Here is a 72,089-nt window from a genome sequence, read left to right on the forward strand (position 1 = left end):
GTACTGGTAATCAGCCAATTAGTCCCATGCATAGACCAAGCATGGAGAGTTTGCTGGGTAAAGACTTAAAGACCCTACCCGCAAATTAATAAAAAAAACATGGATGTTTTATGTTTTTTGGTTTTGCTAAGATGTAAATTGTGAGATATTCTTACTTAGACATTGTTGTTTTAGTTTTTATTAGTTTTCTTAAAATTTTTTAAAAATTTACTTATCAAGAAATATATTCAGAGCCTTGGTTAGACTAATGCACACACCTTTATTGGAGAGTGGGGCAATATGCAAATGAAGGAGTTTTTTTTAAGAATATCAAATTTTGCAGTTTTGGTGCTCTTATGACAGATTTTTTTTAAAAAAGAAAGACGGAAAGAAAAAAAAAGAAAGATATTGTTTATATTCAACAATTTAAATGTTGTTAATGAACAGTCAATACCTAATCTGTGTGTGCGAGACAGAGGAAGAAAAGATAATTAAAATAACCGGAGGTGATATTTTGTATTGGCATAACTTTTGTATTGGCATAATTTAAAAATTTATACTAAGTTTGTTTTCATTATGTTTGTGGCTATTAAAGTAGCCGTATTGAAATTTTTTTTTGAGGAGACTTCTTTTGTTACATTTATTTTATGACTATGGTAAAACCAGGTCAATAGAAATATTTTTATTGACAAATCGGTACTACTTTCTCAGCAGAATAAAATCTTTGATATTCAAATAAAACATGAACAGATACCCATTCATTGCAAACAGTCTAAATACTGGAAGAGTAGTAGTTAGTGGCACTAACTACTACTCTTCCAGTATTTTTGATCATTAAAAAATGATGAATTTTTTTTTAATTATATCAGAAAAAGCAATAAGCTTTTTATTTTGTTTAAATTATTTTGCAAAATTTAGGTCTTTGCTGTGTTTTTTTACCTTCTAACAACGATAGCATTCATCAAAATATAATCATAAAAGTATAATTTATTCAGATGAATGTTTTTTTACTCATATGACAGCATTACATGGAACAACTTTCCATTTTTATTTTTTGGTTATTTCAAATAACGTATTTTTTTTTCCATACAAATATCCACAAAGCCTACATCGAATATTTAAAGTCTTGACATTAATTTCCATTTAAGAAAAAGAAAATTTTAGAAAAGCGTTCTGAATAACCAACAAGTACTAACCGTAGTTATTAATTAGTAATTATATCCATCAACTAAAATAAAATAATAAATATTAAAATAATACAGAGGCATGTGTATTATTTTAATGTATTAAAATACACAGGCATGTGTATTATTTTTATTATTTAAAGGCACGTGCAGGTTTGTTAAAATTAAAACAAATGTTAAAAAGCGTATAGAATAATAAAACTGAAAAGAACAATCACATTGAAAATCAAGTAGTTGTAACAAAAAAGACTTTTTTATCAAATTTTTTTCTATTATAGTAGTTATCCATTTACAAAACTTTACTAATAATAAAATCTACAATCTTTGAGATATTATCTTGATAAATTAAGATTTTAAAAAAGTACTTTGTTTTTTGAACGGTTTTTAAATCTTTAAGACATAAAAAAGACCGCCATTGTAACAAACTATAAAACAGGTGATGAAACCTGACTATATTGTGGTTCTCATGCAATAGACTTTTCAAACCAGTTTTATAATTTACTTAGTAATATCAATAGAGCATTAACAACCTGAATTGATTTATTTCACTCTAAGCTCCCATTAATCCTATAATTTAGCTAGAAAAGAATAAAAATAAAACTACCTAATAGTTTTTCAGAACTATACCGTATTTACTGCTATATATAAATTATATAAATTGTTAAAAACTTTTAAGTTTAAGGTTATTGCATATTGGTTCTTAAAGCTAACCCATGTAGTTTGCAACATTTTCAAATAAATAGCATTTGAAAGCAAAAGATGGTTTGGAATGCCCTCAGTATTGCACAGTGGGCCAGAGATCGGCATAAATGCCGAAAATAAGTATTTGTGGAGACATTTTATTGCAATATTTTAAAATAAATAACCCGCAATAATAAAAATCTGTCGTTTAAATATTTTAGTTTTTGTTTTGAAAGTCCCATGAAAGTTTTCATGCTCGTCCATTTAAAAAACTTTTTTTAAAAAAAAAAGAAAAGAAAATACTCATAAAATTAAATTTTACCTCGTAAACGCAGTTTTTTTTTAAATTTAATTAAAGTTTTGTATAATCAATATCAGGGTGCAGGCTTTGTTTTAGAAAACTTAACAAATAAAAATAATCTTGAATTTTAGGACTTTTTTTTTAACTCTAAATATGATTAAAGATCTCTGTTAAGTTAAAGATAAAGGTATCACAAAATGTAATAAAAAGTTACCATAAATGATTGAAGATTTTTTTTGCCCACGTTTACCCACTGTAAGATTAATTTTTTTACAGCGTCTTAATATTGTAGAAGGCTTCTCAATAAAAATATCTTGCGCAAAGTTGTGCTAATTAAAGTTTAGCAGGTTTTAAACATACAACTCGTTTGTCATTTTTAATTGTTCAAAGCACATTATTATTAAGTATGAACTCTAAACATTTAATTGCAATAACAGAAACTACAAGAAGCAATAAAATTGAGTTCTATTCCTTTTTATTAAGTTTTAAGGTTTTTTTTATTTATAAACTTAAACAAATTCTAGTTAATTATCAATTATGTTTTTAATTATGTAAAATACAAATACTATTTTAAACCTTTAAAAAACTATTATTATAATTTTTTAACTTAAAATATTCTACTACCAATGATTATGAAAAATAAAGAAATTACTCGAAAAATGTTTCATGCTTTGGAAAATAACCTAATCAAATTAGTTACCGACCGTGATATTTATTAAGTTACAGGGATTTCTGACATAGATTTTAATATATTTTCTAAATAGTTTAACAAAAATTGGAATAAAGTAAATAGACGCAAGGATAGATGTGAGTTGCATTACAAAATCTAGTTAGAAAGAGAACTACAAACAAGCAATGTATGTTTTGAAACAGACAAACTAGACAAAGGCTAAAACTCGGGCTTGGCTTTTCCCTCTTTTTCTCAAAATCTATGTATGATATTTTATAAAAATTAAAGGAATGGACTTGTGACCACCAGGTGCAAATTCCATACTACCCAAGCTTCTGAAAAAACAAAAAGAGGAGAGCAGAAAAATAAATGAAGCTATTGAAAGAGAGGAATTATTTTACTCACTTATTTCGAAACTAAAAGAGAAAAAAAGGTTTAGCGATGCTAAGATACATTAACCTGAATACCATAGTCATTTTAAATTTATCTTATTTATTAAAAAAAATTTCAAAAATGCTAAGGGTAATAAATTTTCTTAGTGAATTGTAATCACCTCACTCTTCAAATTTACAATTTTACATTTAAGATTGTGAGGCAAATATTAAAATTAGAGAAAAAATGGTGCAGTTAATTTATTAACAATGTAAACTAGAGAGAAAGCATTAGCGTTGATTTTGGACTGCCGATCTAGTAAAGCCTATTACCAAACAATTCGCATTGGAGCAGATTCTAAAGGAAACACATTGTATCCAAATTATAATGAAGTAAGTAAAGAAAAAGATTTATGCATACCTTGTTGTGGATTACCAACTACTGATTATTCAGCCTCAGCTGATTTACAGAGACTTATTGACCATACTACATACAGGTTATTAAAAACACTTAATGAATCTGTTAAGGCTCCAGGGAAATCCTTTACACAAGGATTACATATGATTTGACAGTTTACCCGGTCAATCGTTATACAAACAAAGTAGAGAAGACAAGATAAATATTAGTTATGTTGATAAAAAACCTTTATTTTTATCATTCATCTTTTCTATTAAACTTTATATTGAAGAATCTGGCGAATCACTACGGACTAATAAAAACCATCCTCTACACTTTACTGCCGTCCAAAATGATTTCATTATGTAAAAGAAAATGCAGAGCTTATTACACAATAATATATTTCCTTTAAGAACATTAATTTGAAACCAACGATCTTTAATTTCTTTGTTATCAAACATAAGTAAAAATGCACAATGATTGATGATAAAGTGGCTACTATAGTTTTGTCTTTAAGTAAACTCTTTCAAGTATGTAGCATTTGTGAACTGACCCTTTTAAATATGAGTAATGTAAATGTTGCTTTTTCAAAAATTTATTTTACAGTTTCCATTGAGCTCGGATTGAGCACATTATATGCATGGATTTGGTGCTCTGAAAGCGTCCTTCATATAAGTTATAGAATTGAATTAGGAAAGTAGAAAGTTACAGAAGAGGATGATAAAGAAGTTGTTATAAAAAAAGATTATTGTTCAACAAAAGATGAAAGATAACTTAGGTTTAATTGTAGATGAAACAAAAAGTAGCGATTCAGGTACAACAAATGATGGAAACAATGCACAAAAAGTTTCGAAACTAAAAGTTGTCTGCTGAAACTTTTGGCTGACAACAAATTAACGCTAATGAACTTGAAAAATATACCAAAGAAACAGCAGAGCTCTTCTTTTCTCTGCACCCATGGTTTCCAATGCCTCAAATTGTACATAAAAGTCGACTTCATAGTTCCCATGTCGTAAGAGATAAATCAGTAACAGAAGGTCTTTTTCCTGAGGATGCTCAGGAATGTTAAACTAAAGACGTTAAAAATTTTAGAGAACACTATAAGAGAAAATACTCAAGAAAAGTCACAAATGAAGATGTTATGCGAAGTTTATTGTGCGGTTCAAACCCAATTATTATCTTTCGAAGAAGGAATTCGAGATGCATTAAAGAACTTGAACTTTACAAAGACTGTATTAAACCTTAGTTGTAACTTTTTTTAAATTTAACTTTTGAATATTCTTAGACTGATTTCTGATAAAATATCTAGAAAATAAATATTCTTTTGTTTATAATAAGGCGTCTAACACGTAACCATCATTTTAATTAAATAATGCGTCGAATCTGGGAAAAACTGTTTCTAAAAACAACTATAAGTTAAACCAAAATCCCTAACGCTCTATACACCCTTTTATATTAGGGTGTTTAAGGTGCCTGCATTTGCAAAAAAAAAATTATTTTCTTTTAAAAAAGATCTTCACAATGACTAGAGCCAGTGATAAAAAGTTCAATTTTACAACTTTAAAAATAAAGGAGTTTTGATTTTATGTCCATTTTATGTCGATCTTAGCCCCTGTATACTGTATTAAAATAAAAGATAATAAAAAATTGTCGCATATTAGACTATAAACAAAGGTCTTACACAATTCCTACAGGTATCAAAAGGAATAACTATAAACATACCACACCTTTGTTTAGAACTAAGGGTAAAAAGCTTGAAAGAAGAAAAACTGCCAACCTAAATATTCATGATTTTGTTTTAAAAGTATTTTTAAAGTACTCCTTTAGACGTACACCTATTCAGCCTTCTCTAAATTTAGATTAAAAAGCAACTTCTTCCGAGTTCGTAGATTCACATGGAACATATAAACTAGTTCTTTAAAACATCATTTATTATTTTTTTTTTGAAAAACTTGAGTGTTTAACGTTTTATAATTAACAAGTTGGTATACAGGAACAGAACAGAGTTTAAAACAACCTCTAATCTAGCTTAGAACTTACTCTTTGCTTACTTTAAGCACTTCCCCGATTGTCTGGTACAAATGCATGTAAAACTAGTATTGAGTACGCTTCATGGAGCAGGGACATTACAAATCTTATCTAATTTACAATTTAGCTTTAAAAGCAATATCATCTAGTAGCAAACATACTACAAAACAATGTAGCATTATAAACTATTAGAAAAATTGAAGTCTTTATTGCCAAATATTTGTTTTGATATGGCAAATTAGTCTATTAATGGCAACTTCATTGCGTTACACACCTTAATGGAGAAAAAGGGTAAAGAGGTAGAAAAATGCACTTATCCAAAATCACAAGTTTTTTAGATATAGCTGTTAAATTGAACAAAATAACGGTTATTGTATTCTATAATTGCTTAAAAAAAATTAAAAATAAACATTTAACAACAACTGCTTATAAATAATATTTAATAAAAGAACAAAACTTATTAAAATTATACTTATCATGGTGTCACATAGATATCACATTATATATACTATGTTATTATAAAAAAAAATTTTTTTATGCATAATGCTTATTATAAATTTTCACATAGTGTTTAATGCTTTAAAGATGATGTTTTATTAGAGTTTTTCAAACTAGCTTACATGCTTCTTGTAAATATACTCTTAAGAGTTTTTGTTTTCATATTTTGTTTTGATCTTTATTTTTAAGAGACTGATATTTTTTTTATAAGAAAAGTTAAATGCACTTTTATAAAGTTAATTTTATTGAAGAATATTTTTTTCATAACTTTAAAAGGTATACAATATATATATATATATATATATATATATATATATATATATATATATATATATATATATATATATATATATATATATATACATATATAAATATATATATATATATATATATATATATATGTGTATATATGTATATATGTATATATGTATATATATATATACTACATACATATATATATATATATATATATATATATATATATATATATATATATATATATATATATTAGGGATATGACTTTTTAATTTTTTTTCAAATAAAATGTTTCCTGTATCATAAATCGATGAACTTTTACCTAAAATCATGAAAAAAGGCCCAAATAGCTTTCTGCAACAAAAAAAGGTCACCCCCAAAATAAAAATTCGATTTACCATTTTTATACATTCATTTTTGACCGACGTTTTAATCTTAAGCTTAATTCTCAGCTTAATTCTATTTATTTCATTATTTTGTTACGAATTTATAAATATAACGCCACACGTTACCATGGCAACGAAACGGCCGTGTGCCGGCAAATACTTGGAATTGTTATGTGATGACGTCATTGTGTTACCACGGTGATATAGACGACTGTAACAGACTGTAGAAGATTATAGAACTTAGTAGAACATTCTGGAAGCTCTAAATAATTATATAAGCGAGCTGCTGTCAGAGCTCAGTGTTGATAATGTGAATAGTTCTATGAAGTACTCTGCGTGTAACTGAGCTAATAAGGAACTACTGTAGCGAACTAAAGACGCTGTAAGTGTACGAAGTATAAGTAGTTGTAGCATTATCGTTAGGATACGGACTGGATTATCGAACTGTTATCAACATTGACTGGATTATCGAACTATAATTGGATTACTATACAGTTAAAGTATTTTATTAATTAAACGACTTTATTAAACGGATATTTACGCTCAGCTATCCGTAAAGTCGTAACAATATTATATGATGTCTCACAAGAAAAGTCATACCACAGTAACAAAGAACAAGAAGACTTGGACTAAAAACTTGGTGAGATTTCAAGAGTCACACAGAAGAAGAGGAAGCGTGGCTGTAGAAGAACATTCACTCGATGAAAAATCCAGAATACCACTTCAATTGCAGATCGTAGGAAGATACCAGTTTCTCGGAGCATATGTTAAAGGAAGAAAAGAACGAATAGACCAAATTTCTAAGGAAATTACAAAATTGTGGGACAATAAACTGAATTTTCCACGTGTGTCTGATCAAGTGATAAGAGCAAAGCTTATGAAGGTGCTGAAGGTCTATGATGAATGTGTCAAGCGTGGAAAATATGATGTTCTCAATGCATTATTTGACATCACGAAAGTGAATGGCCAGTGGTTATCCTCGGAAGATAAACGTCTATACCACCTACAAAAAGAAAGTAAAGGACAGGTGGGGTACTCAACAGGACAAGTGGCAAGTAAAGAAACCATTCACCCTTCCAAGAGAAGGAAAGTCCAGTCTGGAACAGCAATACCTTCCACATCACAAGTCCTGTCTACCACAGACAGTGGTACTGAATCTGAAAACTGCAAAAGTAAGAGTGAAGATGATGAAGACGACGACGGTGATAAAGACGATGATGAGGACACTCAGAAAAAAACTAGAAAGCACTACAAAAGTAAATTTGCTGTAAGTATGGTTACATCAAGTGGAGCTTCCACAAAGAAAGCTGCTAAAATATGCAATGTATTATCACAACAAGGTATTGATATTCCAACTCCAAGTCAATCAGCAATTTACAAGTCCATATTCAAAGAGGCAGGTATATTAAAAAAAGAAATGATACAACAACTTAAAATGGAACAGTGGTCCTTACACTTTGACGGCAAACGAATAGATGATAAGGAATATCAGGTAGTTGTACTTCAGAATGAAAGAACTGACGTGAAACTTGATGCACTGCGTTTAAAAGATGGCAAAGCTGAAACTGTTGCTGAAAAAATTGCCAAACTTATTGATGAATACAATTTGTGGAATTCAATTAAGATGATCATTACTGATACAACAAACGTCAATACTGGGAAGAGAAATGGAGTTGTTGTGAAGTTGCAACGTATGTTTAAATTAAAGGGTGTCACAATACCACAATTTATCGGTTGTCAGCATCACGTACTAGACAGGATTCTCCGTCTGGTGATGGACGAAGAACTTGGGGGTGATACCAAATCTCCAAACATTGAATACCCATTTGTGTCTGAACTGTTGAATAAGTATGATGAACTGAAGGATAAGTTTGTGAATGGAACTGTAGAAACTCTTGATAAATCAGGGTGGAGAGACGATATGAAGTTTTTGTACCATTTAACAAGAGTGTTTAGGTTCTATGAAGAACAAAGAAACTTCCCTCTGATTCACTTTCAGAACATTCCTAATATGAGCAATGCCAGATGGAACTCAAGAGCCATTCTCGCCATTCTGGCGTTCATTCTTATGCCTGAAGCGAGAAAGAATTTGGAGAAGGTTTGCAGGTTCATTTCATATGAGTGGGCAGAACATTGGTTTAGTAGTCAAAAGTACAATGACAATGACTTCAAGAATTTATCTGATGTATTGAAGCCTTACAAAAAGGCATTGCAGTCATTCAAAAATCACTGGAAGAAAGAGCCATCCGTCATCGACATACCACGAAGTAATCAGATAGCTGAACGTGCAATCAAGGTGATGCAAGACCTGTATGCTTCCTGCAGAAAGAAAGACAAACTGCAACTTCGATTCATTCTAAGTAATAAGCGCTAGACTCTTTATGAGACGTGAGCATCATGTGACCCATATACTAAACACAGTAGGCCTATAGACACAGACAGTTATGTAAATTGTTGTACTAGACGCTTTGATACTGTTAATTTTGTAATACTTGTATAATTATATATCACATAATGTTTTTTGTTATATCACAGTACATGTTGCATAAATAAATAAAATAACAACAGGAGTATGACTCTTACAACATCTTCAGCCTTTAATATTCATTTACTGTACAAAAGTGTACCTATTGAAAATTCGATTTTTTGGTTTTGGGGTGACCTTTTTTCAAAATATGTCAAAATGAAACATCTATTCGTTCTTTTTACATAAAAGTTCATTGAATTACGATACAGGCCTAGTAGGTTGCAAAAAAGTCATATCCCTAATATATATATATATATATATATATATATATATATATATATATATATATATATATATATATATATATCTGTATATATGTATATATATATATATACTGTATATATATATATATATATATATATATATGTATATATATATATATATATATATATATATATATATAAATATATATTTTTGCCAGCAAGATTTTACTCATTTTAAAAATTGACAATATTTTTAGATTACTGGTTTTCAAAAGTATTAACGGTGGTTGGTTGCTTAACTACTTTTATTGCTTTTGTATTGAGCGTGCTAAATTCCTGTGGTAGTGTAAAGAATCGCAAACTTTCTGGTTACATGCTCCAAATTACAGGTAACGCCAAATAAAAAAATTTAGTGCAAAATGCAATAATTTTTGTATTTAGAAATGTTTATCTTTATTTAACTGCTTATTTTTTTTGCCTTGAGTAGTTTGTCAGTTGTTTCTCGGCAGCTAATAAAGTAAAAAAAATTTGACTACTTTATTACATATCGGGAACGCGCTTGTTCAACTTGGGTTTTAGCAAAAATATGAAAAAATAAAATCTATTTATAAATTTAAAAGAAGTATAAAAAAACACATAAGATAAACATGAAGTTTGAATTGTATTTACAGCTGGTAAAGCTGTTCCTTGTGAAACTCTTTTAATAAAGCAGTGGCGCCTTAAATATTCTCAATCTTAACATTTATTTAGTTTTACAGTTTTTGTATAAAACAAAAACGTGGACTGTCTTCGAAAAATTTGAAAACTAATTTTGAAGAAATACACCATAAGTATCCTAAGAGATATTCCAGTTACAACTTTGTTGTACTAAACTTTTATTCAAAACTGAATATTTAGGCAATTCAAAATTGCGGGCCACTTTTGTGAAAAAGTTTTCTAATCATTGTTGCCAAACAAAATGTTTCAATTGATTAGTTTAAAATTCAATCAAAGCGGTGTTTATTACGCACCTATGTTGATTTATCTTGATTTTTTTTTTTTTTTCGAAATAGATCAACTAAAAAAACAATGTAATTAACTTTTAAGTTAATTACATTGTTTTTTTACACACATTTAAAAATGTGTGTACAAATTGTATACATTTTAATATGCAAACAAACTTACTGCATGTAAGTTTTATATATTTTATTTTTAAATTATTAAACTATATTATATCGTAATGTATTATATAAAATATATTTTCTTACTATATTATATAGTTTATATTACCTATAATAAAAAAACAAACAAATTTAAACTAAATGCAAACAAATTACATAGTACATAAACTGTAACACACTATATAAAATGTATTATAATAAACTTATATACAGTTTGTATATAAATGTTTTATGTAACAGTTTATTATTTACTGAACTTATTAATTTTGTAGCCTAATACATGCATTATAATCATTTAAAATTTTTTTTCAGCTATATACATGAATATAAACGTATTGTACATCTAGAAATTAAGACAAAAGTAGTGTTAGGTGAACTGTTTTTTTTTATTCGGACAAAATATTGAATACTCAAATAAAAACAACTTTAAAATAAAATAAGACTAATTTAAAAATTAAATTAAAAAATAATAAATTACATCACGCTCAGTTTTTTCATAAAAAGAGTTTTGAAAATTTTAACTATCACGCTTTAACGCTTTAAACAGTTGGATAAATTTGGTAAAATGAATCTCAGTTTTTTACTTACTAAAACATCTTTTCTTGTTGTTATCATTTTGAATTGAAAATTTAATTATCTTTATAATTATTTCACTCAATCAAAAATGTTCAAATTTTAACTGCTAAGTAAAACTTTTAATATATTGTTGCTACTCGGAAAAATTCTTTGTATGTATATATATATATATATGCAAACAACTAGTTGCCTCCAATACATCTCAAAAAAAGCTTCTTGTGGGGTTATAAAATTTCCAAACAAATTCTTCTAAAATTGGAAAGGTACAATTTGAAAATATTTAAAATGGCGCAACAAATATTACTAGCACAAATTGAAAAAGTTATTTTAGGCTCATGCTTAGATTTATGGTTACGAACGATAGAAGAAAATCAAAAAAACTTACATTTTTATATGCTATTTTTTATTTGCCACATGTTTGCAATTATATTAACTTTAATATAAAGAAAATTTTTTAAGCTTTAGTTTGCATAGGGAAGCGTGGGGAGAAGTGGGACGAGGGAAAAGTGGGACGAGAGAGAAGCGGGACAGCCTATAATTTCTAATTTGGAGTGGTGCCTAAATACTGTTTATTAATTTAAACAATTATATTTTGTCCCATCTATTTTGCAGAATTTGCTTTGTTTTCTTGCATGATCCCTAATTTTGAAATGTGCCTTTACAAAGTGTTTACATTGGTGTGAAGTGGGACAGGACAAAAAATATTTTTTCTCCGCTTCTTCCCGTTGCCATTTGTTTATTTCGATTAGTGAAAGCTCTAGAACATTTTTATATCTATTAGGGTATTATATGATTTTTTAAGTTCTTATTTAATATTTGTGTTAAAATGTTATTTTAAATTTATTTATACCACTTCTGCTCACACTTGTCCTACTTTACCCCAATGGCACGGTTTCTCTAATAGCAAAAATTTTTAAACTTTGTTATAATTTGCTGGAAACCTATGGGGATTGAATCGGTGCCTAAAAAGAAGGTTTATTTGTAAAAACTTTTTTGGTTCAGTCTATACATCAAATAAAAAAAATATTGCAACTACCCAAAAAAATTTTACGTGTCCCACTTCTCCCCACTCTCCCCTACATTCAAAATAATAATATTATTGTAAGTAATTTAAAAAACTCCTTTTTTTTTTTTTTGCATTAATTAAAGTATTTTTATTACTTTCCAAATGAAATGCAATATTGTCGAAATTAAATACATTACAAATGAAATTAAATGCAATATTGTTGTAAGATACTGATACTATATCCGAATTGAATGATTAAATTTTGGAATTGATTTTATAACCATCTGCAAATGGTTTTCAATTTTTCACAATGTTAAATATTTAACTGTATATATACTCTTGCTCTTTCCACCAACAAACGCTTAAATTATATATATATATATATATATATATATATATATATATTTATATATATATATATATATATATATATATATATATATATATATATATATATGTACGTATATATATACAGTATACACGACTATACCAAAGACGATGTACAAATAACTTAACTACAACTACAAGCTTAAACTTGTCAACTTTTTTTGACGATATCAAAATTCCAGGAAACTTCGCAGAAAAATCCAGGGATTATGGGGTGAACAATTTGTACGAAATCCCGGGATTGCCATCCCTAGTGACGCTTGAAGGTCAGGTGTTTCCCAACCGGCCATATTCGTCTTTCTGCATAAGTTTAATATCGAATTCAGTAAGCAACATTTTAGTGGAGACATTTCACAACGAACGTTTATTTACTACCATTGGTAACAGTGATACAGAAAGAATACAAGCATAAACTAGCTTGGAATCATGTGATTTTTTATTTTAAAATACAATTTTGACTTTAAATATTAAAAGTCAAAAAATTGGTTCATATTCCGATTTAGTTCTACAGAATTGCATAATCGCACATATGAACGATATTATTACTGAACACCATCCCAAAAGGCTAAGCGAATCGAATATGAAATATTTGTTTCTCGAATACACAACTAATGCTGCGGTCAAACATATAGCTGAAACAAAACAAAAAAACATTAAACATATTTTAAAATTTTAACTTTAGAAGCAAGCATTAGTATTATTTTTTTTGACTATTAATAAAAACACTTTTTGATAAATAATTTTTTGAAAGTTTTTCAAAAAAAAAAAAAAGCAATCAAAAAGAATGAAAAACTACTCCTATTTTCATTCTTAATTCTGAGACTGTAGAGATTTTTTAGTAAAGTATAAAAAATTAGTGATTCTTTAAAATTACTGCAATGTATGATGAATAAATAATTGAAACAATTATTTTAGATCTTTTGCCGTTTTTTAATTTTTTTTCGTTGTTTTGTATTGCTTTAATAAGATTGTTACAAACTTGTTTGGATGTCTTCTTTAAATAATATCTAATTTTTGCTTAAGACTATATATAGATTTCATTTAAACGTTTAGTAATTTTTTACCTATGTAAGACCAAATAAATTTAAATGGTTTCACATATGGTTATTGAGTAGTGCAGGCAATAAATCTTATTTGATTTGTTTTTTACGAATGTTTTTACTATACTAGCGGTGCAAACAGGCGCCACATCCTGTTTAAGTTATTACCATTTTTTTCAATCAATCAGCATGTCTACTCAATATATCCCACTTTAAAGTGACATTATTATGATATGAAAAGCTTGTCATGCTTCAATAACATTAATTCCATCCACCTGATCTATTTACTTCGTAAAACTCAAAACGAGATAAAGATTTCCGGTTATAACTGTTAGAAGTGTAACAAAACTCCTTACTACCTTGATAGTAGTAAGGAGAGGAGTTCTAGAATTAAAGTTCACATAAAAGTAATGTTATAAAGGCATTACAAGAAAGAATTATAGTGGTAAAAAATAAAAAAACTATTAACGACATAGTTATTGATTTAAATGAAAAAATTGGACAAAAACTTTTATAATATAAAAGTTTTGTAAAAGGATAACTCAATGATTTATTTTAAATATATATTTACAGAGATATAAATTATTATTTGTCAGGACTATTATCTCCCCTTTGTAAATTGCTCAGTGTTTGATGGTATGCACAAAGGTATTAAACGATAATGATAGAAATTTTACTACTATAAACTAACCAATGATAGTTGTATAATTTTTGTTTATGACAGTGATGCGATAAAAACATACAAGTTTAAACTTTTTGTTACATATAATATCAGGGCCAGCGAGAGCCGTCACACCGTCTGGGACAGTAACCCTGAGTAGCGCCTTTTATTATCAAAAATTCTCTATATTTTAGATAAAAGACCTTATTTTTATTCGGGTAATCTCTTTTCATTTGATCCCCCTTTGATATTTGCCACCTGGACAAACTGTTCTTATTGCCATCCCTCTCGGCGGCGTGGTATAACACCGTAAAACTAGTAATCTATATTTTTTTTTTGTTTGGTGTATTATTTTTAACTCAAAATATATTTTAAATACTTTAATAATTTTCTGAACTATTACCTCTTTCTAGTAAATCACTCAATGTAAGATGGAGGATAAGACTAAAATTTTGTCAACTTGTATTTTAAATCTAAACAAAAAAGCTACATATGCTCATTGTAAAACTTATAAGCTTAATTTAGCTATTTGTGCGTCATCCAAAGTAAAATATGTGAAGTATCTGTTGACACACATGAAAGGGGTATCATAGTTTTTAAACTTTTACCTACCAGACAACAAAAGTTAGAGGATCATATTGAAAGCACTGTTTCGTTAGTTTTTAAAAAAACTGTTAAAAGGTGTTTCCAGAACACGTCGGGTGGAAAAAGTAAATAGTTTAAATACTTTTCAAGTATACTAATGGTTTAAAATTTACTTTTCTTTTGCAAAATGGATTATTAAGATTACATCTCAAAATATATCTTTATTTAATAATGCATTTTAAATTATAATATAAAAATATTTTGTTTTAGTTTGTAATATTTTATAATATATTTGTTACAATATAATTATAAACCTTGCGATGTATAAGTTTAATTTAATATTGTTATTGTGTAAATATAATTTTTAACGATAACTATGTAAATTATGTGTAATAAATACATAATTCTACATTGTGTAATATGAGCTAATAGGTCGAATTTTGCAATCCTTCTTATCCACTCCTAATAGGAAGGAAAGAGAGGCAAGAGTTGCTTGTGAATAAATCAGATGTACCCAAATAATTTCCTCAATTTGCCCATGTTAGAAACAAAGAAGTGTGGTGTAATTAGTATGGTTATTTGTCCAACATATCATAAATACTTTATCTTTAATTAAAAATGCATTCATTATTATTTAACTATTTTTTTCAGGTTTATGCATTTTTTACTTTTTACTTATGTTATTGAGTTCTATTTTTGCTATTTCATTTGATCTACATAAACTAGTATTGACTCTTGTATATTTTAATTAAAAATATTATACAATTTATAATAGTTAACAAAATTTTTTTTTTTTTTATTGAGTTGTTTTTATCATTTAGATTGACCACAGGGTTCTACTAAATATTACTAAATACTTAAATTAGGATATAATTTAAAAATGTCAAGTCTTTTAAAATATAAAATTCAATTAATAAGTAGTAAAATTCATTTAAAGGGCGTATTGTCACTATAAAAGCCCACAATGGAAAACCAATATTTTGATCTAAGACTATTACCATTACTCTACCTCCATGGTTTACTTTCACTTTGGATTATATTAATTATTAATTAAATCCAAATTAAGTAACAAGCCTAGGTAAAATAAATCAAGCCATGACTTGAGAAAAAAAGAAAAAGAAAACCTATAGCAGAGTATGGTTGTTACCTTGTACAAAATCTCATTACTCGAAAAAAAAGAAAAAAAAATAGGTATAGTTACACAAAATAGCAACGAAATACTAATAAATATAAAAACAGTTTTTAATTTTGTATAAAATGTATAATATGTTTAATGAAAATCTAATAAAATGGAATAATCTACTACTATGGTAGGTTATTCTATCCGCCTGATTTACTCCATCTCACTGCGTATAAATTGCATTTATTTTATTTATGCGAATAAAAAAATTGTAAACGACTCTTAAATTATTATTACCTATACAACATAAACACAGAAGCATAACAAAAATTTTTAAAATTAGTTTCATTTTGAATTTTTACACATTAGAATAATATACTACTATAGTAGATAATTCCATTCACCCACATATACCCATCCCGGTGCGTATGATAAACATTTGTTTGATTCATGTAAATAAAAAAATTTGTAAACGCCTTTTAAATGACCATTATCAACAAAACTAGATATCATAACTACAGGTAACAGGTATCACAGTTGAATTATATTGATATCAATTTCTAATAAAAAATTTGAGTTGCATATTTTAATAAAACACTCAGATCAATATGATGTAATTATATCATCAATACTTTCTCATGGTTTGTTATCATGTAATGACTTAGTATCTGTCATATTAATTCAAAAGTTAATAGTAATACAGAATAAATTGCAATTAACTAATAGTTATTTGGATCTAATTTTATTAGTTGTAACCTTAGAGGACGATTAAAGGTTCAGGTAATATGTTTAAATAAACAGTAATCTTTAACTACTGCATAACATTTTCGAGGCACTGCCTCGATCAAGAGTGGATTCTATCTCTAAAGATTAACTTTTGTTTATTTCTTTACTTTACTCACGCCCGATTACTCGAATGGAACAGTAACTTTAATGACATGTTATATTTAACCAACTCATTGTGGTGATAGTTAAAATAATTCTCATACCTCTCTCAACAACGCCTCCTACTACCTACCAATTGCATCGTATTGTAAACTAAGTATTGGTGAATCACAAACGGAAATAGACTCATGAAAACGGAACAATAACCGTCTTACTAAGCATTAAATATTTCAACCAACCAAATGCAGCCTTCGTACCAGTGATGGTCAAGTAATATGTAAAGGATGTTTAACAGTACATTGGATAAAATTATCTTCGAAAATATTAAAAAGTAAGTCGCCAAACCCTTACCGTACCATGGTACCTTGAAAACGGCTGCTGGAACGCCATTTCGTATCCTTGGGAAGACCTTGTACCCCATCAATATAAGAGGTAATAATTTCAACATGAACTGCTAATTTCAAAAATTTTAACCCATCCAGCAACTTTAAGATATGACTTTACGAGTCGAATTAAGGTTTGGTTGAGAGTGGAAATCATTCAGTTTTATTTAAAAATACCTATGATCATGAAACTTATTAACAATAAATTTTACACAGAAGAAATTATTGATGATAAGACGTTCTGCCATAAGGCAAGAAATAATTAATTTGATGATAAGTGGGCAGCTAAACCTAAAACTCTGTTAAAAGATTATTTTATTAACAACTAGCCCAAATGTTTTGACTCCAATAGGAACACACAACAACAGAATATAATGCTAATAACCAATACACATAAAAGTATACTACTCCAGCCGCTGCCCAACATCCGCTCTGAATACCTTATCGTTATGACCACAGTGTGTGCTATAAAAGAAATGAAAGCAGTATCAAAATGTAAAACTATACTGACCGTAGTACACACTGAGGAAACTGACGAGGATTGTGTCCTTTTACCAGAGACAAATTATTCTGAAGGACAAGGTGTCCATGATTTTCTACCATAACCAAACGCATAACTAAGCAATTTAAGAATTCGTGGGCATTAAATGTCCTGCTGAATAAATGAACTTATTAAAACCAAAGACTAACGCCACAGCATTGAGTTCAGAAGAACGTCTCCAATTACTTTTTTTTACTAAAGCATAACAAAGATTTGTTTTGTCAAAGTTTATACAAAATAAAACACACTGATGTAATACACCATTATTTTGACAATGACGATGTACGGCCAATTAGATAATGAGCTTATCGTCTGGCAGAATCTTGAACGAAATTACTGGTCAAATATAATAAGATGATGCTAACAAATGATGTCATTTAATCAAGTGTAAGTCCCTGGTCAAGTCCGGTAGTAATGGTACCATAGAAAAGCAAAACTTTCAGAGTATGTATTGATTACCGTATGCTAAATGATGTTAAAAAAAGGGATAATTATTTACTGCCTTGAAGTGAGAAAAGCCTGGTTATGTTACATGATGCAAAGTATCTTCTTCATTGGATCTATTAAGCAGATAATATTAGGTGAAAGTTGATAACAAATCTAAAAATAAAACTGCGTTTATCTTATACACAAGACAATATGAATTTAAATTCTTTCCATTTGGAAGGACTTTAAACTGATATAATGCACCAGCAACGTTTCAACGAATGATGAAGTGCGTACTATGTACTACAAACTACGTGACTATTTATTTAACAACTGCATGCCATAGTTAGATGATTTTTTAATATACTCAAGACGTATAAAAAACTCCTAAAACATACACAAATAATATTCAATGCTATAAAACAAGCCAAATTTAAATAAATATACTGAAATGTACCTTTTGCGGAGATGAAATAAAGTTTTTGGGATTATATTATAACTCGGTAGGTATTAAACCAGATCCAGAAAGTATTAAGGTAGCAAAAGATTATTCTGTGCCCAAAATTATACGAGAAGTTTTAGCATTTATTAAACAATGTAGCTATCACAAAAGTTTTATCAAAGAATTTGCAAACATTGCTTTGCCAAAGTAATACAAGAAGTTTTAGCATTTAATAAACTGTGTAGCTATCACAGAAGATTCATCAAAGAATTTGAAAATATTGTTTTGCCGTTGAATGGTTTGTTGATGAAAGATGCAGAATTTAGTTAGCATATTGAACAACAGAACAGTGTCAACAAACTTAACCAATATCTTACGACGTCACCCATTTTAGCTTTCCCTGACTTTGAGAAACCTTTTATTATATATTCAGATACAAGTGATGAAGCGTTAGGTTAGGATAACTCTGAAAAAATTATCCTCAACGGTGGAAAAATATTACAAACAAAGAATTTAAATACTCCACAACCGAGCGCAAAACGTTAGCTGTTGTTGTCGCAGTACAGAAATGTAGACCTTATGTACAAGTGCAAAGATATAAAAATGCAACAGACCATAGTTTATTATAATGATTAAAGTCTATCAAAGATGCAAGGGAACGCCGACATATAATCAAGATGCAGTTAGAATTTATTTGAACAATAACCATACCAGGTAAACCAATTAAACAAATTGTAAAGGAAGATTATGACGATCCCTGTTACTCCCACCTAGTGTCATTTCAATCAAAAGGAGAATTGCTTGAGGACTTAAAGAAATTAAAGAAGGTTTCAGCAATGGAGGGAATATTACTTAAATGAGAATGGGTTGATATTTCATATTGTTGTCAAAGATCCTCAACCAGTTCGTAATACCTAAATCTCTAAGATCAGAATAAATAACATGTGCTCACGATGAATCGTGTAAACGTAATTTCGGAGAAAGAAAAAACCTACAAAAAAAATAAGATTTAATTACTTTTAGATTTGTAGGTATCGTGATATGCAAACTTGGGTAAAATAATGCACAAACTGTGCTTAACAAAAACGTAATCCTGTTTCTAGTAAAGCACCCTTATTACCAAATCCCGTAAAGAGCCTTTGAGATTTTAATGCAGCCAATTGTTTGAGATCATTTCCTCTTTCGTTAAAGGGAACCCATTAAATAGTTGTCTTTGGTTGCTTTTTCACTATGTGGAGGGTTATGCCGTACCCACTATTAATACAACATCAATTGCTGAACTATTTGTGGACAACATTGTGTTCCGACCTGAAGCAAAAAGACGTTTTTAGACAGATAGAGATAGTAGTTTTAATAACATATTAATAAAATTTGTGTGTGCAATATTAAATGTAAAAAATTATTTCACAACCGTCTATTACCACAAAACATAAGGCTTCTAAAAACGTAATTATAGAGTCCTAGCGTATAACTTTAGAATGTACGTAGCATCTAACCAAAGAGATTGGGAAGTTCACCTTTCTGCAGCAGTATACGCATATAATACCAGTGATCCGCAAGTACAAGAAACACACCTTTTAGATTAATATGCGGCAAAGCTCTTCTACTTACTACTACCAATACTACTCTGCTACCTTGGAACAATCTCTCTAGCAACACTGATTTGCTCATTCAACAATTTCTTTCAGACCTAAGATTAGCAAAAAACTTTACTAAAGAAAATATTTTAAAAACCCAAACCAAAATAAAGATACACTATGATCAATCAACTAAAAAGTATTCATTTCAGTTTGGACAAAAAGTCTGGATTTACTCGGTAGTTACAAAAAAAAGTCTACTGAGGAAACTCACAAGCCCTTGTCATGGTTTATTCAGGTTAGTCGAGAAAACGCCACCTGTGAATTTTAAAGTAGAAAATACGTGCAACATAACTATAGGTGCACATATATTTGAAAATATTGTTTTGCCGTTGAATGGTTTTTTGAAGAAAGATGCAGAATTTAAATGGCATATTGAACAACAGAACAGTGTCAACAAACTTAATCAATATCTTAGACGTCCCCCATTCTAGCTTTCCCTGACTTTGAGAAAGTTTTTATTATATATTCAGATACGAGTGATGAAGCGTTAGGTAGTGTTAAATAAATATATATATATATATATATATATATATATATATATATATATATATATATATATATATATATATATATATAAATATATATACATATATATATATATATATATATATATATATATATATATATATATATATAAATGTATATATATATATATATATATATATATGTATATTTATAAATATATATAAATGTATATATATATATATATATATATATATATATATATATATATACATATATATATATATATATATATATATATAATGGGAAAAGGAATGCCAAGCAAAAAATACAATAATTGAATTTTTGAAATTTGAAAAAAGATTTGTTTCTTTTAAATAAATATATAAATGATAAAAAAGCACTGGAGGACTTACACTATTTTTATCAGTAGTGCTATGTTTAATGCTTTATCAATTTTTTTTTATATAACTGTAGAAAGTTAGATAATTGAAAAATTAATTTGCTATTTTGTAACTATGAGTTACTATTGTAACATTTTTTTAAAAAGGAAGTCTCAATTAAATGTGTCATTTTTTTGTTTATGTAAATGACTTTCAAATGACAACAAATATGTCTTACTTTTCAATTCAAAGAAAACACGACTATTTAAATTACAATAGTTTTCATTCTTTCCACATAAAAAAGAATATTCCATATAATCTTGCTAAAAGAATAATTGTTTTTACCTCGGATTATGCTACATAAAAACTGCGTTTAACGGAACTAAAATTATGGTTAAAAGAATGTCTTTACCCAGATAATATTATAGCAAAAGCATTTCATAATGCCAAATTACAAATACCAACACCTTTAAAAAAATCCAAAGAAGTTTTTCCTCTGGTAACTACATTTTATAGCAATTTAAACTGCCAGCCTATTTTAACAGAAACTAACCTTTTACTTAGTCTATCTACTAATGCAAGGGTAAAGGAGGTTTTTTCAAATATACATCCAGTAATAGCCTACAAACAACTACCAAATTTACTTAGACAAATAACTTCTTCAAAATTTCATTCTATTTCATCTATCAAATATTCGTTGTTCAAATATCTATCAAGATATTCGTTGTAAAATTTGCCAATTATATTTACAAGAAGTTAATAAGTTTGAGACATCTAATTGAACTATTTGGAATATTAAAAGTTGCATTACTTGTAATAGCAAAAATGTTATTTATTATATAAAGTGTTTATCATTTAATGGTTTATCTACTTACACTGGAAAAACAAATAATTTAAGAAACCGTACTAATGGTCATATTTCCAGTTGCAAAACAGGAATTTCTACAGACCAATTTGACAATCATGTATTTGAATGCAAAAGATTGCACAACAAAACTATAGAACCTTTTTTCCAACTCTTTGTTTTCCTTGAATTAAAAAGTGAAAAATATTTGTTGTCATATGAAAGTCATTTACATAAACAAAAACATGACACATTTAATTGAGACTTCTATTTAAGAAAATGTTACAATAGTAACTCATAGTTACAATATAGCAAATTATTTTTTCTATTATCTAACTTTCTACACTTATATAAAAAAAATTTAATAAAGCATTAAACATAGCACTGCTGATAAAAATAGTGAAAGTCCTCCAATGTTTTTTTATCATTTATATATTAATTTAAAAGAAATAAATCTTTTTTCAAATTTCAAAAATTCAATTATTGTTTTTTTTCCTTGGCATGCCTTTTCCCATTATATTGTTTATTATCAATTTTGTAGTTATATACATATATACAAATATATATATATATATATATATATATATATATATATATATATATATATATATATAAAATACAAAAAAAAAAAATATTTTTACGGTACTTAAAGTTTCATGCCGTTTACGGCACTCATCAGTCATATATTTAAATCAAAAAAAATCAGTTTCAAAAATACAATTTAAAAACCGTTACAAAATTCAAAAAAAACAATGGAATTAGTTCTGACGTCAAACAATAATAATAGTCATAATAATAACAATACAAATTATAATACTAACAATAATGACCATTAATAAAAATAAAAATTATAATAATATGGAAAAACAACTTGTTAAGAAATGCCATCACTTCAAACTACAAATTATCTAACTTAAAAATAAAAAATAAAGTAAACTAAGAAGGTAAACGTCTTTTAAAAAATCATGAAGTTTTCAATAAAATTGACATTAACACATCTTCCAATTGTTTTATCACTTCAAAAGACCATAAAGATAATTTTGAAAACAATCCGATTGTCCGTTTATTGAATCCTGCTAAAAACGAGGTTGGTAGAATTAGTAAAGATATTCTTTCTAAAATTAATACAGACCTAAGAAATATATTACAGTTAAATCAATGGAAAAACACTCGAAATGTTATCGATTGGTTAATAAATAGATAAACACCTTTGTAAATATTTAGTTTTTGATATTATTGACTTCTACCCTTCTATCAGTAAAACATTTCTTAAAAACTCAATCAAATTTGCCAAGCAACACCTAATATTAAATAAAGAGAACATATCATTAATTTTTCATGCAAGAAAGTCTTTGCTTTTTAATAATGATCAAGTATCTACTCCAAAACGGAACAGAGCCCGCAACTTTATTTGGTTTAACCCTCCATTTAGTAAAAACGTTAGCACCAATGTGGAAAAATGTTTTTTGAAATTTATTTAAAAACATTTTCCTAATAATAATAAAATGCATAAAATCTTTAACAGGAACACAGTTAAAGTTAGCTCAGTTGTATGCCAAGTGTAAAGCCTATTATAAGTTCGCTCAAAAAATATATTTTAGGCAACAATACAAACCCTAACCAACAGGTCTATAACTGCTATAATAAAAACCTCTGTCCGTTGATCAATAAATGTTTAACAAGCAACATTGTATATCAAGCAACTGTTACAACTGACAACCTTGATTCATCTTCTAACAAAAAATCCTTCATTGAGATAAGTAAGACTCCTTTTAAATTAAGATACGCTAATCACAATAAATGAATTAACATCTCTCCATACAAAAATGATACTAAACTCTCAAAACATGTATGAAAGTTAAAAGAAGCTAATTTAGTCACTATAGTTTAGTGGAAAATTCTCAGTCAATGTAAAGCATATAATTTAACATTCAAATCTTGCAAATTATGTCTCATCGAAAAATATGAAATTCTATATTATAAAAATACTAATTTATTGAATAAAAGGAGTGCGATTGTTTCTAAGTGTAGACATAAAAACAGATTCCTTCTTTCTCAATATGACACTGACGATTATAAGAGATGTTTTTTCTTATTATTGTTGTTTTTGATATTAATATTGTCATTATTGTTGGAGTTATTATTACTATTGCCATTATTATTATTATTATTATTATTATTGTTATTATTATTGTTATTATTATTTGACGTCAGAACTCATTCCATTGCTTTTTTTGAAATTTATAACGGTTTTTTAATTGTATTTCATTAACCGATTTTTCTTGACTTAAATATATGACTGATGAGTGCCGCAAACGACATGAAACTTTAAGTACCGTAAAAAAGTTGTTTTTTTTTTATCTAACTTTTTATTTATTTATTGATCTATTTTGTGATTATTTTACTTTATATTGATCTTTCTCAAATCTAAAAAATTGATTTTTATTACATAATCAAAACAACTATTATATATATATATATATATATATATATATATATATATATATATATATATATATATATATATATATATATATATATATGTATATGTATATATAAATAAAAAAAAAAATATATATGTATATATATATATATATATATATATATATATATATATATATATATATATATATATATGTATATTTCAGTCTGCTCCATATTCTGCGAATTGTTTTGCCAAGACACTTTTAAACCAGTATAACTAATATCCAATACTACAAAAATTAAAAATAGTATTAATCTTTTTACTGCGTATAATTATTTCTATAACACAAGCCACTCAAACTAATCATAAAACGAGTTATTCTACTCCAAATATTACTTCTTTTAATCAGTCAGACCAAACACTAACAGCTTAGCCAACCATTATATTTGATGACAATCCCCCTTTTTATTTTTCCTATCTGAAAACTAATTTTTTTTTTAATTATTTTTGTAGTTATTTTAGGTGCTCCTAGAAGTACTTACGGTCTTATCACTGAGCACCGCGGGAGAGCAATTAACAGGAAGTTCACGCCTCCTTCCGTACCAATGTCGCTTATAGCTAGAGCTGGCATCGAACCTTGAACCTCTGGGTTCTATGCCAGAACTCAAACCACTGCGCAACGCCTGCTCAAAATATAAATAGTTCTACTCAAGCTCTGTTACATACACTTATACACATCCCTTTATAAAAGAAAGTAGTAACACTTAATTATCAAAAATAAATACATATTAGTCTTAAAATATTGTTTTCACACTGTTAAAACATTTGGAAATTCCTAAAAAAGGGTTTTTCAAAAACACAAATTTCACATTATGACTAGATATTGCATTACTTCATTTTAATAATTAGCTTCTTTCTGATAATATTGTTTTGGTACGAAAACCTCATACAAAAGATAAAAATACTATAAATAAATAAAAAAATACTACAGACATAGGTCACTATGAATATAATTAAGCACAAAGCATGCTACACTATACATACAGTTTGTTTAATTGACAAGAGGCTACCTGCTTACAATTTATAAAACAAATAACTCTACTCCACTTCAGATACATTTCGTAGCTTTATAGTTATGTGACATATGCACACTTAATCTTTCATTTATACAAAATACAAACTTTGCGTAAATGAAAGATTTTCAGGATTATCTAGTTGTAATAGTCTGTTACTTTAAAGATACATGTTAAAGAACTACTAGAGTTTACGTCTAGCTTATGTTATACATGTTTCAATGCTTTTTAACCAATTTTATACACGAGTCCAAACCATACTTTAGACTTCTATGAAACAAATATATCTAAAATGTGTGTTTATTACCCTAATAAGTTAGACCACACTGTAACTACTTATAAAACGAATAATTTTGCTCCGTCATTAATACTGTTTATACATTAAATTTACGTTCTACACTATAATTAATGCACAATAATTGATGACTTTAACTTTCCTCGACTATTGTTTATTGTTCTTGTTTTTTTTTACTACATTTTACTTAATCAATTTTTAGCATTTTTCTACTTTAAGATTCTTTGTTTTCAACTGGATATCTGTCCTTTTGTACTTTTATCTTACTCTGCTAAACTATTTTTAGCTTATCATGCATCTCAAAGGTCTTTACTGCTCGGTACAGACTCACTAAAAACCATAGCATTTACAAAAAAAACTCGTGTTATTTTGTCCCGGCTTTAACAATATTTTTGCTTCAAAGAAAAACAAAATAAGAGATAATAATAAAACACGGATGCATAGAACAAAGCAATTGAAACAATAAAAGAATTTACTCTAGAATACAATAGTCAAAAACAAATGAAATTTGAAGAAACAGAAAAAAATAAAGAACAAAGCTCTTTTGAAAAGGAAAGATCTAGTACTTGGTCAAACGATACCCGTCAACAAAAAAACGTGCAACCCCAAAGAAAATATATAAAATAAACAGGTAAGAAAAATATCTAGAAGAAAAAAATAAAAATTTGCAACTTCCAGCAATAACAATGGTTCAAACAGCGAAACGAAAAGATACAAGACAACCTAAAGATCGATTGTCACACAGATCATTAGTCGATGTATGGAAGATAATGATTCTCTTTATAACTCTTATATAAAGTGTGTTCATCCTACCTAAGATAACGACAGGTGTATTTATTAGCCAAGGTTTTGATTGTATAAAAGTGCGACCGAGAGGGATTTATCAACTACCAACAATCACTTCTTGTACGCATAACATGCACTTATTGAATGAATCTGTAAGAACGTTCACTGCCTACGCATACGCCTACCGAACTCATACCATAACTATGCCATTAATTACTGTCCACAAAAATAACGTTACCAGCTGAAGAATGATTTTTCAGCAATGAACACAAAAATATCACGGTACGCAGCATTACAAGAAAGTTGGCCCGGTACATAGAAAACTGTTGTGTTCGACAATTTTCATTTTGCAAGAATGCGCACAGAAACGGCAGAATATACCCATTATTCATAATATACCATTCAAATTACAAGACGAATCGTAGGGCTGCAAAAGTATATCACAAAAAGTACGGGCTGCTATTATATGCACAGATGTGTACCTAGTGAATGGCCACAATCAAATATTGTTTGGAGTTCAAGTAAGTAATATTACGAAGGTAATAACTGGTCACGGGTAAAAAACAATCAATAGTTAAACAAAGTAATGAAGTGTGAAGCGTCTAACATTCGAATTCGATTAAGAACAATGAACCGAATTGCGTCTTATCAATCTGATATGATTTAAATAAAGAAGAGGAAGGTGAAATAGAGTTCTAGGCGAAAAAGTTAGAAGTTATAGAAGATATTGAAGAAAAAATATTAGGAAGAACTGTAGTGTTACGAGTTGTATGAAGATTTGGGAGTCATAAAAGAAGTTGTGTAGAATACTAAGTATAAGGAACATTAAGTTAAATGTAAAATAGTACCTGTTATATTATTTGAACAGTTTATAGTATTACTGAATAAATTGTAATTAATTAATTGTTTAAATTTATTATCATTAACTGCTAACTTTAGACAAAGAAGAAGGGTTCAGGGAATATTTTTAAATAAACAGTAATCATTTAATACTGCGAAACAGACGTTGGTAGTTAAATAATTTGAGTTGTGTTTATGCCATTACCACGAGATCATAATAAGATCATTACTTGATAAAAAAACATTTGAAACTAATGTCATAACATTATAACAAACACTATTTTTAGGTTAAATGTAATAGTTGCATTTATTTGTAGCTAAAAATTGTCTTTATAAAGTTTTAAGTATCAACTTTCTGTTATGGCTTGTGATTTTTAGTCAAAAAGTGATTTTTAGCCACCAGGCTAAAAAAATATTTTGATAAACCAGCACCAAGTATATCTAAATTTAGAAATAAGATAAATGTTTACAAAAATTTCAAAATTAAATAAGATCATTTTAATTAAACGTTATACAATAAATAAATTAGAGAAAATAAACAAACAAACAAAAAGCAAAAAAAAAACCAGAAAGGAAAGAAAAAGAGAGAAATAAAAACTTAAAAAAAATACTGCAATTAAAGATAATGATTCATGTCAGTAATTATTTAGTTTAGTTTTTTAACTTACAGAGTTATTGAATTTAAGATTTACTTAAGTTAATTACATTGTTTTTTAGTTGATCAATTTCCAAAAAAAAAAAAAAAAAAAAAAATCAAGTTAAACCAACATATGTGCGTAATAAACACCGCTTTAATTTAATTTTAAACTAATTAAGTGAAACATTTTGTTTGGCAACAATGATTGGAAAACTTTTTTACAAAAATGGCCCGCGATTTTGAAATGATTAAAAATTCAGTTTTGAATAAGAGTTTGGTACAAGAAAGTTGTACCTGGAATATCTCTTGGGATACTTATGGTGTATTTCTTCAAATAAATTTTTCAAATTTTTCGAAGACAGTCCACGTAGTGTTTTTTACAAAAGCTGTAAAACTAATTGAATGTTAAGATTGAGAATATTTAAGGCGCCAAAGCTTTATTAAAAGAGGTTCACAAGGAACAGCTTTAACAGCTTTAAATACAATTCAAACTTCATGTTTATCTTTGCTGTACAATTTTCTTAAATTAGTGCGATTAGCACTTGCCTATATTATATTGCCGTTAGTTAAATAATTATGTATAAAAGTAAAATATTAGTTTCTTAAGGACCTAAAACTTAAAATTGGCTTTGCTTTAATTCTTTGCAGATTCAAACATTAAGAAGATTTAAATTCATCTATTTGTGATGAATATACTAAAGTAAATGAGGCAAACCAAAACAACAAAAAAGATATGACATAAAATAAAATTAATTTAAAAAAAAAATTAAAGGTTGTATGTATTGTTTAAATATAAAGTGTTTTTGTATACTTCTTTTAAATTTATAAATAGACTATATTTTTTTCATTTTTTGCTAAAACCCGAGTTCCAAAAGCGCGTTCCCGATATGTAATAAAAAAGTCAAATTTTTTTTTACTTTATTACCTGCCGAGAAACAACTGACAAACTACTCAAGGCAAAAAAAATATGCCGTTAAATAAAGATAAACATATCTAAATACAAAAATTATTGCATTTTAGCTCTAAATTTTTTTATTTAGTGTTACCTGTAATTTGGAGCATATAACCAGAAAGTTTGCGATTCTTTACTATATCACAGCAATTTAGCACGTTCAATCCAAAAGCAATAACAGAAGTCAAAGAACCAACCACCATTACTACTTTAGGAAACAAGTAACCTAAAAATATTGTCAATTTTAGAAATGAGTAAAATCTTGCTGTTAAATATATATATATATATATATATATATATATATATATATATATATATATATATATATATATATATATATATATATATATATATATATATATATATATATATAAATATATATATATATATATATATATATATATATATATATATATATATATATATATATACATATATATTCATATATATATATATATATATATATATATATATATATATATATATATATATATATATACATATATATATATATATATATATATATATATATATATTAAATAAATTTTAAATTTATTTAAAAAACATTCTTAATTAAAATTAACTTAATGAAACAGCAATTAACTATTGTCATGAAAAAAAATATCAGTCTCTTTAAAATAAAGATTAAAACAAAATATAAAAACAAAATCTCTTAAGAGTATATTTACAGGGAGGATGTAAGTGAGTTTTGTAAAACTCTAATAAAGTATCATCTTTAAAGCATTTAACACTAGGTAAAAATTTACAAAAACCATTTTGCATCAAAAAAAAATTTTTTTATAACATCATAATAAGTATAATGTGATAATAATAACATAATTATATAATAAGTATAATGTAATATCTATGTGACAACATAAAAAGTATAATTTTTTTAAGTTTTGTTCTTTTATTAAATATTATTAAATTGAATAGCTGGTAAATGTTTGTTTATAATTTTTTTTTACCCAATTATAGAACACAATAACCGTTATTTTGTTCAATTTAACAGCTAAAAAACATGTGATTTTGGATGCGTGCATTTTTTTCTACCTCTTTACCTTTATTTCTCGATTAAGGTGTGTAACTCAATGAAGTATTGATTAATAGACCAATATGCCAAGATCAAAACAAATATTTGGCAATTAAGACTTCAATTTTTCTAATATTTATAATGCTACATTGTTTTGTAGTATGTTTAACACTAGATGATACTGCTTTTAAAGCTAAATTGTAAACGAGAAAAGATCTGTAAATGCCCCTGTTCCATGAAGCGTACTCAATACTAGTTTTACATGCATTTGTACCAGACTACCGGTGAAGTGCTTATAGTAAGCAAAGTTCAAATTCTAAGAAAGATACAGGACCGAGCTTAGAGCTTGCTCTAAGCTCTGTCCTGTATCTGTATACCAACTTGTTAATTATAAAAAGTAAAACATTTAAGTTTTTCAAAAAAGACAATATTATATGATGTTTTAAAGAACTAGTTTACATGCTCTATGTGAATCTGTGAACTCCGAAGAAGTTGCTAATTAATGTAAATTTTGAAAAGGCTGATTAGGAGTACTTCAAAAAGAGTACTTTAAAAAAACTTTTAAAACAAAACCATGAATATTTATGTTAACTATTTTTCTTGTTTCAAGCTTTTTACCCTTAGTTCAAAACAAAGGTGTGGTACGTTTAGAGTTAATTCTTTTAATACCAGTAGGAATCAGGTCAGACTTTTGCTTATGTTTTAATATGCGACAATTTTTTATTATCTTTTATTTCAATATAGTACACAGGGGGCCAAGATCGACATAAAATGGACATAGAATCAAAACTCCTTTTTTTAAAGTTGTAAAATTGAACTTTTTATCACTGGCTCTAGTCATTGTGAAAATCTTTTTTAAAAGAAAAAATTTTTTTTTTGCAAATGCAGGCACCTTAAACACCCTAATAAAAAAGGGTGTATAGAGCGTTTGGTATTTTTGGCATAACTTTTAGTTGTTTGTAAAAACAGTTTTTTCAAGATTTGAAACATTATTTAAATAAATCATTTTTTACGTGTTAGGCACCTTTTTATAAACAAAAGAACATGAATTTTTTAGATGTTTTATCAGAAATCGGTCTGAAAATACTCAAAAGTTAAAATTAAATAAAGTTACAACTTTTTTTAATTTTAACTTTTAAATATTTTTAAACTTTACAAAGACTTTGTTAAACCTTTTTAACAAAAGGTTTAATACAGTCTTTGTAAAGTTCAAGTTCTTTAATACATTTCGAACTCCTTCTTCAAAAGATATTAATTGGGTTTGAACTGCACAATAAACATCGCATAGCATCTTCATCTGTGACTTTTCTTGAGTATTTTCTCTAATAGTGTTCTCTAAAATTTTTAACGTCTTTATTTTAACGTTTCTGAGCATACTCAGAAAAAAGACCTTCTGTTACTGGTTTATCTCTAACGACTTGGGAACTATGAATTCGACTTTTACGTACAATTTGAGGCATCGGAAACCATGGGTACAGAGAAACGAAGAGCTCTGCTGTTTCTTTGGTATATTTTTCACATTCATTAGCGTTAATTTGTTGTCAGTCAATAATATCAGCAGACAGCTTTTAGTTTCAAAATACTTTTTATGCATTATTTCCATCATCTGTTGTACCTGAACCGCTGCTTTTTGTTTCATCAACAAATCAACCTAAGGGACCTTTCATCTTTTGTTGAACAATAATCTTTTTTTTATAACACTTTCTTTATCATCCTCTTCTGTAACTTGCTACTTTCCTAATTCAATTCTATAACTTATGTGAAGGACGCATTCAAAGCACCGAGCCCATGCATGCAATGTGCTTAATCCGAGCTCAATGAAAACTGTAAAGTAAATTTTTGAAAAAACAACATTAAGATTGTTCATATTTAAAGGAGTCAGTTCACAAATGCTACATACTCAAAAGAATTTACTTAAAGACGAAACTATTGTAGCCACATTACCATCAATCATTGTGCATTTTAACTTATGTTTGATAACAAAGAAATTAAAGGTCCTTGGTTTCAAATTAATGTTCTTAAAGGAAATATTTTATTGTGTAATAAACTCTGCACTTTCTTTTACACAATGAAATAATATTGGACGGCAGTAAAGTGTAGAGGATGGTTTTTCATTAGTCCTTAGTGATTCGCCAGATTCTTCAATATAAAGTTTAATTGAAAAGATGAATGATAAAAATAAAGGTTTTTCATCAACATAACTAATACTAATCTTGTCTTCTCTACTTTGTTTGTATAATGTTTGACCGGTTAAACTTTCAAATCCTATGTAATCCTTGTGTAAAGGATTTCTCAAGGAGCATTTACAGAGTCATTGAGCGTTTTTAATAACCTGTATGTAGTAAGGTCAATAAGTCTCTGTAAATCAGCTGAGGCTGAATAATCAGTAGTTTGTACTCCACAACAAGGTATGCATAAATCTTTTTCTTTCCTTACTTCATTATAAGTTGGATATAATTTGTTTTGTTTAGAATCTGCTCCAATGCGAATTGTTTGGTAATAACGGGTGATGCGGAAGTTATCGGACAAAATAAAAACGTCAATAACTTATTTATAAATTTAAAAACAAACTACTATATTATTTTTTCTAAATAAAGCATTCATCTTTTAATAAAAATATATTATTTTTTATATGAAAAATTACCACCAACTGCAATTAATCTCAATTTCGCTCTGACGCCTTTCATATGCGGCTGTAAAAAGTTTAAATCAATTTCTTGTAGTTTTAGTTTAATGCGATCAATCAAAACTTGCTCTGTTGAAGCTTGCCAATCTCCCTCGTAAACCTTCTATGCCAAATGTCCCCAAAAATTTTCAATTGGTCGTGCTTGAGGCACATTTGGGAGATTGGATTCTTTATCAACGTAATAGACATATTTGTCCATCCAATTTAGAGAATCTTTAGAATAATGAGAACTTGCTAAATCTGGCCAAAATAAATAGTTGAAGTCTCCATGATACTTGTGAATAAATGGAAAAAGTCGTTTTTCTAAACATTCATTAATATAGATTGATGAAGTGATCGCTACAGCCTTGGAAGTGCGAAACAATAGCTCGGACATACCACGGTCAGATATGGCTATCCACATTAATAATTTTTTTGGAAATTTCTTTTTTCCTATAAAACGAGCACTTTCTGGTCATGTCTTTTTGTGTTTGTGTAGTATCCAGAACTTCCAGGCATGTTGTCCTCTGCAAAACAAAATTATTTTTCGTCATCGATGACTAGATGCGATTTTGTGTTATAGAATTGGTTGACTAGTTTCCTGCTTCTTTTCTTTGCCTTTATTTATTGTTCTATAGTGTATTTTGGAGTCTTTTCACGTTTTCTATATTTAATATTCATTTTTTTTAACTGTCGACCAATTGTCGATTGATTTACACCGAATTTAATACCTATTTTTCTCTGACTGACCCCTTTTCGATTGTTGACAAGTCTCGTTATTTCGGCTTTCTTTTCTCTAGTCCAGGATGTCGGATGACCAGGGTGCTTTCTATCAGAAAACAATTGAACAGTTTCAAGTCTTTTTAGGTTATCATATATTGTACTTCGAGCAAATCCTTCCTTTTCAAAATGCTTTACGATTTTTTTTTTTTTTTTTTTTGTATTAAGTTTATTTACAAAAAACATTTTTGGTCGCTTTTGAAAAGATTCTCGTTTATCTGCATTTAACCTCATTTTAAATAATTTTGTTTCAAATAATAAAGTTTATATTTTATAGAAAGTTTATGCCTACGCATAAAACCACAAAAACTAATTATTATGCTCAAATAATGAAATTAGGATTTTTCCGAAAACTTTCGCATCACCCGTTAGGTTTTACTATATCGGCAGTCCAAAATCAACGCTAATGCTTCCTCTCTCGTATACATTGTTATTGAATTAACTGCACCATTTTTCTCTAATTTTAATATTTCTCTAATTTTAATATTTTCCTCACAATCTTAAATGTAAAAATGTAAATTTGAAGAGTGAGGTGATTACAATCCACTAAGAAAATTTATTACCTTTAGCTAAGGTTTTTCAAAAACATTGGTTTTGAAAAAACAGCTGTTACTGTTTTTCAATTTCAAAAAAAACATCTGTTAACAGCTGTTTTTACTGTTTTTTAAAATTTTATAAGAAATTTAAATAATGACACAAGTTAAGGAGCAAAAAACGTCAATGTCCTTATCTTTGTCAATGTCGTTTACAAAAATAAATTTAGAAGCTTTACTTGAAGAAGACTAAATAAATAAAGCTATTAAAAAACGCAATTTTCGACTTTTATTAAAGGATGAAAAACTTTAACTATTTATTCAGCTATTCAAATACAAACTACAATTTTTTCCTCATTTTTTATAATAAAATTTTAAAAAGACAAGAGCTTTAAGTGACTCATCGGACAAACGCGATATAATTTTTGTGCAAAAATTTGTGCAAACTGAAAAAACACGCTCAACGTCAGTTGATGTTGGTTTAATACTTAAAAGTGCATTGAATAATTTTTGAAGGTTTTCTGTACGTTGTCCAGTGTTCTTATAAAGAGTGAATTCCAATTTTAACCATTTGAAATCTGATCCAATTGTTGTTGTTGCATGTTCTTTACGAAGAAGCAAGTTTAATTCGTCGTTTAGTGATAGACTAACATTTTCAGATTCGGATTGTATCGACTCATCTATTTCAGTTTTTTCATCAAATCCAAACAATCGAGAAGCAAGACGACCGGCAAAATCAATGTTGCTTTTGTTGGAGTGTTTTAAGGATCTTTTAAACTCTTTAAAAGATTCATAACATCCTTGTTCAATCTTTCATCAGTACGGATTTTTAAGTTATTGTACAATTTTTCACTGATTTTGTTGTTGATCATTGACAATTTTTTAAACATAAACTCCAAAATTATTTCAGCACTTGCTAATGTTGCATCTTCCTGGCTTAAACGTTGAACTGCAAGTTTTATCGGTTCAGTAGCATCATAAAGATAACGAAGAGCAATAAAATCAATTGAATCCAAAATCTTTGTCGCTATGAACTCAATTAAAGTCTCTCGAATTGCCATTTCAGTCTTAATAATGGAGTCCAACATGGTTGGAATTGAATTCCAGCGAGTTTTTACATCAAGATGTAGTTCAATTTCACGTCCTGTTAATGCTTTCACTTTACTCAAAAAAATGTTGTTGCGAACTGTTGAATTTTTTATGAATTTGACAAGCTTTCGAGAATTTTTAAGCAAATCGTGATAACTAATTTCAGATTGTTCAATGTCGTCATCATTTAGCAAATCAAGGCAATCATCAAAGCAATCACTTTCATCAGATTCATCGCTTTCAAAATAGTGTTTCTCAATTTCATTCTCTTTCTTATATAAAGTATCGCAGACACCCAAATGTAGAGCATGGTTTAGGCAAAACTGGCCAATTATATCCACAAGTCTAATGAATTTTTTATTCACTGCTGCTCCATCCTGAGTTGAGCCAACGATATCTTTGTTCATGTTAATTCCAAAGTCAGTTAAATGCTGTTTTGTAGCGACAACCATGTCTTTAGCAGAACAAGATCCAACAATGCGAACAAGACCAGTTTTATTAGTGACTTTATCATCGCTGCTGTGTATATTAATTCCAAAGAATCGTCTTCCTCTTATTGTTGTATATTCGTCTACGCACATACTGAATTTTGCTCCAATAGCAAGTTTTTCCTTAATTATATCAACAACTTTTGCTTTCTTCTCGTTAAAATCTTCAATAATTAATTTTATGACATCACGTTCATTAGCTGGAAGTTTGTAACCATCTCGTGATATAGATTGACGAATATAATTGTTTCAAGTTATTGCTCTAATTGAAATACCATCAGTTATTTGTAACTATCTCTTTGAGGGATTTTCGATTGAAAAATTCAAAAATTGATTTTATTCTTTTCTCTGCTGTTGGTTCTTCGTTAGATGTGCCAGCTGCTGACCTTTCAAAATCAATTCCATGTGTCTTAAAATGTGCTTTCAATGTAGTTGTAGAATTTCCAGAACAGACAATGATTTTGTTGCATCGCGAGCATTGTCCTTCGAGGGATTATGTTTTTGGATTTTTTCGTTTTGTAGCAAAATCCCATACTGACGACATTGCTGAAATATATAAGCATTGTTATTGTATTTTTAAATCAAATTAAAATGATTCAATTCGTACTGTTAAATGTGTTACTTTCAAAAACACCCAAGATTTTACTTTCTTCTCTTTGAAAAACACAAGGAAAAACATTAACTTATCACCAATACGTAATACGTTTTAAACATAAAAAAGTCGTTAAAAACAGTAAAAACAGTTCTGAAAAAACAGCTGTTTACTCATTTTTGACCAAAGAACAGCTGTTTTACTGTTACTATTAAACACTAACTTACCACCAATACGTAATATTTTTTAAACATAAAAAAGTCGTTAAAAACAGTAAAAACAGTTCTGAAAAAACAGCTGTTCTTTCATTTTTGACCAAAAAACAGCTGTTTTACTATTACTATTAAACAGTAATGAAAAACCCAACCTTTAGCATTTTTGAGATTTTTTTTTGATAAATACGATAAATTAAAATTGACTATGGTATTGAGGTTAATGTTTCTTAGCATCGCTAAACCTTTTTTTCTCTTTTAGTTTCGAAATAAGTGAGTAAAGCAATTCCTCTCTTTCAACAGCAATATTTGATTTTTCTGCTCTCCTCGTTTTGTTTTTTTAGAAGCTTGGGTAAATAGTATGGAATTTGCACCTTGTGGTCTTCCGTTGACAACTATTTTAAATCAAAATTTCAGATGATTGTATTTAGTATAAACATTAGCTAAACACACTAATGAATAGTGAAAAACATCACAAGTCCATTCCTTTAATTTTTATAAAATATCATACATAGATTTTGAGAAAAAGAGGGAAAAGCCAAGCCCGAGTTTTAGCCTTTGTCTAGTTTGTCTGTTTCAAAACATGCATTGCTTGTTTGTAGTTCTCTTTCTAACTAGATTTTGTAATGCAACTCACATCTATCCTTGCGTCTGTTTACTTTATTCCAATTTTTGTTAAACTATTTAGAAAATAATTTAAAATCTATGTCAGAAATCCCTGTAACTTTAAAAGTATTACGGTAGGTAACTAATTTGATTAGGTTATTTTCCAAAGCATGAAACAGTTTTTGAGAAATTTCTTTTCTTTTCATAATGATTGGTAGAAAAATATTTTAAAATAATAATATAATTAAAGTTTTTTAAAGTTTTAAAATTGTATTTGTATTTTACATAACTAAAAGAAGTTTCAGTTTATAAATAAAAAATACCACAATACTTAATAAAAAGGAACAGCATTAAATTTTATAGCTTCTTGTAGTTTCTGTAAGTGCAATTAAATGATTAGAATTCATTTTTAATAATAATGTGTTTTGAATAATTAAAAATGACAAAAGAGTTGTATGTTTAAAACCTGCTAAACTTTAATTGACACAACTTTGCGCTAGATATTTTTAATGAGAAGCCTTCTACAATATTAAGACACTGTAAAAAAATTAATCTCATAGTGGGGAAACATGGGCAAAAAAAGATCTTCAATCATTTATGGTAACTTTTTATTACATTTTGTGATACCTTTAACTTTAACTTAACAGAGATCTTTAATCATATTTAGAGTTTAAAAGAAAGTCCTAAAATTCAAGATTATTTTTATTTGTTAAGTTTTCTAAAACAAAGTATGTACCCTGATATTGATATTACAAAACCTTAAATAAATTTTAAAAAACTGCGTTCACGAGGTAAAATTTAATTTTATGAGTATTTTCTTTCCTTTTTTTTTTTATAAAAAGTTTTTTAAATGGACGAGCGTGAAAACTTTCCCGGCACTCTCAAAACAAAAACTAAAATATTTAAACGACAGATTTTTTATTGTGGGTTCTTTATTTTAAAGTATTGCAAAAAATTTCTGGCCCACTGTGCAATACCGAGGGCATTCCAAACCATCTTTTGCTTTCAAATGCTATTTATTTGAAAATGTTGTAAACTACATGGGTTAGCTTTAAGAACCAATCAGCAATAATCTTAAACATAAAAAGTTTTTAACAACTTATATAATTGATATATGGCAGTAAATATGGTATAGTTCTGAAAAACTATTAGGTATATTTAGTTTTATTCTTTTTTAGCTAAGTTATAGGATTAATGGGAGTTTAGAGTGAAATAAATCAATTCAGGTTATTAATACTCTATTGATATTACTAAGTAAATTATAAAACTGGTTTGAAAAGTCTATTGCATGAGAACCACAATATAATCAGGTTTCACCATCTGTTTTATATTTTGTTACGATGGCTGTCTTTATAATGTCTTAGAGTTATAAAAACCGTTCAAAAGACAAAGTACTTTTTTAAAATCTTCGTTTATCAAGATAATGTCTTAAAGATTATGGATTTTATTATTAGTGAAGTTTTGTAAATGGATACGTACTATTATATAAAAAAAGTTGATAGAAAAGTCGTTTAAAAACTTTATTGTTACAATTATTCGATTTTAAATGTGATTGTTCTTTTTAGTTTTATTATTCTATACGCTTTTTAACATTTGTTTTAATTTTAACAAACCTGCACGTGCCTGTGTATTATTTTATTATTTATTATTTCAATTTAGTTGATGGATGTAATTACTAATTAATAATTAAGGTTAGCACTTGTTGGTTTGACAGTACGCTTTTCTAAAATTTTCTTTTTCTTAAATGGAAATCAATGTCAAGATTTTAAATATTCGATGTAGACTTTGTAGATATTTGTATGGAAAAAAAATACGTTATTTAAAATAACCAAAAAATAAAAACGGAAAGTTGTTCCATGTAATGCTGTCATTTGAGTAAGAAAACATTCATCTAAATAAATTATCCTTTGATCATTATAATTTGATGAATTCTATCGTTGTTAGCAGGTAAAAAAACTCAGTAAAGACCTAAATTTTGCAAAATAATTTAAACAAAATAAAAAGCTTATTGATTGTTCTGATATAAGTAAAAAAAATTTGGTCATTTTTAATGATCCTTAAATGATAAAACGCATTGTGACAGCACATGTCACAGAAATAGATGTGGAAGAATTAAAAAATGAATTTAATCCTGATGTTACAACCCGTCGGTGTCAATTATGTGGTAAAATACAAAAACAATCATACACTTTAAAAAAATGCGAAGACTAATTCTTTTTTTTTCTGCCTAGTAGAAAATATAAAGGTAAACGAACTCAATGAAACTTTTTGTTCAATATGAACGAGCCATATATCATCTGAAAATTTAGGTCGAACAAACTTTCTTTTAAATATGACAACAGCCAAGTTTAATTGTAAAAAAAAGTTCAACAATAAAAAAATATTACGTTGCACTTTATGTTCTTAAGCAAAAGTTAGCTAAAAATGGTGGACAAATAGTTGAGTTAAAATATGCAGGACTTAAAATATATAATGTTTTTTAATTTTAACCTAACTTATGATAACTATAAATTATAAAGGTGTCACTTCTTATAGATCTTTTTTTTTAAGCAGTTTTGTTTATACTTACTACAACAACAAACGATGAAATTTTTTGTCAATATTTAAGGCTGCTAAATTCATTTCAAGACAAAAGATTTTTATTGGATAATCTAAATACTGGAAGAGTAGTAACTACTACTTTTCCAGTATTTAGACTGTTTGCAATGAATGGGTATCTGTTCATATATTATTTGAATATCAAAGATTTTATTCTGCTGAGAAAGTAGTGCCGATTTGTTAATAAAAATATTTCTATTGACATGGTATGACCATAGTCATAAAATAAATGTAACAAAAGTCTCCTCAAAAAAAAATTTCAATACGGCTACTTTAATAGCCACAAACAAAATGAAAAAAAACTTGGCATAAATTTTTAAGTTATGCCAATACAAAAGTTATGCCAATACAAAATATCCGGTTATTTTAATTATTGTTTCTTCCTCTCTCTCTCACACACACAGATTAGGTATCGACTGTTCATTAACAACATTTAAAACGTTGAATATAAACAGTATTTTTATTTTTTTTTCTTTCCGTCTTTCTTTTTAAAAAAGAATTTGTCATAAGAGCATCAAAACTCCAAAATTTGATATCCTTAAAAAAAAAACTCCTTCATTTGCTTATTGCCCCACTCTCCAATAAAGGTGAGTGCATTAGCCTAACCACGGCTCTGAATATATTTCTTGATAAGTAAATTTTTAAATAACTTTAAGAAAACGAATAAAAACTAAAACAACAATGCCTACGTAAGAATATCTCACAACTTACACCTTTGCAAATCCAAAAAACATAAAATATCCATGTTTTTTTTATTAATTTGTAGGTAGGGCCTTCAAGTCTCTACACAGCAAACTCTCTATGCTTGGTCTATGCATGGGACTAATTGGCTGATAACCGGTACCACTGCGCCGGTGATGCCGCTAATATACCAATGGTTGGCAATGTTCGTTTTACAATCGGCCAAGTGGCCGATCATGCCGATCTTGCTCGAGACTTAAACCATGTTTGAAATTGAAAAAAAAATTTGTTTGCGTTTGCGTTATTTGTATAAAGACTCGACATCTTCAACTTTTGAACTAATGTCAGTTTCCTTTCTACTTTGTATTGATTTCTATTTGTTATAACTTTATTGGAATTCCTTAAGGAAAGATAAAAAATCTTTTATAGCAAAACAAATTGTAGTGACAGATATCATTTATTTTGTAAGTAAATGTTTTTTGAGGATCCTAAATCATTTATACTTTCTTTTACTTATTTTATACAAAATAAATAATATAACTTGTATATATATATTATATATAACTTAGGGCAATATGTTAAATAATATCATAGTATTTGATTTTAATTTAAAATTATATGAAGGTTTTACTATATTTTATAGGTTATACTATCATTGGTTATACAATTTAATAATTAATGTTGTAATAGGTTATTACATTTAGCCAATGTTTGATGAATAATTGATGGATTTTTAGTTGTCTTACTTTTTCTTTAATTCAATATATATTTTCTTTACTGTTACAATGTTTTTATTGTATTAGTCAAGCATTACATAGTATTGAATTTTCTAGTTTATACTCATTTTTACAGTGTTTTTTTAATATTTTATTCCTTTGTTTACTTAACTTTTTTTTATTTGTTTTGGTTACAATTATACATATACAATTTTACAATATATCTATTTTATAAGTTTAACCTGACATTCGTTTTTTGTGACTGGGTTTAAATCAAATGCAAATTAAACATTGTCTTTTAATTATGTCAATAAATGTAGAATCATATTCATTCTCATCATTATTATTATCATTTGTTCAGTTTTTTTAAGTATTTTTACATACATAAAAAGCGGCGTGATTGAGTCAGTTGTTAGAGTTAGATTGAATAATGATGTTAGGTTAACAATGTAATCAAGAACGATAAATTCTAAAAATATAAAAAGGTAAAATGAAGATAACACAATATTGTGAGTGAGTTTTTTAATCAATAGATAAGTTATAATATATAAATATATTGCTACTGTTTAATGTAAGTTAAGTGCTTTAATATCTATATATTATTAGAAGTTAAGTGCAAAACAATTTAAATGGCTGTTATATCATCTGGCTTGTCGTAAGGAGAAAAATCGGAGGTTGAGTATTTTCAAGCGAAGACATCAAATGAAGACATGAAGCAGTTATGATGATCTTCCTTTATAATTTTGCATTAATCCTTTGTAAGTTAAACGTGTTTATTGTATTGAAATTTTTTATTGAAATGCAGAATATTTATAGTTACAGTTGTGTAGATCAAGTGTGATTTCATTCTTAAGATTATTTGAATATATTTTTGTAATTTTTATATGTAGCATTTCATTGAGAGTACTTTTTGAAACAACAGAATTATTTAATGTTATCATGGAGTTAATGAGTTGTGATGTATTGGATTAACAGCACAAGATGTTTTTTTTATATGGCATACCAAGAAATCATTGATATAATTTTATAATTTTTATATGTAGTAATTCATTGAGTATATTTTTTAAAACAACACGATTATCTAATTTTATCATGGAGTCAAAGAGTTGTGAAATATTTGATAAACATAAAGTTTTTTCTTTTATATGGTACCCTAAAAAAATTTTTATGTTTTTATAAATTTTTATATGTATTATTACATTGAAAGTGATTTTTGAAAACAACACGATTACCTACCGTAACCCATGGAGTCAATGAGTTGTGATTTATTTGATAAACAACTTAAGTTATTATTTTTATATTACATCCAAGATATTTAATTGATATAGAAATTTAATTTAAAAAAAAAAAAGAAAACAACTACAAACAACTCATCAAGTGCATATATAAACACTTTGTTTATATAAGCACTGTTTTTTTTTTTTTTTTTTTTTTCGTATTACTCAAAATATGTAAAAATGTAGAAGATAAAAATATTTTTTGTTATATATATATATATATATATATATATATATATATATATACATATATATATATATATATATATATATATATATATATATATATATATATATATATATATATATATACATATATATACTTATAAATCATTTGTATAATATTTGATATACAATAATACTCCTAAGATATGCATTAATAATAATTATTGCATAATTATATTTAGAAAAAAATAAATGCCTAAATTTAACAAATTTACAAAAAGACTAGGTTTCTATTTTCTTTTTTGTTTTTGTTTTATGTATCTTGAACCTTATATATTCACTTATATTCGTAACTTTTGAAATAATCTTAGACTATTTTAAATCAAGAGGCATTTAAATAACTTTCACACAGTTTTTACACATAATTTTTAACCTTTTTAATGAAATCTTTAGTTCGACCTGCATAACCTTTTTTAGGTAAATTTATAAGTTATCATTTCTCGAAGCAATAGCAGATTGCTTTGTTCTTTTTTTCGTTTATCTCAGTTTTTTTCATAATAGTATGATATATATAAAATTTATATTAAAGAATATTTGTGTAGAGTAATATTTAGTCATATTTACAACTCCTACCACTGGTAAGTTTATTAATTAGAACTTTTTTAAATTAGTATAAATTACATAATAAGGTGTTTTTTTTGTTTGTCTATCAATTTTTTTAAATATAGCAGTATAAGTTTATACATGTGTAATATAATATAGTGGACTTTATTTTCTTCTCGTATCTCTTTTATGTAATATTTAGTACCGTCCATAATCGCTACTACTAGTAAGTAAGATAATTAGAATTTTTCAAAATCTTTATAGTCTACATGCCAAATAAATGTTTGAAAATTTGTTTGTTTTGTTTATTTAACTTTAGTTTCAACTGCCATTGCTATTGCTTGTAAGTTTTGAATTGATCTTTAATAGAATAATACTTGAAAGAAAAATTTTTATTTTAGTTTATAAGTTATGACAGTCAAAATGTTTCTTGATAGCACTAGTTCAATGTGTTTTCATTTGTTTGGTTTTTTTATTTCAAATATAAAACTTGCTATACTTGTTTTAAATTAACTTCTTTACTTTAAATGTTTTTTGGCTACTGCTTTATTTAAAGGTGATCCAATAACAAAGTTAATTCAAGTGAGTAAGTTGCAATAAATAAAATTTTAAATTATATGTTTTGTTTGAAGGATATTAGTCAGTCATAATTGTTATTATTAATATTGAAATTAAACTTGATTGTTTGTCAAGTAACATTATAAATCAATAGTCTATTTACTAAAACTTACATTAATTTACAATTTAATACCTTTATTTAACTCTTTATTTACAATGAACGTACCAATCTAAAATTATATGACTTATTTGTATAATTAATTTAATATTTTAATCAGAATTATTTTCTAATTTTTTGTAAAGTCTTTTTGTAAATTTACTTATTTTGTAAAGTCTTTTTAGTTTGTAATATTGTAGCACAATCTTCTACACCCTTTTATTTATATATTATTCATTCGTTTTAGTTGATTTTTGTTTACTTTTTCTTTTTGTAGACCAGCTTGAAAATACCCTTGAGTAAGTAAAGTTAAATGTCAAACAGTTTTTCAGATGATCAAAAACAACCAAGAGGTATCATTCCAAGAAGGCACGTAGGATCAAAAATTATATTGTGAGGGTGGGGGGGGGGGGTCAGTACAAATCCATAATAGTTTTAAGAACCTTTTTTTTTGAATCATTTTTTCAGTCCATTTTTTCGTAATTATTTAATTGAAAAATTTTTAGGGCGGGGGAAGGAGGGCAAATGCCCCTACTATCCTCCGGTTGCTACGGCCCTGTCAAGGTTTTGTAGAAATCGTCTCCACCATCTTTTTTTTTTTTTTTTTTTTTTTTTTAATAAACATTATAATGAGTTTAAGCATTTTTTGACCATTGGAATAACAAAGTGCGGAACTCTGCAAACAGTCCTTAGAGCACCATTTTGTAACAAAACATCTCTATAACAAGTGTGTGTGCTTGCGTTATTTAAAAAAGTATTTACTGGGACCTGGATGACGAAGTTTTATGTGACAGTTGAGGAGAAAAATTTTGACCATATTAGTAAGATCCATGTAGTAAAATAGGTTTTGCATGAAATTAAAGATTCTAAATGAAATCTGGGTGCCTTTTTTGTAGCAAAACAGATTTTTTTTTAGAAATTACCTTAAACCATATATTTTAGATCCAATAAAAAAAATTGTGCTTGGTTGATGGACAGCTTAACAAGAAGCTTCCTACTTGTCTTATTGCAGTAGAAGACAGCTTAAGTTGTCAATATAAAAGATACTTCTCACATTCTGCTAACCAGACTCTCACGGAGGAGACAGCAAGTACAAGGCTTCACAATACGCATGTTTAGTGAGGCTAAAGAAAGATCATCTAATGCAACAATATTATTTCATGCAAGTAAAGATCAAAAAAGAATCAAACTTTAAATTACCTAGATAGTTTAGATGAGTTATCTAGAGAAAATGTAGTTATGTGGTCTGTTCACACAGCCTACAAAAAGAGGATGATAAATCGAAAAAAACTTAACGATATACGAGCAGAGATTACAAAAAAACAAGCATAGAAACGCTAAAAAATAGATGAAAAAGACAAAAGATAGTTAGAGTGACAGTTGCGTGAACTCACTTACATCGAAATTAAGAGTTTATATACATTGTCTACCAAACAGCTTGATGACTTAGATGATGTAATATCAGATAGAATTGTTGGGCGAAAACTTTACCATGAATGGTACGATACTTAGTATTTGAAGTATGTCTTGTGTGATGGTAGACTAGAAAAGCTTTAAAAAACAAAACAAGACAAACTATTTACACTATTTCTTACTGAAATAAAGGTGAACTGATACTGATGCTGTTGACTACACCATGATAAAATTACAAATTATTACTGATATGTGGCAGGAGAGTTGACCTTTTCTTAAAGTGTAATATGTAACAAATTATGATAATATTACTTGTAATGAAACTTTCACTATTGATAGCGCAAGTGATGAAACTTGCATAAAGGTATTGCAAATGATAAAACTTGCAAAACAAATATCGCAAGTGATGAAATTTGCAAAAAAGTATTGCAAGTAATGAAATTTGAAAAACAGATATCACTGGTGATGATTTTTACATAAACGTATGGTCATAACTTACATAAACGTAAGTCATAAAACTTTCAAATATAGTCATATCATGTCAGGTATTCCAGGTACTAAACCATAAGTTTTTATTTCACTTTTTCCATAAATGTTTTAGAGAAGAATATAAAAATATGATTTGTAATGACCTTTGAACAAGTGTTGAAACATGCAAAATACTTTGATAGGCAACTCTGGCTTACCTTCACGTGGTGTCTATTGTTACAAATGCTTTTTATAGTGTTTCATTTATGAAATTGACAATTTTAATTAATTATTAAAAGCCAATATAACTATTTAAACTAAGGGTTTAATCTAAAATAACTAAGTACACAAAAAAATAAAATTGATTGTCGGTAATAGTCTTTTAATTTTAGATTTTCAAACAAAACAAAGTTTTTCCATTCAACAAACTTCTATTCAACACACTTCTACTCAACAAACTTCTCAACTTCACCAAAATTTTTGAATAGGAGTAAAAAGCCTATTTTTTCAACAATAAGATTGGTTGTAGTCTTCAACTTTCGCCTCAAAGTTATACTTGGTGCCAAAACCTTAATTCAGATTTTAAATTGGTAACTCATTTTAAAATAATTATAATTGATATTATAAAGATTTATTTATAATTATTATTCTTTTATTTTCAATTTCCAATTTTTTTTAGATCGGGGATGTAAGGAAGCGCCCTATGCACAAGTTAATATGAACACCACTAATAAATGATATTTTTGTAAAACAAATTTTTTTGATTTTTTTTTTACTGTATACTAGTTTCACTTATTTTATAAAATATAGAAACATGAGAATTAAACATTTTTAAAATAAGGGTGTGTTAAACCAACACCACCTTATCCACCACCAACTTTAGTATACACCAATCATTTTTGTTGGTATGGAATAAAATTATATCATTTTTTTGTATTAAAAAAACTTAAAAGAAAACACGTTTTATTGAAAAAAACATGCTTATTTTTAGGGTAAAGTGGTGGTTTAGCACCCCTCTAGCTCCCAGCAAGCGCCCAATAAGTGAAGGCAGTTATACTTTTAGCCCATTGTTACACCTATCTTTTGATACCAAGTATAAGGTCTTTAGATAAGAACTGACAAATTTATAGCAATATAAGCTAAGAAAAATGATATTTTGACCAAGGTTTCTTCAGCAAACCCATTTATCAAAAGTTTGCTACTAAAAACCTCATAACTTTATGTAGAATTATTCACTTTTAATAATTTTTTCACCTTTAAAATACTGTGTAAAAGCTCTTTCCAATGATATATTACAATTTAGCATTTGATCAATTTATAACTTTCGATCCACATACCTAGCTATAGGAAAACCGAGATAAAAGGAATTAAATTTATGCGATCGAGTAAGCAGAATGAGATAAGATGCAATGAGATAAATAACAACGAGCAAGATGAGATAAGATAACAGCGAGCAAGCAGAAAAAAAATTTTTATGCATATGAATAACGGTTATAAACTATCTATAGTTTTCTTTTGTGTTAATGTTTTGAGCATAAAGAATAAATAAAAAAAAAACGATCCACATCATTGTGTTGAGAAGGTTTGGGAAGTTTTTCATATTATTCATGTGGTTATATTTATACAAACCTATATATATATATATATATATATATATATATATATATATATATATATATATATATATATATATATATATATATATATATATATATATATATATATATACATAGGTTTTAGTTTAATTTGGTTATTTACTTTGTTTATTTTTGATTAAAATACTTTTAAAAATAATATTGTTTCTCGTGCAAGTGTTCCACTAAATAGTATTACACATAAATACAATGAAATTTCGTATAAAACAGCAACTGCTTTTTATAGAATACTTTTTTTATTCAGAAAGTCAACAAAATAGACACCAATCAACAAGTTATCTTAATGACGTCATAAATTGTCAATAAATGAATGAGGGAGTTCATCAAGATAATATTCAATGAATGGGTAGAGCCGTAAGACCTTTTCACTTTAATGCGTTCAAACATTTGCACAGAACCACCTAATATGCACAGTATTATGATGACTTTCCGTCCATTCCATAACAAGTTTGAAATCCTGATAAATTTTTTGGTTTCTGACGTTTATGACATAATAAGTGATTGCCCAAATTTTGAATCACCTATACAAGTTTTACAAATTGTTTTTATATCCACTTTTTAATTTCATGTGCATATATTACTCAGCCATAGAGTAGAGCTTGTCAATAAAAATCTCTAAAGATCAAAAAGGTTTTTTTTTTTTAATATGAACAGCTTTTTTCCACATTTTCTTTCTTGTTTTTGATCAATTTTTTGCTGTTTTGTGGTCTGTTTTTACGAATTCTCAACTCTAATTTGAGAACGAGTTAGCAATTCGTTATAAGTTTTTATTTTTTTCTTGTGCTTCCTAAATAAAGCACTTAGTTACCTCTTCTTTTAATAAATTATCAAGAACATAGAACATCAAGACTGCATAATCATCAGTCCTATTCTATTTAAATCTTATTTATTAAGATATTGCTTTAAAAAGAGAACTTTTGCATCACTTAACATCAAAACACTGTACTTAAAAGATCTGGATTTCACCTCATTTAGTTTGCAAATTTCATAACGCACACACTATTATTCTTTTTTATACAAATCAAACTCTAGGATTTTTTAAAAAAATTATAGTTATGTAGAAATAATTCAATGTAGAAATAATTCAAGTTATATTTTCTTTATTAACGTTAAGGGTTATCATTTGAAAGCTAAGTTATGGTTTATTGACGTACAGACTTAGTACAAACTTAGGCAGCAGTTATTTTCTTTAGTTTCCCTACAAATAATTATTAGCTCATTTTAATAAAGCTTACCAATGCTATTTTTGCTAGAAAACAAACCTTTTTTAGCATATAAATTTATAACTATTGTAAAGAGGGCTTGAAGTGAAGAAAAAAATAACTGGATGGTATTCGGTAAAATAAAAATACCATCCCACCTAACGGGTGACAACTATAAAACAAGACTGGATTTAAAGACACATATCCATTTAAAGAAATAAGATAAAACAAAAAGGAAAAAATGCTCTAGAAAGTATTTTTATTCTAGTTTTTAAATATATAATCAGTTGTTCTCAATTAAACCATTTCTTTAGACTTTATCAACTAGGCCTGGTATAGACTGAGCTAGGCTCCGTTTGAGCCCAATATCAATTTTATTAAGGCAATACTTGATTATAAAACGTAATTTTTAAGGATTTTCTTTATGCCAGCTATTTTTGTAGACAAGGCCTTTCAAAACACTCCAAAATTTTACGGTTGAACTTTTTAGCTGCCTGTCGTTGAAAAACTCCGTCTTTATGGTCAAACATGAGTTTGAGCCTTTCAATGTTTGTCCTGGTCATTTTTTTTTAGCTTTTATTCCACTTCCTTGTACTCTTTGGTACCCAGATTCACTTTCAGCATGTGTAATTATCTTGTAGATAGTACTTTTAGGTATATTCTTAACTTTAAAGTGATTATAAGTGAACTTTTTACCAGCATTTTTGTATTTTAAATAAAATTCATACAAACATTTTTAAACTTCTTGTTTTGAATTTATTTTTTTATTCATTTCTTTATGAAATAAAAACACATAAAAATATTTAAAAACTCGATTTAAATACCTTCTAAAACAGTTGTACTATTTTTAAAATCTTATTCCTTTAAAGAGATATGCGCGTTTAAATCCAGTCTCGTTTTTTAGTTGTCACCCGTTAATCATTATTATGTATAGAGATTTATAAAAAAGAGGCGGGATAGTTTATACTTTATAAGAAAGTGACGGGATGGCATCCCGCTTTTTCCCACCCTACTTCGAGCACTGATTGTAAAGGAAAAATGTATTGTTTTCAAAATTTAAATCATTATGTTAAAATTTTTTTTCTTTTTGAATATTTATTGTAACTAAAAAGTCCAGTATTATATGAGGCAGTTTCATCTGTTTATAAGGGGGATTATTTAATGTGTTTATAAGAGTTCATTTAGTATTTGAATTACCTTTTAAATAGACTGTAAATAGGATTTGATGATTGATGATATCAATTAGTTTGGATAAACATGCTGTAGTGGTGTAGTGGTAATGCGATAGTGTCGTAGTGTAGAGCGCTCGCTTTACAAGCAAGAGGTTGAGATCAATCCCCACTACGTCCCTGTTAGTAACGCATTTGTTTCACTGCGCATTGGACTTGTTTATCAAGGTTCGTGTTTTGGAGTTATAGAGTTGAGAGAGGGTTATAACCACAATTAACTAGCCTCCTCGTCTGTAGTGGCCTTCTCGGCCTTTGGGAGGTGAATAAACACACAAAAAAAATTTAAACAGTTTTATTGTTACGTCATTTTACAATTTAGCTTGCAGACTGAGAAAACATTATTAAAGAAAAGATGCGGCTGTTCCAGATACTGGTTTTTAATTTTCCAAGTGGTGAAAGAATTTTCTAGACTTTGTATAGAGACCAATATAAAGCGCTTTTTAAATTTTTTCATTAAAGCATGGCTTAAAACTTATTTAAAAATGTTGTAATAAGGTTTGAAATTGTTTTGTTAATTTAAAACTTAATACCAGCGTTTTATCAATTTTAGGCAAAGCACCGTAAATTTTCTTCTTTTTTCTTATACATATTTATATACTTTTTCTGTGTTTACTAAAAACTGGCCAAAGTTAATATAGTGAGGTTATGTTCTTATTTGTTTATTAGTTTTTATTGTTTTTAAGAAAAAATTAAAAGCAACTTTATGATGTGTTACTTTGTTTTGCACCGTGTTCGCATTAAGACCAGTAACACCAAGATATGGGTTTCTTTCTGCATCGTAAAAAATTGTTACTTAGTCTTTACTACCTCCACCCCCATCCCCTCTTAAATTTTTATTATTTTTATTTTATTTTTTTTGCACAGCGGACGTATTTACGTCACTTGCAACATGGTATGACGTTTTTTGTCTTTTTTTGACGGGGTAAACTATAAACCTGCGTCCGTCCCTACTTACTTTAAAGATGTTTTCATTTATATGCAGTTACCCGATGTTCAAAGAAATGCACATGTATTATATTAAGATTATATTAAGATATACTATAGAATGTTTAAAGTTTGCGCCATATTGATTAGATGGGGTTTTGACAGAAGGCAATAAAGATACAGATGAGTTTGTTATTTATGATGATGATAACGATAACATGATTTTATCAAGATCTTTCTAGCAAATTTTTTTTTATTTTGCATAATTTTTTTTTCTGAAAGTTTTTAAAATATTTTTTATTTAGTTATCTGCGTTCATAAACTTTTAGCTATAAATAATATTTATTTAGTTACCTGCGTTAAAAAAATGGTAAAGGGTAGATTATTTGTAAAACTATAATAACAATAAAGTTGAATTAAATTATGTTTCATTTAATAATCTGAAATTTCAACGCTTATTCAACGTTGTTTCAACGTTAATTATGCTTGCTGAAAGGAAACAACATGTTCTAAATAAAGAGCACGGAATACATAAAACCTTGTGTGGAGTACCACAAGGTTCAATACTTCGATACATAATGGTATTATGTAAACTAAAAATATGAGAGGTTTAAGTATCGTTTACATATGACTTAAAATAATGCATTCATAAAGTTAAACACAATTATGTTTCCAGATGGTACCAACATACATACAACATACAACATACAACATACTGTATATCTTTCCAACGTTAGTGTTACACAACTTTATGCAGAAATGAATTTTTAATTCAAAATGATAAATATTTTGTTTATGGCAAATAAACTCTCATTAAACGGCGAATAAACTTAGTATACCTTATTTCATAGAAAAATTGGAGGAAGATAACATTCCCCTTGAAAAACAAGATTTATTTTATAATAATAAAAAATAAAAATTAAGAGTATATAAATTAAGATTTTACGAATACTTATTGACAAAAATACATCTTAGTCTCTCATATATTAAAATTTACAAAAAATTAGTACAACCATTGACCTGATGTAACGACTTCGTCAATGGAAAAATACTAAATCCCAATAAGAGATATGAAAATGATGACTGTATTTGAAATAAAAATTTACCAGCACTAATTTTAGTGTATAAATATAATGAATAACCTAATTTCAGCTAATTTTTTAATAAGTTTGAAAATAATTAATAAGAAAAGTATTCTTTAACAACTAATCAACCAAGTTTTTTTATACTGCCAAGGAATTTAAAATAACAAACAAAATATTCAAGAGTATAATGCTATTAGCATTTCGCGGTTATGAAATTGTTTTCAAAAAGATAATGCAAATAAGGTTAAATCATTAAACTCATTTTAAGCTTCAAGCTTCACATATATATATATATATATATATATATATATATATATATATATATATATATATATATATATATATATATATATATATATATATATATATATATATATATATATATAAATTTTTTGATATGTTTATTGATATATATATATATATATATATAAATTTTTTGATATGTTTATTGATATATATATATATATATATATATATATAAATTTTTTGATATGTTTATTGATATATATATATATATATATATATATATATATATATATATATATATATATATATATATATATATATATATAAATATATACATATATAGCAGGATATATATATATATATATATATATATATATATATATATATATATATATATATACATATAAATATATAGCAGGAGCAGATCCAGTATTTTTTGATGCTTGAGATAGCTAAGTTCCAGACATGGAACAAACTCTAAAAATTTATACGTTTGCACTTATGCCAAACAACGATGCTGTGCAAAAAGTTACAATCATTGGAGTTTGCGAACAAAACAACCCTAAAATTTTGGCCACAGCTGCCCAACACAAGAGAGCAACAAACTGATACAATATTTTTTAAGCTATTGTTAAATAAAATTATTTTCATCAATACTTTCTAAATCTCATAAAATAATATCTTAACGTTCAAAAGTTATAACGATATAAAATTTTTAATCCCCTCAATATGAGGAGGGTTCAAACGTTGTATAGTCATAATTTTTGAACACTAAGTGATTATTGTATGAACTTTATAATTAAATTTATAAATAAATATAAATTTATTTAAGAATATTATAAAAAATATATTATCAACTTGTTGCTCCCTTGTTTGGGGCAGTTGTTGCCAAAATTTTAGGGCATTTGTGTCCCCAGACTCCAATTATCGCAATTTTTTAACATAGTTTCCTTATTAGAAATAAATATAAACATATAAATTTTTGTTATTTGTTGCATGTCAAGAAGATTGAAGATGCTGGATCCGTGCCTGCAGATATATATATATATATATATATATATATATATATATATATATATATATATATATATATATATATATATATATATATATATATATATATATATATACATATATATATATATATATATAATATATATATATATATATATATATATATATATATATATATGTATATATTTAACTATAGATATTATTTATTAATAACTGTAAACACCTCCTAGCTTTAACTGGAATAGAAGCCATGTAGCAGATGTTGCTAAAGCTATATTGATTAGATTTAACACTGTATAAATCATATCTACTATCATTTAAAAAATTTTAAAATCTTTTTACTCTTGTTTTGATTTGGTAGATTTAAAATTTTGACAGACTATAATCAAGCACAACATTAAACTTTCTTGTAAAAATAGATGAAAGCGAAACAAAATTGTTTACCTTTGGATAATTGTTGTATTTGAAAAGGACTTAACTGCGTGTCAATACAGAACAAAGCCCATAAACCACGCATAAGCGCTACAAAATAATCTTTAGAGAATAATCATAGAATTATATAAATTTAAAAACAAAGATTTAAAATAATGATTAACAACTTATGTTTCAACAATCTACATAACTTTGGAAAAACTGGAATTTTTTTCATAAAATGATCACTCTAAGATTTATAGCAACATTTATTTATTTGACTTTGAAAAGTAAGCAGGTAAAAAAGCCAAAAATATTTCTCTATGCAAGTCCATAATAACCCTTTTGTGTCGAGTGATCAGTATGGCGGTTCATAAACAGTTATAAATATTTCAAAGCATCTATAGCAATGGAAAAAAAATTAAAACTTATCTTTGAAATGTGAATAATTTCTAAAGTTCTTGCTTCAAACCGTTTGTTAATTGCATTTATAGATCATTCAAAAATCAATTTTAAAAAATGACTAAAAATAGATTAAATTATACTGATAGAAATGAGATTGTTCATGTTTTTTTCAATGATAGTTATGGAGATTTTTAATATTTGATGACTGTTTTACAATTATTACAATAATTGTAAATGTAATTCTTGTTCAGTTTCATAAAAACTCTGATGTCTAAGTTTTTTTTTTTCATCGCACTGATTTCATCAACTCTTTAGTGTCTTGAAATTATTATATATTTTTTGTAAACAAAAGATTAAATGTATCGTTGGTGTAAAAGTTTGACTCTTACGACAACGATACATTTAATCTTTTAATATTCTTCCAATAAATGAATTGTAAATAAATAATTATAAAAATTCCATTTGTAAAGTTTTACTTTTGAATTCAATCATTTCCGTTTAGTCATAAGAAATAATTTCATTTCTATTTTCGTTTCTGATATTGATATTCAACTCTATTTCAGTTTTCGTTCTTCATATAATTCCTAATTTTTGTTTTGATTCAGATTAACGAAATTGATTATTTTTATTTGTAGTTTTATTTAACATTAACTTAAATTTCAGTATTTGCAGCTGCTATAAACAGCAAGTCGTTAAGTTTCCGACATCTTAATATCAATACTAACAGCTATAGCTAGCCAATACAAAACCAATAGACCTTTTCGCAAACTCAACTTTTAGTTCGGCAAAATATTAAATGTTTGGTGCAATGTAAACGTAGATAAAAATTTAGAGCAATTCATGAAGACAATGTCGAGCTTTGTGCTAACTTGTGTAACTGCATAACTCTATAACTACATAATTCTTAAGAAAATTGCGTTTTAACATTGAGTAACGTATTGTAAAGCACGTGTTTAAAGAATTAATGAGACTGCCGTAAATAAATGATAAAATTCTTTGCCACAAGAACTTAAAGTTGTTCGGACCACTTGAAAAAAGTTTAAATTTAATTTCAATTTTTTATGGTATGGCTATTTCTACATGCAGCTTTTAATTCTTAATTACCCAATACAGTGTGGTAGAAGGATTAGTAACACAACCGTATAGTAAACTGCAAATGTCATATGACTTTTTCATAGGCATTAAATTTACAAATGCTGTATGAACTATTAGCATTGTGAAAAAGCCCAACTTGAAGATTCTTTTTGGTAATATAAAGTATATATAGTAAAAAGTTTAAAAGTTATATGCATACACACATATGTATATACATAGCAAACACACACATATATAATTTTTCAGCTAATTCCATGTTATATATTTCCACATGTTTTAAGCGCAGTTTCAATTGATGTTAAAAATGATAGCTGATTTATGTATATAACATTTTTTTGTTTTATGTTTATTGCTGTTTATTATTGTATCGGGCCTCGAGCTTGTCAATAAATTTATTTGATTAACTGATTTGTATATATAAATATATAGTTTTTTATCACACTTTTTTTTATAGTAACAAGCAAATCAGTAGAAACGGTCTAAAGAATATAATTCGTTAGGCTATTTTCAGCAGACTTTTAATTTTTTTGTTAATGCTGTATTGTTGTATTGCAAACTTTTTTACGTTTAAAAGCGAATATTATACTTTCACAAAAATAAATAACATTAAGTCATCATTTACTTACGAAAACACAAAATGCTATATACGTTTTATTTTTGCTCCATGACTTGCGTAAAAACGGGGGTAAGCTAAGATGTTAACAAAAACATTAGAAGATTATTATTTATAAACACTAATATATTTGTACTATAAATAGAGATTTATTATAATGTATGATTATAAAATCTTTTATAAAATAAAAAATTATAGTTTTTAACATTAAAGGAAAAAATATTGTTGTTATACGCCATTCAAATAATTTCCGCAGTTTAAAAATCAAGTTATGTTTGACCGTTTATTTTAATCTTAAAGCATATTTGACCCCATGATATTTTTGACTTTTTTTTCGTTTGCTCGAAAAAATATATTTTGTAATGTTGTTCGGCAAATTTAGAGTTTGCAAAAAAGTCTATTGGCTTGCTATCAACTAGCTACTATTGGCGGCTGCCTATAATGGTCCACTACGTAACCAATGAGCAAAACTGAAAAGAACTGAAATTATATACATATAAATATGTATACAGGTAAATGAATTATCAATTGATAAATTATTCAAGCGACAATAAAACTTTTAAAAAAAGTTGAAACTTAAAACTATTAATTTAAATGATAAATATAGATTTAAAAGTTTTATTTATATATATATATATATATATATATATATATATATATATATATATATATATATATATATATATATATATATATATATATATATATATATATATATATATATATATATATATATATATATATATATATATATATATATATTCCATTGAGCATCAATTAGTGAAAAGTATTTTAACAAACAATTTCAAACAAATTGAACTTTATAAGACAATGGCATTGATCCCAGTATTTAAAAATGCTTCAACAAATTAGTCGCACAGTTGAGATCTTTTTAGCCTCGACAATTAGTTGACTACAAAAGTTGAATCTCAACAATTAGTTGAAAAAACCTGAACAAATCCGGATGAACTATATTCCAACATTAGTCAGTTTATATGCCAGATAAATCTTTACACTGACAGCAGAAGAATTTTATCTACAAATTTACTTCCACATCTGAAATAAATATATATGGTAGCAATTTATAGAGTAAGCCGCATAGTTTTATTTATTTAGTAACTAAAACTTTCATAATGAATACAAATTCATGGCGAAAATAAATTTGAGTAACACCGGGCGTATATCAAAGAATTGATGTTGAATTTAAAGCATTATTTTTGTGAGCAAAATTTTTAGTTGTTTTGGTTAAGGTAAAAATTGCTGTTTATATATCTGATCTGAGTAACTGTATAATATATTTGTAAATAAATAATTACATAAAGTCTTTTATAAATGAGTTGGTCAATTGAAAAAGAACTTTAGTCACTTTTTAAACGTAATTAAATTATTACAAGATCATTATAGGTACTTTCAAGATCATTATAGGTAAATACATTGATGGCTGTCGCAACAACATTAGTCAGCTGTGTCTTATAATTTTATGCAGTTTCGTCATATTATATTTCTATTAAAAAACACATAAGTCAATGACTTATATTGTTTATATAGTAAACGAGTTTTCAATAACTGTTAGACATTTTATTTTGAGGTTTGTTTACAAAAACATAACACCTCAATAACGTATTGTTATAACTATGAAGTACAATGATTTAATAAAGTATTAAACAATTAAAAGAAGTTTTATAACTTTATATAAATATGAACCTAGAAGATGAAGAAATACAGAATTAAAAAAAAAGCGAAAAAAAAACATAAAGAATCAACCTTTAAAATAGAATTTATTAAAAAGCAAGAATAAACGGATTTTCTTACACAAACAATGTTGGTAAACATTTATATTAGTTTAACTTGGGAGAAAATTGCAACTAAGTTCCTATTTGACAAGGAATATATGTGAAAAACACAGCACTATACAAACATTTTATCTAAATATCAGACTCATTAAGGCTTGAAATATCTGACTCAAAATAAGAACAGATTCTTTTTTTTAAAAAAAGGCTTTTTTTTTTTGAATTTATTTGAATTTTCAACAATTCCAATTGATTTTTTGTTATTTTATCAGAAAATTATAAAGCTTAATACTTATGGAGGCTGGCCGAATTTAGTTCAACAAAAAAATGCACTTTAGATAGAAACATTTTTTAAAAACTACAAGCTCTTTCTTTAACTTTTACATTGCATTTATTAAAATATTCCTCCATGTTCTAATTGGTATTGACCAGGAACGGAAAGAATGTTTATACTGATCTGCAATAACTATAAAATAGTAAAATAGTTATACCTGGTATATTTCCGTATATTTTGTGCTGATAAACTTTAACCTAAAATGTATATTTTTTGTTTTTAGTGAACAAATAAAATAACAATTATGGAAAAACCACAGTTTAATTTTAAGATTGTTGCTGGTAGAAAAAAAGAAGCCAAAAACTCGCGCCAAAGTAACATAAAAGTCAACATAAGAGCTTTTGAAAATCAAATATCAGAGGAAATTGATTGGTGTACAGATAAAAACAAACGGTTTTCTTTAATTAAAGATCCTGACACAATAAACAGAAGTTTAGATGACAATATTAAAAACAGAAAAAAGGAACTTTCGAAAGAGATTACATCTGAAAGATGTAAAGATAATTGTTTGTTATATTAAAAATAAAAACAGAGCTCACGAAAGAATCACTAAGAAATAAGCTAAATTTTTCGGATGTTTTAAAGGTTCCAGAGTATTTAATCTAAATATGCAGGTGGAGCAGGATTCTTAAACACATTATATGACAGAATAAATGATACAGCAACCTTATTATAAGCGACTATTTTCAAGATAGATTAATTAAAACTTTAGTTACAACCAAGTAATGAAATATGTATTTAGAATTGACTAATGAAAAATTAATTTACAACCAACTATCAAAAAATAAATCAAATACTTAATAAAGAACTAACTTACTGAAATATACATAAGCTAGTGTATGCTTGCTGATAAAAGCTAGCGTACACACTTGTTGATGAAAGCACGTTGGGGCGTTGTGGTAAGGCAAATACTGTCTTCCTTTAGCCCCTAGTCATGTAAATTTTAATAATATAAAACGGCATTGTATTCCTTTTTGAATGACAAAATAAATAAATAAGTTTAATATGTTTTTGTTTGAAAAAAATAAATAGAATTGCAAATAAATTGTTTGTTTTCAGTGACTACTACGTACAAGTAGTAGAACTATGTCCCGTGTACAATAAGGGTTTGATAAATTGCAAAAAAATTTTAATTAAGTTTTTAGTTTAGGTGTAGTTGATTGGTTGGCTATAATTTAAGCCTTTTAAAATGATCGGTTGAGTAGAAGTTGGTCTTATCCTTTGTGTTATTCAACTGTTGATCCTGCAGAAGTCGGCTCTAAATTATTCACACAATTTAGTCGGTCAAAACAAGAATTCTCATGAATCGGTTCTACATTAAAAAGAGTTGGCTCTAGCATCACCCACCCTTTATAGAAATGGAGTTTAGACATAGTTTCCATATTTCCGAGGTAAACATCTGTGGCAGCTGCAGCAAAGGTTGCCATTCTTTAAAGGTCTTACAATGTTTGTCACAAGACCATACAACAGTCATCATAAAATACTAAGCGGTTAACATAAGTGCCAAAAAAAACCTAAAAGTAGCGGAACTTGCAAAATACAATCAGCACTCATATAAACTTCGGGATGATTTTCAAAAAAGTATTTCACTTGTGGAGCATAACTAATCATTGTGGCGGCAACCATGACAATGACAATAGCATCTAAAACTTGCAAACAAAAAGCAAGTAGAGTATAGTTTAATTTTCGCTTAATGGCCCCATAAAGCAGTGCAATAGTTATGAAAAAAGCACTGGTTACACATAAACCATTGGGTCGGTCAAATGCATGGCTGGTAGAAGTCTCTTTGACATTCGAAAAGTACTTCCATTCAACTAACTTTTCTTTATTTTTTAGTATAACAGTAGTTGATGCAGTAACTCTTGCAGTATTTGCTGCCATACAAAACAATTCGTTAAGAGCTGTGGCCAATCTCATATCCATAAATCATATCAATTTGGTTTCATTCTTTCATCAGAAATGCTTTGTATCTGAATGATTTTTACTGATTTCAGAGGCAGTAGATTGGTGTACAGACAAAAACAAAGAGTTAATTTTACTTACGTCTACATAAAATATTGGTCTTTTTACTTTAAGAAACATTTTTTGTTTTGAAAGTGTTTACGCAGCATATCTCTAAGCTCTGCCGAATTTCTTTTTAAGTTTGAATTATTTAAACAACGACATAAACATAAAACTTCCATTACATGTGTTCCGTTTTTAATTTGTTCGGCTAAATACTTACATTCGTAAGTATTTAACCAAACAAATTAAAAAACGGTGTGTTTCTAATGCTTTTAAATAAAAAATGGTGTATTTTGATTGTTTTTTAATTAAACAAACAAAATTCACGCATGCTTTTTTAATTTACCACACTTAATTGTTTTGTAATGCAGAGTTTTTGTTTTCAAAAAAACATGCTTTAAATATAAAATAAGACTTTATACTAAACAATATGCTTGCATAGCTTGCATTTTAAAAAATTATTAAAACTAGATATAACCGCTATTTAAAATAACAATAATATATAATAATTTATTTTTTTTTAAGAAAGTTTACAATTTTTAAATAACTGAATTATTTATATGTTACTGAATAAATTTATATTATAATACTAATTAAAGTATCGTCACAAAAAATGAATTAATTCTACAGCTGTATAAACTTTTGCATTCATTTTAAAATAAAAAATCAACCATTAAGTTTTTATTGTTTATATTTTTCTATTAGTCATAAAAGCATTAACTCATTTTTAAAATGGCATCTTTTATACAAAAGAAATATAAATCAACAAAAAAGCAATCTGGCGTCAATAAAAACGAAATACACAAATGAATGGAAACTATCATGTTGAATTTGGTTAGTTTGATAACCGTTTGAAGGTATTATTACTAGTTCTCTGCCTACTACTCCCGATGTCTACAAACTTTTTAGGTTTATATATTTTTTAAATTTTTTTCAAATTTCACTTAGTGTATTACATACTTTTTCTTTATATGAAAATAATGTACTTTAAAATTCTGCTTTTGTTAAATGTGCGTTAAAATTCTGCTTTTGTTTGTTAAGGTATCACTTAAAAATGATAAACAATTCGATTCAAATATAAAGAAGAATTAAATATTAAATGACATATTTTAAAGTTAAAGTTAGCTGCTAAATTAACAATAAAAACTGTTAATATATTTTGGGATAAAGCTGATATTCCTTGCAAGCAAGAAAAATACATTGTTGAAAGTATTATTAACCTTCATGATAAAAGGAGAAAGCTTGCAAAGTCTAAACGTTAAAAATTTTTATAGAAACATTTACTTGTTCAAGATTTTAAAAAAATAATGTATGGTATTTTTGATATTAGTTCTCCAAATTGGAAAGATTATGTTACAAAAACCAGACTATGTAAAGATGCAGAAGAAGATATTACCCTGTGCAGCTCTCAAATGTGGAGTTAAAACAGCAAGAGTAAGTGGGAGAGATAATTCATTAAAATTGAGCTGAAAAAGAAATAAAGAAATAGAAAGATTAAAAATCGATAAATAAAAGAGACGAAAACTCAACAATGAAGCTGATTTCAACATTGGCATAGTAGTGACTCATTTAATGAATGATTTGTTGCTGGGTCTAGAGTGTCTGAGCGCTCTGATTTTCAGAGCTCTTCTATAATTAATCATAAAGTAAATAATTTAAAATCACCTATCGAAATCATGGAAGATGTTATGCCTCAAAATATATATTTAACTTTACTAAGAAACTTTATTTGTCATCCAATGATAACAGCAACAGCTGACAGATCTGAACTTTCAAATGCTCAGCTAATGATGAATATTTCTGCAATCCTTGTTTTAGGTTTTTATTTTTTTTTTGTTTTTAAATTGCTTTTATTTTTGATAAGCATTAGAAACTCTAAAACATGTTTCTACCTGGTAATAAAGCTAAAGAATTGAACATTTTAGTAAATACAATTAGAAGAGCGCTTAAGCAAAATAGGCAAATTATGTCAAAAGTATAATTTCAGTCTGTAAAAAAAGAAGGTAAAATCAGATTATTAAACTATTCACTGGGATGGGAAACTCATGAAGCAAATATCTGATAAAAAGTTTGACTATTTAACTGTTTTATTAATTGGTTTTCCGAATTGCCCGAAAGGTAAAACTTTATCTTCTAAATCTATTCAGTCTGATACAGGAATTTTTATCTGTCGAGGAATTATAGAAGATTTAGAAGAATGGGATCTCAAAAAAAAATTTGTTGGTCAAGTTTTTGATACAACGGCTTGTAATACTGGTGAGAAACGGAGCGGCAACACTTCTTGAGAAAACAAAATCTATGAAAACGCTTCTTTGACTTGCATGTCGTCATCATGTTTTAGAACTGATTCTTGTGTTATTTTGGAATGCTTATTTTCAAAGAGACGCAATATCTGATGATAATTGAGAGTTTAAAATTTTTAAAAAGGAATAGTTTAACTCTGAAAAAATTCCTCTTAAAATTGCAGGACCCTTGATCTTCAAAAATCCTTTCATAAAAAAAAAGCAAAAAAACTCGCAATTTTTGAGAGAAAGCATTACAATCTTAGCATCACGCACAAAACACTTATTAAGAAGCTGCAGAATTTGCAGTTTTTCTATTAGGTGAAGAAGAACCCAAGGAATGGAAATCATGCGGTGCAAGTCACCATGCCAGATGGATGGCGCATTTACTGTAAGCACCAAACATGTTAATCTTTAAAGATGAATAAATAGAATCTAATTTAAGCAACTTAAAAATATTTTTGACTTTTAACTCAGCAATTTACTTTTTACAAAGCTTGGTAAGAAGCATCAAAAGCTAGTGATGCAACAATTAATGATATAGAGTTATTTAACGACCTAAAACCTCTTAAAAGTATACAAAACTTCTGTGTGGCCGCTGAATAAGCCCAACAAGTTTTAAACAGACACTCTTAGTATCTAACCGAACAGGTGTCTGTATTAAACTTATTTCCAGATAAACTTCCTCCAAATGATAAAGAAAGAATTGCAAAAAAATGTTAAATTATCGAAAACCACTTGGTCAATTGCGGTAAACCAACTCTTCCATTATTGAAAAAACATTTTGAAATATTTTCTTTTATTGAGAAAAAGTCTTGTTTGACTTTTCACAACTTAAAATATGATGGAAAATGGATCGAAACTCCGTCATTGGAATGGGACAAGAATATTAACTACTTGAAGATGAAGTTATTTGTCAAAACTTCAAAGGTATGTAACGACGCGGCTGACAGAGAGATCAAATTGTCTTCAGATTACCTTCAAACATTTTCAAAGGTATACCAGAAAGTTATTTAGTAATTTAGAAAAAAAATTAACGCAAACAAAACAAAACATTTGAAACAGATTAAAATGATGTTTTTAATGATTGAAATATACCTCTTCTTTAGGATAAAGCTATACGAAACGATATTTTTAACGTTGTCGAAAATCACACAAAAATTTTTGACAATATAAATATGAATCGGTTATTTGCTGATTTAGTGCAGTACAAATAACTGCTTTTATAACCCATTTTTTGTTGGATTAAGTAAGTTGTTTTTGGCTTACCCTAATATATATATATATATATATATATATATATATATATATATATATATATATATATATATATATATATATATATATATATATATATAGTATATATATATATATATATATATAAATATATATATATATATATATATATATATATATATATATATATATATATATATATATATATATATATATATATATACATATATATATATAAATATATATATATATATATATATATATATATATATACATAAATATATATATATATATATATATATATATATATATATATATATATATATATATATATATATACATATATATATATATATATATATATATATATATATATATATATATATATATATATATATATATATATATATATATATATATATATATATATATATGTATAATATTTTTTGTCTGAGATTTTATCTAAGGGTCATATAGTACCTAACACTAAATTCTACTTTTAAAAAGAATCATTACAATCATTTGCCCTCGGTTGAGCGGAGATTTTCATTCCCTTTTTGATTTTAAATTTAAATCTCTGTGTAAAAGCCCGTAAAGTTATCTTCGATTTTAAAGTTAAGTTTATTGGAATTTACTTAACGGATAACGAGGGTTAGTGCTAGTTAATGTAGCTCCATAGGATATTGCTTGTTCTATCTAAATTGAATACCTTGAATTTTTTTTACGCAAGCGTAAACTTCTTACATTTTAAAACAACATTAAACTATGAATGTCATCTTGTGCGCTTGTTAAGTTTTTTATAGGCATGTTCCATTTAACATCGTTCAAATAGACTTTTTGTTGTTTAAAGATTAAAAACAAGATATTCTTTATATTGCTTTTTTTGATGTTTATTTTCATAAAATTTTTAATGAAATTGGTTTTATTTTTTTTTCATCAAGTTCTTTTTATAAATTCGTATCTTTTTGGTTATAAAATAATTTAGAACAATTAGCCACTGATTATTCTAAAATATTTTATGATCAAGAATAATAATGTCATTTGGCATAAGTTGATAAACAAAGTCACTTGATATGAGTCATATCAAGAATTTGTTGCTCTATGATGTGAAATACTAGTATAGAGGCTTACATTCTTACCTGTTTGCCAATAAATGTCTAAAAAGAATTCATAATTTTTTTCAAGATGTCTTAAGGAAATGCAAAAAAGTGTAAAAAATGGTAAGATCAAGCAAATGAAACTTTAGACTTGTTTTATCGTTAGCTGCAATTAAAAAAAAATTATAATCTATATTGCATTTAAAGTTATAAAATTTACTTATAAAAGTTATAAAGTTAAAAATTAAGTGTAAAACATATGTTTTAATTGCTTATATTTTATAAGAATACCCAGCAAACACTAAACGTACTAAAAACGTACAATTTAAGTTCAGTTTATGCTCTAAACGTCGAAGAACTTCTTGAAACCAAAATACTGTTTTTTGAAAAGCACTTCGGTCACGTGACTTTTTTCGTAAGAAAAAATCAAAATATAAATATTGGCGACTTTTTCAGTAACTTTGCCGGGAATTATTTTAAATCTAAATTCAAATCCAAATGCCAGTTATATTTCACTGGCAAAAATTAAGAAGGAATGTTAATCTGTGAATGTTATTTTTCAAAGTTTCTCAAAAAAGAAGCTAAAAGATTTTTAAAGTCGTTTTTGCCATAGTTTAATTTCTTTACGCTTTTGACAAGTAATATTTTATGTTGCTTTTTTTGGCACTTCAAAAAAAAATTATTTAGCTTATTAAATTGCAATATTTGGTAGTTTTTATAAAAACTTGTTTTTTATGTCTACTTAACAATAAAAGAAAAACCACTTTCTTTTATTTTTTCGATTTTTTCTTGACGACATTATAGTATTCCGTTCAACCTACATAGCTAGTTATTTTACTCTAATTAGGAATCCTAATTAGGGACACTAATTTAAGGAAAATGACCTAAATTGGTGTCCCTAAATTAGGGAAATTGACCTTTATCTGGCTGCTTTCTTGTTCTGGCCGATTTTCAAAAATATCATTATTTCAATGCTTGTATTGATTGCTTTAAACGAAAAATACATATAATATTAAGACTTTATAATTTATAAATATGCAATTTATGTACTTATTGATTCGTTACATGCTTTAAAAACATTTTTTTTAAATTTTATAAAAATTATATTTTATAAATTGAATGTTTGGTATTTTAAAACTTTTTTTGATTACATCTAAACATTTTGCGTTTGAATATCTTTTAAAGTGCTACTAATATTACGATATAATATTGTTTAAACTGTGTATGCATCTATGACTCTTTTGTATAACGATCAATAGTTTTTTTTTGCGAATATATTTCTGTATACAATCTTATAACATAAATTCAAGCCATATATATCCGATTATTTTATATATGGCCATATAAGTCTTAATTCTGTTCATGTATTAAGTGCATACTCTTAAGATTAATTACTTAAGAGTCATTTTTTGTAAGAATCAGGCAGTCAATGGAAGTGACCTCCTCCAAATTGCTTGAATTTTTTATATATTGATCAGAATATAGAAAAAACCTGTTGGGGAAAAAAAAAAATTTTCAAAAATGTTTCGTTCACTCGGAATCTGGGCTTAAATTTTTGAGATTTTTTTAAAAATTTTTAGAAATTTAGTTTTTGCCACCTTTGAACCCATTTTTTTGGCAAGGCAAAAAGTTGCACATAGCTTTTGTAGTTAATATCAGACGTAACCCAAAAGCTCTCTCCAAAAAATATAAAAAAGTTGCGTGACACTGTGCGGTTGGCTAATTATCATAGTTCAAAAGTACAAAATCAATCAGTTTTGTCAACTTTTAATCGGAGTTAATTCTAGCGGCGAAGTGTTGCACACAACTTTTCTTTTAGGATTTGAAATTATCAAAGGTATTGAGTCTAAAAATGCAAAGAAAGTTATGTGATACCTAAGGCCTATTAATATATTAAGGCTTGAAATTGGAAAAAAATGTTTTAGTATACTTACAAAATGAACCATTACGGCAGAGGCGCTTAGTTTTGTAAAAATGTAAAGATATCCAACTGTCAATACAAAAAGGTCCTAACATAATAATAAAAAAAATTCGTGTGATCTTTAGATATTAAGTTAAAAATAAAGGTACAAATTGTTAAAAATGATTAAGTACGAAGAGATATTTTTTTGGACACACAGATGAGGTTTTCGCTCACAATAAAATTTCTATCATCCAAAATTAGCATTTAGCATTACACAAAACATTGCACGTAATGTTAAGAAAAAATTTAAGCGTTTCTGACTATGATATAGAAATCATAACAATTGAAATAAATAATAATAAAAAACAACACATGATCAGAAGTGAATTATTTAAATTTACGTCATAACCAAATAACTTGTGGTGATCGAATGGAAGAAGAATCGCTGATATCACGATTGTGGAGAAACAAGTTAGTGGGCGGTTGTTTACTTTACCATAAAAATGTCTTAACTTTATTTTAACGATCTTTAAAATTTGCATAAATAGAGTAGATATTTTATCATTGCTATTGAGAAATAGGTACTGCATAAATTGAACTTGTTTTTAGTTGAGTATGAAACAAAACAAATATTTTTATGAAAACTGTTGTTGCTTTTCAAAAGGAAATTGTGGATCATTCAAAAAACATAAAATTATAAACAAAATGTTCTACATTCATCAGCTGGGAGATGTTGATGTTAAGAAACACCTCATCAACTTAAAGGTAATTATGTATTTTAAATTTACGCAGACTGTAATATAATTTTTATAATTACATACTTTATAACTTCTCTGCAATAAGATTTTGAGACAAAGTTCTTTAAACAAAAAAAAATAGCTCTTTTAATTAATTCCTCACTCTTTTAATAAATAATCACTAAATTAATCACACTCTTGCAATATTGTATTTTAATAATAACAACAATGTATTTCAAACTTGTAAACATTTTTCGTGAAGAGTAAGATTATAAACAATGCTTTAAATGACACACTTAATAATTGTTTAAAAAATTGTTTTTAGGTCATGCGATTAAACGATAATAATATTTGGGAAGAAAATGGACTTATTGCAAATAGATATAAAAGAAATCTTGAAAAGGATGAACAAATATGTGCTTTTCACCGGTACACGTTTGGTATTGCATGGAGTCCTCCAAAAACATGCTTTCATCCTCACCATCTAAATATAAAAGGAAAAAAATCTCCCGCTTTAAGGGCGTCACCAATACATGTCGTCATATCAATGTCAAAGCGATACAATGAAGTATTTTTAGTTGGTGCAATGCTGTGTTTTACCCATTTAAAGCAAGAAACTGCTTTATCTAGAGTCAACGAAAACACCAATTTATGTACAGAAACACAAATACAACAAGAACAAACATATATGACACCTGCTACTCCAGATGAAGAATTTGATCCCGGTGAAAATAATGTTTCACAGGAGATTTTGGACGAATCTCTAAGAAGCCGTGAGAGTGTAACTGAGGTTCTTAATGCAAGTCCAATAAAATTTAGATTAAAAAGGAAGTTCGAATATCTGGAAGATACTACTAAAGATAAGTTAAAACGCAAGTATGTTCGCCTAGAAAACTTATTAAAGAAAAAATTTGCGGAAGCTGTTGCTCGTGGACAAGAGGAAATACTTATAGATTTTCTTAACAGTAAAAATGTTGATGAAATAAATAGCCCTCTCCCAATTGAAATTATTCGTGCTCAGAAAGTATATAAGCAAAGTGATTCCATGGGAAAGTTAGTTATCCTCTCATTATTAGACCATACCAAGTATACCAAAAAGTTTATAATGAACACATTTGAGTGTACCAAACATCGTATAGAAACAACAAGAAAATGGCATGCATCTCATAAAGGGTTGGCATTTCCAGAGAAGAAAGTATTCGTCCGATCTAGTCTTGATCAAACAAAGTGTGAACATTTCTTAGACTTTATATTTACAAGCGGTATTTTGCATGATGTTGCTTATGGAATAACCAAATTAAAATACGACAGCGGTGAAGAACAAAAGATAGTGCATGCAATACTGACGACAAAATATAGCCACGCTATCATGTTCTATCGAAAAAGTTGTAGTGAAAACAATTATATACCATTATCTGATTCAAGTTTGTGGAAAGTATTGCATGCAATAAAACCTTCAAGTCGAAAAAGCTTAGCTGGATTAGATGATGTTACTGCTTCAGGCATAAATGGTTTTCAAACATTACAAAAATTGGCACAAAGATTTAGTTCTAAATCTCTCGAAGCTGCCCTTGAAAAAGGAAAAAGGTATTTGAAAACAAGTTATCAAACCAATTGTAGTGTCAATGACTCAAACATTTCTTCTCATAGCTCAAAACATGCCTTATCAGATCCATCTGAAAAGAATCCTCAATCCAACACAGAGATATCAGAAGCGGTATGTGCCGATTGCTATGATTTGTGCAAAGCTATCGAGATGATCAAAGAACTAACAATTCAAAATTCTGACGATGCTGATTCTATTTACGATTTGGAAATTGCTGTAAAGGATGTATTCAACTACATAAAACACCTGATGAGAGATTCTCAACAGAAAAAGGCAAAAATTGAAGCTTTTAAGCAATTAAACGATGAAACTGCTTTCTGGCTTAAAGATTTTTGTCAAAAAATTCTTCCGGTTCGATACAGAGAGGGCCAAAGAGAGTATTTTGGCAAGAAAGGAATGAGTTTACATGTGGATATATTCTTCATAAAAATAGCAGGAAAGTTATTCAAACGTGTTTACTTTACTTCAATGTATAGGTGTGATCAGGGAATAGGTGATGTTGTTTCGTTAGCCACTGCAGTTTTAGACCAATTCAGAATTGATCAACCGCATATCAAGAAAATGTTTACCAAATCTGATAATGCCGGCTGCTATCAGGGAAATCTTTCAGCTGAAGCAATCTACAATGTATGCAAAGAGAGAGATATAAAGTTGCTGAGATATGATTATAATGAACCCTGTTGTGGAAAAGATCAATGTGACAGGGAGAGTGCAGTTGTAAAGACAATTTTTAGGAATTACGTTGACTCTGGTAATAATCTTTTGACTGCTGAAGATATACACAAGGTTATGAAGATATATACACAAGGCATTATAGTTTTGGCGCTAAAGATGCAAAAGTAGCAGTTGCTCAAATTAGCAATGATAAAACTGTAGTTACTGGACCAAAGATTAAGAACATTAGCAACTATCACTCGTTTGAGTTTGGTGAGAAAAGTATGAAGATGTGGCGTCATTTCAATATCGGTGAGGGAATTGAACAAGAGTATGGAAATCTTAAAATTCAACCCTCGATTAAGTTGTTGTTGCCATATAGCAAAACAGATAATTCAATTAATCGTAACAAGTCACTTAAGGAAAAACAGAAAAGAAGTGACAGGCAATTATTCATTAAGATTTTGCACTGAAATGAATTGTACTTTATCATTTGAAAGCGATGCTGAGTTAGAAGAACACATGCTATCCGGTCTTCATACAGTTCCGAAATCATTAACATCATTGGATAAAGTTCGCAACTCGTTTGTTCATAAGATGAAAATTACTTCACAACTAAATATGCCAATTTCTTCATCCTCTAACATTGCTTCTGAAAAGACAAACCACATTGCATGAACATTTTTCTATTGCAAGGTTGGGCATTACCAGTTCGAAGTTCTTTTAGATTTTCAAATCAGCAGAAAGAACTGTTGTATAAATACTTTATTCGTGGAGAAGAATCAGATAATAAAATGAGCCCTGAGCAGGTTCACATGCAGCTGAGGAGAGAACTTCCGCCTGATCAATATGTAACTAGCCAACAGAAAAGATCTTTATTTTCAAGGTAGGCATTGTTGCTATCAAAACTTTTGCAAATTAGATTATGTTTCTGACTGTTAAATAGTTCTTTTACAAATATGAAATTAAAATTTAGGTGAAAGTTATAATTTTGTGTGTTTGTTTACATATGTTTAAAAATATGTACAATTGATATTGTTATAGATTTAGTAACCTGAAAAGAAAAGGTAAGCTGGTAGAACCGACAACAGAAAATAATGAAAATAGTCAGGTTAACGATAACAAAGAAGTTTATGGCGAAAATGATGACTTTAATCTGGCAGGAGACAATGAAGATGATAATAAATATGAGGAAGACATCGCCAATCTTGCAAAAGAAATTTGTCTTGTATGGAAAGTGAATGATTGGGTTGCTGTTGCATATGAAAAACGATGGAATATTGGATATATTGTGGAGGTAATATTATTCAAAGTATATATTAGTTTCAAGTTTTTATTTTGTTTTACAAAACAGTGCTCTAAAATAAAAGGAATATAAATAAAATGTAAAAATAATTTCAGAATGACATTAAATAAGACTTTACAAGTTTTATTGAATGTAAGCAAAATTAAACAAATCATAAACTCTTTATTATATTATTTTAAATGTTGCGCTAATACTTTTAGGTATCTATAACTGGGATCAGAGTTAATTGTATGATTAACGGGCAAGAGAAGAATACTTTTCGCTGGCCAGTTACTACCGAGGAGATAAATAACCAAACTGATTTAATTATCTGTTTAGTAAATGCTCCTTTTCTAATCAGTGGTTGTGGCGATTATTCATTATCCGAAGAAGACTATAATACAGTCATATCATTATTCTTAGAGAAACTTACTGCAGCAGAGTAGAAATTATGTGTGATGTGGTGGATAATGTGTGTAAATGACTCTATTAATAAATGAAAAACTAATTTTTAAATGGAAAAACATTTAAATGTTTGATTTATGTTTTATTTAATTAGCAATATAGTTATCTTGATGTTAGATTTTTGTTCAGTTTTTAATTCATGTTATATCATGCGTGTGACAAAATCACACGAATTTTTTTTATTATTATGTTAGGACCTTTTTGTATTGACAGTTGGATATCTTTACATTTTTACAAAACTAAGCGCCTCTGCCGTAATGGTTCATTTTGTAAGTATACTAAAACATTTTTTTCCAATTTCAAGCCTTAATATATTAATAGGCCTTAGGTATCACATAACTTTCTTTGCATTTTTAGACTCAATACCTTTGATAATTTCAAATCCTAAAAGAAAAGTTGTGTGCAACACTTCGCCGCTAGAATTAACTCCGATTAAAAGTTGACAAAACTGATTGATTTTGTACTTTTGAACTATGATAATTAGCCAACCGCACAGTGTCACGCAACTTTTTTATATTTTTTGGAGAGAGCTTTTGGGTTACGTCTGATATTAACTACAAAAGCTATGTGCAACTTTTTGCCTTGCCAAAAAAATGGGTTCAAAGGTGGCAAAAACTAAATTTCTAAAAATTTTTAAAAAAATCTCAAAAATTTAAGCCCAGATTCCGAGTGAACGAAACATTTTTGAAAATTTTTTTTTTCCCCAACAGGTTTTTTCTATATTCTGATCAATATATAAAAAATTCAAGCAATTTGGAGGAGGTCACTTCCACAGTTTAAGGAATTTGCCTGATTCTTAGAAAAAACGGCTCTTAAGTAAATCTTAAATTCAATGACTCTGTAAGTTAAAAAACTAAATTAAATAATTACTGACATGAATCATTAACTTTGATTGCAATAATTTTTTTAATTTTTTAGTTCTGTCTTTTTCTTTCCTCTCTGTTTTTTTTTTTTTTGAAAAAAAATTACAACCTAAAACGGAAAGTTGATACTTAAAACTTTATAAAGACAGTGTTAGCTAAAAATAAAATATAACTATTACATTTAACCTAAAATTAGGATTTGTTATTATGTTACGATATTAGTTTCAAATATTTTTTTATCAAGTAATGATCTTATTATGATCTCGTGGTAATGGCAAAAACACAACTCAA

General features: G+C 27.3%; 1 protein-coding gene and 2 long non-coding RNA genes across 3 annotated transcripts; 2 read left to right on the top strand and 1 right to left on the bottom strand.

Moving 5' to 3' along the window:
• Positions 1-13,023: 13,023 nt before the first annotated feature.
• Positions 13,024-53,443, bottom strand: LOC136090750 (uncharacterized). The gene is made up of 3 exons (XR_010643691.1): positions 53,242-53,443; positions 29,124-29,255; positions 13,024-13,241 (listed from the first exon to the last, which is right to left on the bottom strand). It is a non-coding gene; the product is annotated as an uncharacterized LOC136090750 (long non-coding RNA).
• Positions 43,563-46,471, top strand: LOC136091215 (uncharacterized). Its single transcript, XR_010643786.1, has 3 exons — positions 43,563-43,649; positions 46,056-46,253; positions 46,343-46,471. It is a non-coding gene; the product is annotated as an uncharacterized LOC136091215 (long non-coding RNA).
• Positions 53,444-66,528: 13,085 nt separating the features above from the next.
• On the top strand, positions 66,529-71,049 carry LOC136091199 (uncharacterized). The gene is made up of 4 exons (XM_065818230.1): positions 66,529-66,953; positions 67,251-70,071; positions 70,230-70,482; positions 70,692-71,049. Exons 1-2 carry the CDS (start codon positions 66,804-66,806, stop codon positions 69,372-69,374), a joined length of 2,274 nt encoding a protein of 757 aa, XP_065674302.1. The 5' UTR covers positions 66,529-66,803; the 3' UTR covers positions 69,375-70,071; positions 70,230-70,482; positions 70,692-71,049.
• The last annotated feature ends 1,040 nt before the right edge of the window (positions 71,050-72,089 follow it).

The sequence above is a fragment of the Hydra vulgaris genome, chromosome 14, assembly GCF_038396675.1.
Source record: "Hydra vulgaris chromosome 14, alternate assembly HydraT2T_AEP".
Lineage (NCBI taxonomy): Eukaryota > Metazoa > Cnidaria > Hydrozoa > Anthoathecata > Hydridae > Hydra > Hydra vulgaris.

Coding starts and splice junctions, on each gene's coding strand:
- LOC136091199 (XM_065818230.1), top strand. CDS start 66,804: ATGAAACAAAACAAATATTTTTATGAAAACTGTTGTTGCTTTTCAAAA. Junction 66,954..67,250: donor AACACCTCATCAACTTAAAG/GTAATTATGTAT, acceptor AATTGTTTTTAG/GTCATGCGATTAAACGATAA.